Source organism: Emys orbicularis, chromosome 2 (genome assembly GCF_028017835.1).
Source record: "Emys orbicularis isolate rEmyOrb1 chromosome 2, rEmyOrb1.hap1, whole genome shotgun sequence".
NCBI lineage: Eukaryota > Metazoa > Chordata > Testudines > Emydidae > Emys > Emys orbicularis.
Genome location: NC_088684.1, coordinates 265,750,261 through 265,822,349, shown reverse-complemented (window position 1 = coordinate 265,822,349; position 72,089 = coordinate 265,750,261). Strand labels below are relative to the sequence as shown.

Genomic DNA, 72,089 nt, shown 5'->3' with positions numbered 1-72,089 from the left:
CCTCTGTTCGTCAGAGGATGGAGATGGATGGCAGGAGAGAGATCACTTGATCATTGCCTGTTAGGTTCACTCCCTCTGGGGCACCTGGCATTGGCCACTGTCGGTAGACAGATACTGGGCTAGATGGACCTTTGGTCTGACCCAGTACGGCCTTTCTTATGTTCTTATATGTTCTTATGACTCTCCATATTTTTATGCTTCCATCTCAGAACCACTAGTGTTCATGTATGAAATAGGAAATCTACTCTGTCTCTTGGACTGCTTGCCTCCTCCATTGATAAAGCCGGTATGAGCACGGTACTCCTGTGCTCCTATCCCTCCATGGCTTCAACCATGATCTTCAAAGCTATTAATGGATCTATTCCTAGCTTTTGTACACTCAGACTCTGTGCTTGCGAGAGGGGAAGTATTGCCTCTCAGAGGCACTCAGGGGTGGTGTGTAATTTTTCCAGGTTACTGGGTGGGGGCTCGAGCCGGTTCTGTGTTGTATCAATGGAAAGGAACCCTTAGATATTGAACCCAGCCCTGATTGGTGCTGGCTTCACCTGGCAGAAGGGTTACACATGGGTAACTTTTCACTGCACTTCCCACAGAATGCAGTGGAGCTCTATATAGCCATAGTGTTCCACCAGTTCAGGTCAGATTCCAGGACTGGAATTTAGGGTCACAATTCTGCAGGCGTTTAATGCACGTATTTAATTTTATACACACTGTAACAAGATGATCTGCTGCTTTTAAGAAAAATGGTGGTAGTTCTGGGAAGGATCAGCAGACCAATCTGGGAATATGCGTGGAGGTTCTGGGGCAAGGTGCCTTATGACATGACTACCTGCTGAGCTATATCATGGAGTGACAGTAATTAGTCACCTGGACCAGATGGTATTCACCTAAAAGTTCTGAAGGAACTCAATATGAAATTGCAGAACAACTAACTGTGGTATGTAACCTATCACTTAAATCAGCTTCTGTACCAGATGACTGGAAGATAGCTAATATGACAATTTTTTTTTTTTTTAAAGGCTCCAGAGGTGATCCTGGCAATTACAGGCTAGTAAGCATAACTTCAGTACAGGGAAATTGGTTAAAATTATAATAAAGAACAGATTTATCAGACACATAGATGAACACAATTTGTTGGGGAAGAGTCAACATGGCTTTTGTAAAAGGATATCATGCCTCATCCATCTATTAGAATTCTTTGAGGGAGTTAAGAAGGATGTGGACAAGGGTGATTCAATGGATATAGTGTACTTGGACTTTCAGAAACCTTTTGACAAGGTCCTTCACCAAAGATTCTTAAGCAAAGTAAACAGTCATGGGATAAGAGGAAGAGTCCTCTCATGGATCAGTAACTGGTTAAAAGACAGAAAGCAAAAAGGAAAAATAAATGGTCAGTTTTCAGAATGGAGAGAGGTAAATGGTGGTATATCCTAAGGATGTATACTAGGACCAATGCCGTTCAACATACTCAAAAGATCTGGAAAAATGAATAAACAGTGAGGTGGCAAAGTTTGCAGATGATACAAAATTACTCAAGATAGTTGAGTCTAAAGCATACTGTGATGACTCACAAAACTGGGTGACTGGGCAACAAAATTACAGGTGAAATTCAATGTTGATAAAAGTAAAGTAATGCATATTAGAAAACATAATCCCAACTATTGATAAAAATGTTGGGGTCTAAATTAGCTGTTACCACTCAAGAAAGAGATCTTGGAGTCATTGTGGGTAGTTCTCTGAAAACATCTGCTCAATGTGCAATGGCAGTCAAAAAAGCTAACAGAACATTAGGAACAGGATAGATAATAAGACAGTAAATATTATAATGCTGTTACCCCAAGATTTGGACCCAACGCACTCCAATACTGGTCTGCTTATAATTATAAATTGATTGTTAATTTATTCTGCCCAAATTGGGAGAAAGATGGTGACCTGCCCTAGAGGAATTGCCAGACTATTACCAGGGGGTTTGTCTCTGACCCTCAGAGGATTCCCCAGAGCAGGCTAATCCTGCTAACTCTTGGAAGGACACAGATACAGCCCTCCACTCAAAGGATTGTTATACAAGCAGTAGTTCTTCAAAAACAGTCTTATTTATTGAGAGGAAATTAGGTGATTACAGTATATTCAATAAAGCAAGAAAGGAAAAGGGAAAAAATTACAATGCATAATAGGTAATAAGGCACCATTGAATTTACTCTTAAAGATCATACATTTAAATGGTACAAGAGACTGCACAGACTGTAAGACAAATACAGTGTTGTGGTCTTGGTACACATTGACCTTTTCATACTTATGCATAGGACCTCTAATACAATAACATTAGATTTATTACAATGTAACATACAAATACTCTATGCATGTGTATAAACAGCATTACAGTATAACATTAAAGAAACATCAAGATTGCCATTTCATGAGCAGTGATCAGTCGGTCATGAACTGGGGTGCGGTAGATCACACTCCGAAGCAGGCATTCAGCTTTATTTATAGGCATACTTAGTCATTTCTCAAAAATCATCATAAAAATCAGACTTCCACTTTTTCAACAATCCCTCTGAATCATCGAGGGCAGCGTTTCTCAAATGGGGTTTCATGGACACCTGGGGGTGCCCGAAGGGACACCAGGGGGTCCACGGGCCCCCCAGAAAAGCTCCTCCCCCTTTCTCCCTCAACTCTTCCCCCTCCCTCCCAGGCGCACCTCCAGCACACTGAGGAACAGGCTTACCTGTCCTGGCTCCTCGCCGCTCCTGGAAGCAGCAGGCATGTCCTTGTGGCTCCTGGAGTGGGGGGACCAAGGGGTCTCTATGCGCTGCCCCCGCCTCAAGTGCCAAATTCGCAGATCCCATTGGCTGGCAACTGCAGCCAATGGGAGCTGCAGGGGTGGTGCCTGCAGGCAGGGGCAGCACAGGGAGACCCCTGCCCCCCCGCCTAGGAGCCGCTGCTAGAGGGATGTGCCAGTCGCTTTTGGGAGTCGCCCAAGGTAAGCCTCTCATCCCCTCCCACCCTCTCTCATCCCCTGCCCCAGCCCAGAGCCCACACCCCATACCCAAACTCCCTCTCAGAGCCTGAATCCCCTTCTGCACCCCAACCCCCTGCCCCAGCCCAGAGCCTGCACCCCTCACCCTGTCCTGCACCCAAACTCCCTCCCAGAGCCTGCACCACCTCTCGCACCCTAACCCCCTGCCCCAGCCCAGAGCCTGCACCTTTCACCCCCTTCTGCACCCAAACTCCCTCCCAGAGCCCACACCCCTCACCCCCTCCCACACTCTAGCCCCTTGCCCCAGCCTGTTCAAAGTGAGCGAGGGTGGGGGAGGGAGAGTGACGGAGGGAGGGGAGATGGAGTGAGCAGGGGCAGAGCCTCAGAAAAGGGGTGGGGAAGGGGCTAGTGTGTGGGAGGGTTGGGGGTCCCCAAATTTTTTTAAATCAAAATGGGGGTCCTCGGGTTGCAAAAGTTTGAGAACCATTTGTCTAGGGTCCTTCTGCTCTGTTAATTCTCCTATTGCTGCATGCAAACGTTTCTTTCTGCTGCTGCTGCTTCCCTCCACTCTCTGCTCTTCTCCTTTCTTCTGTCATCTTCTTTGGTCTTCTCCACTCTCACTCACGCTCTCAACCACCACACACTTTAGCTTGCCAATTGACTCCTTATATTCAGTTTCTGGCCTTCTCTGATTGGTTGACCTTTCAAGCTTCCTGCGTGGGTGGCAACTCGTTCAGCCAATCAGCTCTGTTGTGACATAATAGCTATTCCTCTTCCTACCCCCTCCCTGCAGGTGTTTCGATTCATACTCTTGAACTTTGTTCGACCTTTGTTTCTGACTTGCTATTGGTCAGTTTAGTCTGTGTCCTCCATCTTGGGAATTCCTAATAGAAAGTTAGTGCGTCCACCATTTTGGATTTTTAACTATAAACTATCATTAATTATAATTTACCTAAAGCATCTGGCCTAAAACTAACTACTATCCCTTACAAACTAAAGCACTATGATGCTAACACTACCTTTGAAATGCTAATTGGGAGAGGTGAATTGCTCATGATATTTCTCACTCCCCCCTCCCCTTCTTCTGACTGTCAATATCCCTGTCCAGTGTGCTGTAACCTATACAGAAATCGAACAATTGAAAACCTCTGGTAACAATGCCACTATATAAATCGATGGTACACCCACACCTTGAATACTGCATGCAGGTGTGGTCATTCCATTTCTAATGTATCTTTTTTGAGATGGAAAAAGGTATAGAGAAGGGCAACAAAAATGACTAAGGGCATGGAACAACTTGCATATGAGAAGAGATTAAAAAGGCTGGGACTGTTGAACTTGGAAAAGAGATGACTAAGGGAGTTATGATAGAGGTCTATAAAATCATGAATAGTGTGGAGAAAGTGAATAAGGAAGTGTTATTTACCTCTTCACATATCAGGAGAACCAGGGGTCACCCAATGAAATAAATAGGCAGCAGATTTGTTTTTAAAGGAAGTACTTCTTCATGCAATACACAGGCAACTTGTGGAACTCATTGCCAGGGAATGTTGTGAAGGCCAAAACTACAACTGGGTTCCATAGAGCATTAGATAAGTTCATGGAGGATAGGTTCATTGATGGCTATTAGCCAAGATTGTCAGGGATGCAACCCAATTCTCTAGGTGTCCCTAAGCCTCTGACTGCTGGATGGTGGGACTGGATGACAGGGGATGGATCACTTGATGATTCTGCTATTATGTTCATTCCCTTTGAAACATATGGCATTGGCCACTGTCGGATGGCAGGATAATGGGCTAGATGGACCATTGGTCTGACCTAGTATGGCCATTCTTATGCAACCCTTCTGCCAGTCAGAGTTGGCAGCAAGCTAGCCATCGTCATCTCCTGGCTGCTCACCAGAAGATGGTGAAGTACAACTGCAGGCAGGACTGAATCTCCATGAGATGAAACTTAAAAAGAGAATGACCTGGAGTCACTCACATTTATGTCCAGGTGCCCCTGACAGACCTTCATTTAAGATGACAATCTATTGTTCAGTAATATTGAAAATGGTAAACAAAAATAGTTTGCCTTATATTTTATCTCAAATACAAATCTGCAAAATAAAAATGTGTATACATAAATTTACTAAATTCTTAGTACTACAAGTTAACAAAAAGGATGTGCTACGTACAAAAGGTATGATTCCTCCAATAAATCACTGAGTAAAAGAGTTAGTGCAGTACCAAAACAAGGCTGGTTTAATGGCCAAAGAACTAACTTATTAGCACTCAAAGCTTTACTCTACCCAAAGTCTATGATGATTGTTTTGAAATATCACTAGGGTTCCAGTAATTCTAAAGTTACAGAATCTTATCTTTCATGAAAGAAAGGTGGAAATACCCCCTGTGAAACTACTTGATCCTCACACAACTATTTCAAGTTTAGTTATTACTTTTAGAAGAAAGGTTCTCAAGTGTGCCACTTTCATTAGACAACTCATGTAGAAGAGAGTATCAATAAGAGAAACTGGTTAGAGAAACCCATTTCACATAGTAATTTAGTAACTTTGGAATTACTAGAACTTGTAGTACTAAAAATTTAGTAAATTTATGTATACAAACAGTGAGGCGATATAATCTTCAGAATTAACTGGAGGTAAATTCTGAGGGGCACTTTGTTCAAGCTCAAGCTTACTGCCCACTTCTTCTGAAAGGAGTGTATAGAAGTGACTTTTGAGTGATGCTATTCGAGAAAGAACATGATTGCTTAGAGTTCCAAAATTTAATTTTACTACAGTTTGCTGAGGATTATTCAGAATTAAGCTTTTTTAATTCATAAGTTTCATGTACCTGCAGAATATCTATGCCTTTGGATTCCAAAATATTTTGAAGGTTGTTTTGATTTAGCAATAATCCAAGGTTCAAGGCACCCCAATTAATGGATTGTCCTGAAAGTCCACAATTCCTCCTGTAGTGGCAGAAAACATCCAGGAAAGAATAAGCAGCAGCATAGTTTGCTTGTGTTGAATTTCCAAGAAACGAAGTAATGGAGGAGTAACACACAAAATAGTCAAGTTCCTGCCCTTTGGTAGCTTGGTGGAGATCTACTGCCCTGGCAACTTTGGGACTTAACACTTTCTCAAAGTTCAGAGCTTCAAGATGTCCATCATGCAAAACCACAGCACTATGGAATACACCTTTCATTGGACTCTTTGGAAAGATAGTTCAATTGACACAAATAGCTTTCTCAACCTGTAAATGAGAAATAACATTACACTGCAAACTGACTATTCTGCTCCCTTCACACTGATTTTGCAAAGCCATGATTTCTTCTTGCTTCTCACTGCTTGGATTGCTCCTTGAAAGTATTGCAATACAGCCCCCTCTGTTCTGGGCTATAAATTTTACAGTTTCAAATCCAAGTCCAGTGAGTCCCCCTGCCAGTATGTAAACCTCATTCTGCTTAAACATTTTCTTCTGTGCTTCATACACTGGTATGTCTGAAATCCTGTTGGTCTCCACATAACCTTTCAGCACAGCAAGTGGGATAGATTTGCAGGTAAAATAGGAGGACACTCCAGTGTTTGTACTTTCAAAGTTCTCAGTCTGCTGAAAAAGAGAACAAGATAGGTTTTAAAATTGTTTCATTTGCATTGATTTGATCCATCCCTGGACAGCCCTTAGGGATTGTTTTTGAGATGCTTTCTGAAAAATATTGGTAAATTTCAGTACATGAACACGGATATTTTCTTGATCACTTCCAATTAGGTATCGAAAACATTCGCACTGTTCATTTTCATGTACTATCACAGGGTCTCAGAGATGGGAAAGATGGACTAGAACTTCCTTAGACATTCCATCTACTGGAGGCAGATAAACAAGGGCATGGCACTGATCTACACGTGGCCACTGATCAGACGTAGGTGTTGCAAGTACTGAGCACAGGAAATGGGCTGGAGAAATCAGAGTGAGCACTTTGCACAACACTGACTCTAGGTCACTAGAAATAATACCTTTGGTGTTTCACCTTTGGTAATGTTTGATTTACAGTTTCCCATGCTACCATAAAGTATGACACACAAGGTACATTTCTAAAGCATGGAAACGTCTTGATGTTGAAACAAACTGTCCATGGAACCTTGACTCTTGATGATGCAACAAGTGGATAACATGAAGCCACATGATCTCCCACCTTAACTTTTTTCACTTCACTGCCTACTGCAGTTACTGTGCCACTGAAGTCCAGAGCTAAAAGCTTATGTTTGTCTATTGTATATGAATTCCAATGCAATGTATTCCCAAAGTTACAGCTTGAAACGCTAACAGGAAAATAGTCTTCTGAATGGATGCATACTTTATCCATTTGAACTTCAACACTAATTTTCAAACTGAGTAATGGTATTGGCTATTTCAGCAGCTAAATCTTTCACTTGGTAAGGGTATGTAATGTATAAAGTGAATGTCTGAGTTCTGAAGAGACTTTGAAGATTGACTGTAATCCACATCTTTAAATGGTGCGTGTGATTTCTGAAGTATAAATTCTTCCTTGATTGATCCAAATTTCTGGATGATCCTGTCCTTTATATTTTACAATAACATCTGCTAAGGCTGAGATGTCCAGTGTATTCGAAGAGCTGATTTCAATCATCTGAAATGTGATTTCTAAAACTTCAACTATGCAGGTTCTCGTCACGCCATACAAAGCAAACCCAGGGTTAAGATGATCTACATTTCTATCTGTTGTTCTGTAGGTGATTATTCTAACTGAACAACTGGATTTTTTCTCTCTTAATGCCACAATAATTTGGCGATAAGCCTCACAACACTTAGCTAAATGTGCCACCACTTTGCTTGGGAACTCGTTTAACTTTTGAATTCCCCACATGAACAAAACTTCCTGGTAGTCCTCAATTTCCCTTTTCATTTTATGCTGTGCAGTTATTTCTGGTGTCTTGGCTTCTAACAGTATCTCCCAGTAATCATACATAACATATCTCAACTCATTGTGTAAGTATTTTTTGAGCTGCTGAGCTATTCCAAGTTTGTCAGCAAACACAATGACTCTAGGTGTTTCCCCTAAACTTCCTATGGTCGGAGCGGGAGATATTTCTTTCCACTTATTTTCAAAGAGCAAGTCATTGTCTCTGGGGGATGTTGGTTTCATAAAAGTGATCCCAACACGTTTCAGTTCTGCCAGAATGGAGCCACGGTTATCTGTAAAGCATCCACAAACTTCTAAGTAGTTCCCAATTGATTTGCTTGTTTTCAAATATATCATCATATCCTCCTCCAAAGGTCTGCAAACTACAAGGCTGCCTATACCAGAAGGAAAGCCTGCTCTGGTTTGGAAAGTTATTGTCGTCATGACAGCGGTCATCTGTAAAAAACAGTCTAAGAGCACTGGATGATACAATAGTCAGACATCTCTTCTCTGGTCTCTCTGTTCACCTTTGTGCTGGTTATAGCTTCCTTTAGCGCTTCACAATAAAATACATCACAAAAACTAATCATGGAGTCATCTTTGATGGAGTTATTTCTGTTTTAGCTGCTAATGCAACTTGTTGCTGTAAATGTCGAAGAGAGTTTGTAACAAATGCTTTTCTGTACTTGTAATTTACATGGCTTCTTCTACAGGCAGATGTACAGGCCAGATTTGGGAGAATTACTGAGTTGCTTATGTTTAACTGCTCAGCTGTGTCTTCCATTGTCAATTTGAGGGATTTGCTTGAAGCTGCAGAGAATACAAATAATTCAAGTGGTCTTTTAAAAAAGAGGGAAGAACCTGTGTTTGCTTGAACTGTCTGACAACATGGGCATTGGTTCCCCCAAATCCAAAACAATTGACACCAGCTACTCTTCCAAATTCTCTCGACTCTTCCCATTTCTCTACAGTCGTTGGAATTGATAGATTTAATTTCTCTGTAGTTATGCTACTAATATCCTCTCTGTAGTGCAAAGATGGAACAATCGTTTCATGGTGAATCATTAAAAGAACTTTAATTAACCGAGCTGTCCCAACAGCTGATTCAGCATGGCCAACATTCCCTTTTACAGAACCAATCTTTAGAACAGGCATTTTAGGAGATCTGTTATTACCAATGATGCTACCTAGGCTCTCTTGCTTTTGTAGGATCTCCAGCAGGAGTTCCTGTGCCATGTGCTTCAACATACTGCACAACTGATGGGTCAACATGAATCAGATAAATGCTGTGTATTAACTTTTCCTATGCTGTTTGAGATGGTCTTGTGATTGGACTCATGGATCTGCCATTCTGATTTATTACACTGATATTTATAACTCCCCATATTCTGTTGCAATCTTCTAGTGCCTGTTTCAAAAAAAAGGATTTTTACAATATAGGAAGGGCAAGGGTAGACAGAACATTCTGTTTAATTCTTAAACATACCCTTCTTACACTAGGATAAGTGCCTAAATATTTTAGCCCTGGATATTAACCTCACAGTAGAAGAGTTGCATCTAGAGCTGGGAATATGTTCTCCCATCAGAGGACATATTAGAATGGGAATTGAACAGTGCTGGGTATCTGGAAATCTCATTTTGGAAGCTCTATTAAAATGAACCTACCTTTTTTAGTGACTTCAGTAAAAGAACACCACAGCCTTCTCCCCTTCCATTACCATTTGCCTTTTTAGTAAAGGGCTTACTCATCCCCTCGGGAGAGAGCATTTTTGCTTTACTCAGAGATACGAAAGTGCTGGGATCTATAATGCAGTTCACTCCTCCAAACAGAGCCGCTTCACAGTCTCCTGTAGTAAAATAAATGTATGACTGTTTTCCATCTTTTGTGCATCTCTACAGATTTACATTAATACACTGTAGTAATATTTGGAATTGTTAACATTGCCCATTAGTGATAAAATGATAGAATTTGCAGAGAGATTATAAAAACAGAACTGACCCATTGAAAGTGCATAGACATATTCAAACTTTCAGGCCCTGAAACCCAACAGATGATAAAATTCTCAGTGTTTGGAATGGGCCCAAGCAGACAGCAGAATATTAATAGAAGCTATTGAGGGAGTAAATACTCTTGATCTTTTAAAAAAAAAAAAAAACCAAAAAAAACAAACCATCCACTCTTTCATGAATCATGATAATGCGATTTGAAAGAATGGCAGACACTAATCATTTAGCAGGTCCCTGAAAAAGAAATGCTTAAATCTTCCATGGGTGCCAAAAATCAGTGATAGTATTTGACAGTTGCTGTTACAGGTGGTATAAAACTCTGTACCCTGTACTGGTGGAACTGAGGGTGCAAACTTTCATTTTGTTAATGGTAAAATGCAAATGCTTTTAGCCCTTACCAGCCCTATACCTATCTCATAGAACTGGAAGGGACCTTGAAAGGTCATCAAGTCCAGCCCCCTTCCTTCACTAGCAGGACCAAGTACTGATTTTGCCCCAGATCCCTAAGTGGCCCCCTCAAGGACTGAACTCACATTAGCAGGGCAATGCTCAAACCACTGAGCTATCCCTCCCGCAAGTGAGATGTTGCACATATATACCTTAGTAACTTAACTACAGTATCAACCCTAATTTATTTGCTTATTTACTTTTAGTCCCAGTACCTTGTTTAACTGCTTGCGAGCCGTAATGCAAAGCAAAAAGAAACGATGAGCATGCAGTATCGATGGAAAGTGATGGTCCAGTCAGATTAAAAGTGTATGAAATCCTGTTAGCAGCTATGCTCATTGCTGCCCCAGTCCCATCGTAATGATTTATTTCAGTTACTGCTCTGCTTGATATGATCTCATAGTCTCGATTCATAAGACCTGTAAAAACAGCAGACATGTTTCACGTTAGCATGAGAGATTAAAATAGATGAACAGATCTAAACGTAGTGGTGTTCTTTGCTTTCCCACTTTTATTCTGTGCCATGCTACATCAGCACCTAGAGTGAAATCCTGGTTGTATTGAAGTCGATGGCAAAACTCCCATTGACTTCAGTGGGGCCAGGATTTCACTCCTTATCTATATATTTAACACTTGAAATTTGTCTGAAGGTATTAAATGACATGAAGGCCACGTCTGCAAGAGAAAGTTTCACTGATTATAACTGAATCAGTTTAAATGTGTTAGTCTCTAAGGTGCCACAAGGACTCCTCATTGTTTTTGCTGAATCAGTTTAGAATCACACTTTCAGTTAAATTGGGACTAACTCCTATTTTGATTGAACTTAAACTGAACCAAAATGAGCCGTGTTTAAAACTGAAAGTGAGTCCACAGATTTAACTGAATGGGTTTTAAAATCACACCTTTAGTGAAACCAGCACAACTTTCTTGTGTAGCCCAGGCCTTAGCGCTCAATTTTGACAGAGCCCTATGCAGCTGAGCAGGGCAGTAAGGCCTTATAAGAACCATCCCCATCCCATGTGGCCATGCAGGGCTTAGCCGGCTTATGAGACATTGGGTTGGGTGAGGCAAGAGCAGGAGCTGCACTCCCAATAGACTCCCTGTGAGCAGGTAGAGGAGGGGAAAGGAGGGGTGTTACTGATCCTGTGGCCAGGCAGCCTTGCAGTGGGAGGAGGGAGGAGCTGGACCAGTCCAGCTGGAGGACCAGGAACTGGAGGCACAAAGGCTCCCAGAGTCGTCAGGAGTGCAAGGGAAGCATCCACACTGCTACCTCCATCCGAAGAGCACAGTGTCCACCCCCTACTTAGCCACGCAGTGCTGATTGTGATTTAGACTTAGAGTGTCATTTATGTAACAATGAACAATACAATTAATTCATTAGACAATGTGAACTGTTCATAACATACAGTATGCAGCACTGTTCAGAGCATAGTAGCTTTAGATATTCCATCATTAGATTAATAAAGTTAGATAACTATGTAAATTTATGAATTGGTTCACCACTAGACTGCTAACTTACCAACAAAAACCCCTGTTTTGCTGCCACTGACATGTTCCATCGTGACTCCTGCATCCTCCAGTGCTCTGTACGTGCATTCCAGGAGTAACTTTTGTTGAGGATCCATGCGCTCAGCTTCCAGATCCTTAATTCCAAACAGCTTGTTGTCAAATGTGTTAAATCTAAGACATACAAATCAGGAAATGGCATGAGATTCTTATAAGAAAGCTAGAGAAATGTGGTCTTGGTGAAATTACTATACGGTGGGTGAATAACTGGTTGAAAGAGAGTAATCCAAGAATAGTTATCAATGGATTGCTGTCAAACTGGGAGAACATATCTAGTGGGGTTCCATGTAGGTCAGTGCTGGGTCCGGTACTATTCAATATTTTCATTAATGACTTGCATAATGAAGTGGAGAGTATGCTTATGAAATTTGTGGATGACACCAAGCTGGGAGGAGCTGTAAGCACTTTGAAGGACGGGATTAGAATTGAAAACAATGTTGATAAATTAGAGATTAGTCTGAAATCAACAAGATTAAATTCAATAAAGACAAGTGCAAAGTACTACACTTAGGAAAAAATCAAATGCACAACTACAAAATGGGGTATAAGTGGCTAGGTGGTAGTGCTGCTGAAAAGGATCTGGGGATTTATAATGGATCACAAATTTAATATGAGTCAATAATGTGAAGCAGTTGTGAAAAAAGCTAATATTTTAGGGTGTATTAATATGAATATGCAAGACATAGGAAGTAGTTGCCCTGCTCTACTTGCCACTGGTGAGGCCTTGGCTGTAGTACTGTGTCCAATTCTGGGCACCACACTTTAGGAAAGATGTGAACAAATTGGAGAAAGTCCACAGGAGAGCAGAAAAAATTATAACAGGTTTAGAAAACCTGACCTAAGAGGAAAAGTTTTAAAAAATGAGCATGTTTAGTCTTGAGGAAAGACGACTGACAGGGGACCTGTTAAGAGTTTTCAAATATGTTCACAGATGTTATATTGACTGCTGTGATCAGTTGTTCTCCATGTTCACTGAAGGTTCAACAAAAAGTTATGGTCTTAATCTGCAGCAAGGGAGATTTAGGTTAGATATTAGGAAAAACTTTCTAACTCAAAGCATAGTTAAACTCTGGAATAGGTTTCCAAAAGAGGTTTATAAGAACAGGTTGGACAAACACGTAATATGGATGATATAGGTTTACTTGGTCCTGCCTCAGTGCAAGGGGCTGGATTTGATGATTTTTGAGGTCCCTTCTAGCCTTACATTTCTATGATACATATAGCATGCAGTATGAGAGAGTTTATTGTGTTGCATATTCAATTGTAATTACATGACAAGCCAAACCTGTATCCCTCCAGGAAAATTTCACATCAGAAAGTAGCATGCCGGTACATCTACAGATGTACCAAGTACAAATGTGACCATAATGTAATTAAATTTAATATCCTTGTAGTGGGGAAAATGCCAAAGGAACCCACTACAGTACATTTAACATCAGAAAGGGGAATTACACAAAAATGAGGAAGCTGGTTAAAGAGAAATTAAAAGGAACTATCATAAGAATAAAGTGCCGGCAAACACCATAATAAAGGCTCACACTAAATGTATATTCAAAATTTTAAAAAAGTAAGAGGAACAAAAAAATGCCACCATGACAGAAAAAGGTGGTTAGAAGAAAAATGATATCTTTTAAAAATTGGAAGTCAAATCTTACTGAGGAAAACAGAAAGGAGCATAAACTCTGGCAAGTAAGTAAAAGTATAATGAGGCAGGCCAAAAAAGAATTTGAAGAGCAACTAGCAAAAGACACAAAAACTAACAGCAAAAACATTTTTCTAAGTACATCAGAAGCAGGAAGCCTGCAAAACAATCAGTGGGGCCACTGGATGATTGAGGTGCTACTGGAGCATTAAAGGAAGACAAGACCATTCTGGAGAAGTTAAAAGAATTTTCTGCATTGGTCTTCACTGCACAGGATATGAGGGAGATTCCCACACATGAGCCATTCTTTTTAAGTCACAAATCTGAGGAACTGTCCCAGATTGAGGTGTCAGAAGAGGAGGGTTTGGAACAAACTGATAAATTAGAAAGTAATAAGTCACCAGGACCAGATGGTATTCACCCAGGAGTCCTGAAAGAACCCAAATATGAAATTGCAGAACAACTAACTGTGGTATGTAACCTATCACTTAAATCAGATTCCATACCAGATGACTGGAGGACAGGAAATAGATTTTTTTTTAAAGGCTCTAGAGGTGATCCTGGCAATTAAAGCCTAGTAAGCTTAACTTCAGTATCAGGAAGATTGGTTGAAACTGCAGTAAAGAACAAAATTATCAGACACAGATGAACATGGTATGTTGGGGAAGACTGCGCACAGCTTTTGAAAAGGGAAATCATGCCTCACCAATCTATTATGATTCTTTGAGGGAGTTTACTAGGATGTGGACAAGGATGAGCCAGTGGATATAATGTACTTGGATTTTCAGAAACCATTTGACAAGGTCTCACACCAAAGGCTCTTAAGCAAAGTAAGCAGTCATGGGAGAAGAAGGAAAGTCCTCTCATGGATCAGTAATTAGTTAAAAGATAGGAAACAAAGGGTAAGAATAAATGGTCAGTTTTCACAGTGGAGAGAGGTAAATAGCAGGGTCCCCAAGGATATGTAGTGGGACCTGTGCTGTTCATATTGATCTGGAAAAGGGGATAAACAGTGAGGTGGCAAAGTTTGCAGACAATACAAAATTACTCAAGATACTTGAGTACAAAGCTGTCACTGAAGAATTACAAAGAGATGTCACAAAATTGGGTGTCTGGGCAACAAAATGGAAGATGAAATTCAATGCTGATAAGTGCAAAGTAATGCCCATTGGAAAACAATCCTAACTACACATAAAAAATGATGGGGTCTAAAGTGGCTGTTACCACTCAAGAAAGAGATCTTGGAGTTAGCTTGAATAGTTCTCTGAAAGCATCTGCTCAATGTGCAGGAGCAGTAAAAACACTAACAGAATGTTAGGATCCATTAGGAAAGGGAAAAATAATAAGACAAGAAATATCATAATGCCACTAAATAAATCCATGTTATGCCCACACCTTGACTACTTTGTGAAATTCTGGTTGACATCTCAAAAAAGATATATTAGAATTGGAAAAAGTACATAGAGGGGCAACAAAAATTAAGGGCATGGAACAGCTTCCATATGAAGAGAGATTAAAAAAAGATGACTAAGGAGGAATATGATAGAGATCTATAAAACCTTGAATTGTGTGGAGAAAGTAAATAAGGAAGTGTTGTTTACCCATTCACATAACACAAGAACCAGTGGTAACCCAATGAAATTAATGGGCAGAAGGTTTAAAAGAAACATAAGGAAGTACTTCTTCACACAATGCACAGTTAGTCTGTGGAACTCATTGCCAGGGGTGTAACTGAAGGTGAAGAGTATAACTGGGTACAAAAAAGAATTAGATAAATTCATGGAATATAGGTCCATCAAAGGCTATTAGTCAAGAAGTTCAGGGATGCAACCCAATTCTCTGGGTGTTCCTAGACCTCTGATTGTCAGAAGCAGGGACTGGACAACAGAAGATGGGTCACTCAAATTTGCCCTGTTCTTTTCATTCCCTCTGAAGCATCTGGCACCAGCCACTGCCAGAAGACAGAATACCGGGCTAGATGAGTCATAGGTCTGACCCAGTATGGCTGTTTAGTTGTTTTTCTATGTATATTAAGCACTACCTCAAAAAATATTTATCCTTACAACAGTATATTTACCAAATAGCCAGAATGATTCTATAAAAAAAACAAAAATATAAAGAACTGAAATAAATAATGGAATAAAAAAGATATTAAGAGAAAAGTATTTTAAAAAATGTTATACCACCTACCAAGAGAAATAAGATTGTTGATATTAATAAATAATAATAATATTCCTCTGCATAGATTTATATATAAATATAGCACTGTCAGGTTTCACATTAGAGGTGGTTAGAAAAATTCCAGTGAAACCCCTTTTTCAGTCAGAATTAGCTGATTTGTAAAAATTAAAATGATCGGCAGAGACAGTTTGGTACCAATGAAGTTCCAATGGAATCCAGGCAGAGGATTCCTACAGTCCCACAGAGTCAGGGGCTCCGCTGCCCTGGTTTTTGTTTGTTTGTTTTTTGTTTTCAGAAAAAACATGAATGGAAACAGTTTGATTTTCCTAGCTATTAATGGCAGACATTCATGTCTGCCATGAAGCATATACAATATATATTGATCACAATTCAATATTTATCAGTGTGCACAAACTACCTGCTTTCCTGCATCATACTATGTGTAATCCTGTCCACTGTTGTGTTGATGTAAGTTAACTTAATTGAAGTCAATAGCGTTTACACAGATGTAAAACTGTTGTGATGTGGCCTGTCACTGTTTGTTGTAATGTACAGTATTTGTTCTTTTCAAAGGTAAGTTTCACGTTCATATACTAGGTTACACTGTCTGGTTTGTTTAACAGCTGGGAGGAAGCTTCGACTCAGACATTTAGACAGGAACAAAAAAGGATTCCTTCTGCAAAGACAGAGAGAGAGAAGAAAAAAAAAAATGAGCGATGGCGGGTTTTACATTACTTTGCCCAGCAATGCCAGCTCTGCAGTTTTTCCCCACAACACCATCTCGAACTTTACAATACGGCTAATTAAGCCCTTGGATCTCCCGGGTGCCTGGGAGGTGGGGTTAGTGGAAATACAATACCCGCACAGCTGGAATACTATCAACGAAGACATCCTTTTCGAAATCACCTTTGGAGATACGACGTGGAATTTCATCCTACGCCGAGGTTATTACTCGACCATACCCGAATTACTGGAGCATATGAACAGCACCATGGCTCGTCATCCCGGACCGCCTGAGGTGGTCATGAACTACGATCTTGTGGGTAGAAAAGTGAGACTTAAATCTACCGATTTTATGTATGTGTTTTCTACTGGTGGGGAGCTAGCTAACATTGTGGGTTTGGGCCCCAAGCGCAACGTCCAAAAATTCCCCTTCTCAGCAGACATCACAGGAGGTTTTAACTCCTTGTATCTGTACATGGATATCGTAGAACATCAGTTTGTGGGGGACTTCTCTGTTCCCCTGTTACGCTGCGTCCCTGTCCGAGGAAGGAACAACGAGTTTGTTACCATCACCTACAATAAACCTCATTACGTCCCTGTCAAACACCACATCGACACCATCACCATTGAAATAAAGACAGATCAAAACAGACGTGTCTCATTTCGCTTCGGCAAGGTGATCATCAAGCTGCATCTGTGTCCGTGGAGAGAGCGAGGTTTCTAAAAAGCAAAACACTATTATGGCGATCCTAAAAAATTATGGCGACCCCACCATCTACAGGAACTATTACAAAGCCCAGGCTGGATATGCCCTTCCTGGATATCATGGGGCCCCCCCATGATGTACGGGGCTGGTGTGGGTGGAATATTTCGTAGCCTCTTTCGAAAAGCCGTACCGCTTTTGAGGAGGGGGCTAGAGATTATTAAACCCCACGTAAAAACCGCCGCTCAAAACATAGCTAAAGACGTGGTAGGTCATGTTTCCCATGCTGTTCTGGAGAAGGTGGGGAATACAGCTTCACAGGAAGGATAGGGGCTGATGTACATTAAAAGGAGGAAGAGAAAGAGAAATACGTCATACCCGCGACGCACAGGTCCCCCGAAACCCTTTAAAAGAAGGGCTTTGACACGCAGGGCCGGCCATAAGCGAAAGTCCAAGAGGAAGCCTGGGCGAAAGAGAAGACGCGCTCTGCCTGGTAAAAGAGACATATTTTAATCAACATGGCTTTTGTTCACTGCGGGTATGAAGAGTGCACCAAATCTGAACTAGACTTGTTTCAAATAGCCCCTATGCAGACCAGCATCGAGAAAAGCATCTACATCGAGGTGCTGCCTCTATCGGCCGTTACGGAGTCTGCCCCAATTGACTTTTTTATAGCAGGGAATGGCATAGATTATATGGATTTAAACAACACGCTGCTGTACCTGTGTTGCAAGATTGTAAAAGGAAACGGAACAGAACTCGCCGTGGATGCCGAAGTGGGCCTGGTGAATTACCCCATGGCCTCTATTTTCAGTCAGTTGGATGTTACGCTGGGAGACTGCCTCATAAGCCAAAGCAACAACTGTTACCCTTACAGGGCCTTTATAGAATCGGTGCTCAATTACAGCAATGACACCCTCGCCATGCAATTTTCCACCGGCCTGTTTTACAAAGACACTGCTGGACAACATGAAGAAACAGAGTTGGATGGAGGGAATCTAGGGTTTGTGAGGCGTGCAAAGCTGACGGCCGAGAGCAGAACGGTAGAGCTGCTGGGCCATCTACACAGCGACCTGTTTTTTCAAGAAAAACTTGTTAAATGGAGTGGATGTGAAAATTAAACTGACGCGCAGTAAAGACGCTTTCTGTTTAATGGGCAGTGTGGCTGAAGGCTTTAAACTGCGCATTGTATCAGCGTCCCTTTTTGTGAAGAAAGTACGGGTGGCCCCGGGTGTCCGTCTGGGGCACGCGGAGGCCCTGCTTACCGCTAATGCTAAATACCCCGTGGACCGTGTGGGAATGAAAGTGTTTAGCATCCCTGAGGGCAGCAGGGTCAGTAACCAGGAGAACCTGTTCTTGGGACAGTTACCCAAAATGCTTGTTCTAGGGTTTGTGGATAATGATGCCTTTAGCGGAAGTTACGCTAAAAATCCCTTTCATTTTAAACATTACGATATTAATTTTGTGGCTTTGTATGTGGATGGTGAACAGATACCGACCAAGCCTCTGCAACCGGACTTCGAGGCAGGACGCTGTGTGAGAGAATACATGAATTTGGTACAGACGGCTGGTAAACACATGAAAGATCGTTCTCTGTTAATCGACCGTGAGGAGTTTGCACAGGGTTACACCTTGTTTGCCTTTGACCTGTCTCCCGATCAGGAATGTGCCGATCACTAGAAACCCCAACCTCTGGAGTTTAATGGTTGGCCAGAGGGCAGCAGCATCCTCAGAAGCTCCGGCACTGCGTGGAAGAGGCCGTCTTGTTCCAATAGCATGTTTTTCAGAAATTGTGGAAATGCTCAGAGGAAACATGGCCTTCTTCACCACCCTCATGAGAGCTACAAAACTCATTTTAGCTCCAAGGGTGCTCGGTTGCCTGAGAAGAAAGCACTGCATCAGTGACAGTTCTGAGGAGGAGGAGGGCGCTGCCAAAGGGAGTTCTTTGGCCTAGCCATTGATGGAGATGCCAGAACCTGACCTCAAGACTCAAGCGCTTATGCGGCACATTGATAAGCATGATGGCCACCCATTGTCTTTCCCCATGCAGGAAGGCAACCACAGCTCATTGGAGGCACTATTAGACAAGGTGAACAGAGAATATATTGCTCAGGTAAATAAACTATAAAAAGTGACGGTCAAGGATGAAGTGTAATGGGGTAGGAACCAACTTAGGATGGTGAAAATCTAAAAACAGGGGACTTACAGCTGTTTCTTTTCTGAATCTCTCTCAACAGCTCAATGACACTTTTCTAGAGGACTCAGAGGCCATGGACAATGTTGCATCAGAGAGTGAAGATGAATCAAGCCCAACTTGTTTTTGCTCAGCACCAGGACAAATTGTTCAAGAGTACACTGAGCATGACGAGGATGACAGCTATCTGGATTTAAGGAAGGCCCTTGGCATAGACCTATGAGTTCTTGTAGTTCTATAGTTCTCAAGAACTCATGGACCGCCTTTCAAGTGCCTGTCAGGCATTTGCTCTCACCATCAGCATCAAGAAAATGGTGGTATTAGGACAGGGGATTCCACAAGATCCTTCAATTACCTTAAATGCAAACCGGCTAAAAGTAGTCCAAAAATTTAGCTATTTAGGTTCTACAGTGACCACCAACCTCTCACTGGATTAATGTTTGCATTGGAAAGGCTGCCACCACCGTTAGTAGACTAACTAAAAGAGCATGGAACAACTCAAAGCTTACCATCAAGACCAAAATGCTAGTGTACCAAGCTTGCGTCCTCAGCGCTCTCATGTATGGTGTGGAAACATGGACAACTTATGCTCATCAGGAGAAAAGGTTAAACAGTTTCCACCTACATTGTTTACGCCACATACTCAACACCAAATGGCAGGATAAAGTCACCAACGCAGAGGTTCTTCAAAGGGCAAATTTACCAAGTGTGACAGCCCTGTGCAAGCAAAGACGACTGCGCTGGCTGGGCCGTCTGAGTAGGTTGGAAGACTGATATAAAGCCAAGGACATGCTATACGGGGAGCTATCAGAGGGAACAAGAATAGGACGCCCCAAGCTTCACTATAAAGAAAACATGCAAGTGAGATATGAAGGGATTTGGAATTGATCCTGATTAATGGGAAATCTTGGCAAGTGATCGTAACAAGTGGCGCCATGGTCTCCATCAGGTATCAAAGTCTATGAGAAAAGCTGGTTCCTACAGCTTGAAAAGTGCCCGTAGGAAGCAAGCAGCTCCCAACCAAGATACATACATTTGCAATAACTGCCAAAGACCATGCAAATCTCGGATTGGACTATTCAGTCACATGAGACATTGCAAACCATCTACATCATAGTCTGCTATTCCCACCATCTCTCGCAGATGAAAGGATACCAACATAGAACTGAGCTACTGCTACGTCGTGACTGTAAAAGAGTTATGCAGTCTATTGCACACATTTCTGTTTAGGCTGTCCTTAATCACGGTCTTTGAGAGAAGCTTTTTAAAGATTCTGAGGGCTGTGTTACAGACATACCAGGCCAACGATATCATGATGGAGAGGATATAAACTGCAAGCTCTGGGCCCTGTATTCTGACCTGTGTTTGGAAAGCTAATTAAACATGGTTCTTGTCAGAGGTTATTCAGTGCAGGGTCTGTGCTTAACCCAAGAAAATTTAGCACAAGGGGTGATCTTGATAAATGCTCTACAAAGCACTCAAGACCCTAACAGTGTTTTAAACAAAATTGCCAAACCGAAAGATACCCTCTTAGCGTATTATATCGCCTGCCTGATGCACAAAAAGTTACAGAACCCTGCTGAGGAAAAAGACTATTTGTAAGTGTAACAAGTCCTCTGCCCGGCCTTCTTCCTGGGGCCCACTGGCTGCCCCCAGTAAAGCACAGAGGCTTTTCCTTCTGCAGCACCCGTGGCTTTATTTACAGACTTCTCCCACCACCAGTGATATACTATATACAGTTTGCAGGCCTTACAATCTCCACTTCCACCCAGAGCCTGCCTGCCCAGAGACTGACCTTCCCCTGGCCATCCCCCCTTCCTTCTGGCTGCCAGCCAGCCTTTATAGCCCTTGAACCCTCAGGCCCACAGGTGCAGCCAGTTCTAAAGGCCAGGCACCAGACTTCTCCCCAGCCCCAATCTATTTCCCCTGATTGGGGCTGGCTGAGCAGGGGCTAATTAGGTGCCTCTGCACCAGCACCCTGCTACACACCTCCCCCCTTAAGCTGGTGCCAGGCCTGGTCTTCCTCGGCCTCGCTTTCCTCGTCCGGGGATTTTACTCTGGGGTTGGGCCTCCTGCCCAGCTGAGGGATCCCCAGGCACCACCCCATGGGGCTTTGGCATGCCCCACCCACAAAAGGTGCATTGGGTAGGAGGCGGGGCACCCCACATGTCCACACTCACCCAGAGGTCCTCACACCAGTCACATGGTTGGGCCGGCCGCCCCAGAGGCTTCCCTTCCTTTTCTAGTGGGGGTGACGGCTCAGAGCCTGCTGCCCCGAGTCGGCCCCCTGTCTTGGGTCCAGGCCCTCTGTCCCTTTGATGTTGGGCCTCCCCTGTTGGGTTTCTTCCACCCTCCCCGGGGGACCTCCCCTCGGGCGCTCTTGCCCGGGAAGCTCACTTTGCTCCTCAGTTACTCCCTCAGGCTCCCTATTTTGGCTTGGTTGTCTAGGCTGCTCGGCTTTTCCCCCTGGAGGTCGTGGGGCCTCCCCTTGCCCCGGGTCCACCTCCACCAGGGTCTTGCCCTTTCTTTCCAGGGTTCTCTTTCCCCCTTTCCTCGACGGTCCCTTCTCCGTGGTCTCTCTCCCCTTCTGGGGAGGGCGCCAGTCCAACCCCAGGACCACGGGGTAGGCCAACCCCTCTATTACCCCCACCCGTTTCCAGGTAAACCGCACTTGCACTTCAAGGGGAACCTGGGCCACGGGACAATATTCCCTATCCCCATGGATGCATTCTACTAACATGCGTTCCCCAGGGATGAGCCAATGCGGCTTCACTAAGCGCCGCTGTATAAGGGAGCGAGTGGAGGCTGTATCTACTAGACCCCTCTGGGACCTTTTCCCAACCCGCACCGGGATAGTGGCCAATCTGCGCCTCTTTTTCCGCCCCCCCAGTCTTAATCCATCCACAAAATTCAGCTGCCCCACACTCCATCACCGGGCAATCCCGGCTTTTATGTCCCAGCTGTCCACACCGCCAGCATATGAGCTGCCCCGGGCGGCTAGGGGTCCCCTTGGGCTCCTCCCGTCGCCTGTCTACCGGCTTCACCCCGGCGTGCTCACGGGGTTTCCTGCCCCCCCCGTGTCCCGCGGGGCTCAATGCTCCCTTGGTGGGAAGTCAGCCTCTTCATACTCCTCCGTTCTTTGCACGGCGGCTTCGGATGTCGCCGCACCCAAACCCGCACGCTATCGGGAAGGCACTGGGTAAACTGTTCAAGGATCACTTGATCCATTATCTGTCCCACAGTGTGGGCATCGGGTCTCAACCACCGTGTTGCCCAGTCTGTTAATTTTTGAGCAAAGGCCCGGGGTCGCACGCCCCCCGGGCTGCCCAAAACTTCTGCCGATATTTCTCAGTCGAAAGCCTGAGGCGGTCCAAAATCGCTGCCTTCACGGCATCATAGTCCCTGGCTTGGGCATCCGTCAGGGCCATATACGCAGCCTGTGCCTCCCCTGCAAGATAGGGGGCCAGCCGCAGGGCCCAGGTTGTCCGGTCCCATCCCGCACCCAGGGCCACCCGCTCAAAGGTACCCAAAAAGGCCTCGGGGTCATCTGCTGGGGCCATCTTACAGAGGCTGAGGCCTGGGGCCCGGGTGCCATCTCCCCCAGCAGGACTCACCATCTTTTGCAGGAGCTGCTGCTGTACTGTCGACTGCTCCTTGATGAAGTCCTGTAGGGCCCTCTGTTGCTCTGCCTGCCAAGCGAGTAGAGCCTGCCTCTCCACCTGGTGGGACTGCTGGAATGATTGCAGTGCTTTCTTCATCTCTGTCTGTTGCTCGGTGAGCCACTGCAGGGTGCTCTCCATTGCCGGGTCGCCAAACTGTGTCTTTGGCACCAATTCCCGGATGAGCCCCCACTTGTAACAAGTCCTCTGCCCGGCCTTCTTCCTGGGGCCCACTGGCTGCCCCCAATAAAGCACAGAGAGGCTTTTCCTTCTGCAGCACCCGTGGCTTTATTTACAGACTTCTCCCACCACCAGTGATATACTATATACAGTTTGCAGGCCTTACAATCTCCATTTCCACCCAGAGCCTGCCCTCAGCCCAAAGACTGACCTTCCCCTGGCTATCCCCCCTTCCTTCTGGCTGCCAGCCAGCCTTTATAGCCCTTGAATCCTCAGGCCCACAGGTGCAGCCAGGTCTAAAGGCCAGGCACCAGACTTCTCCCCAGCCCCAATCTATTTCCCCTGATTGGGGCTGGCTGAGCTAATTAGGTGCCTCTGCACCAGCACCCTGCTACAGTAAGAAATCTAAAAGGATTAAGTTAGAAAATGGTGAGGGGACAAACATGTGACATAACATGTTATAAATCTTGATATCTTTGTAAATAAAAATATCTGTTGAAAAAGTCTTTGTGACTATCTGTGTTTCTGTTACAAGGTCTGTGTGGTCCTTAAATAAAACGAAAGTCTTGATGGGGCATCTTGGTTTGTTTTCAAGGGTTGTATGTCTTTTAAATAAAAATAGTTTGGGAAAACCCAGCTATTGTGTCTTTAAGAAAAGAGACCTTTTTACAGCAAAAAGCTGAAATGGATGTAGTAGAATCCAAGGAAAATAAAACAAAAACAAAAACAAAATCATGCCTTTAAAATAAAGCAAACAGCTTCTTTATTTTGTATAAAACATGGATGTCTGAGACATGTGCTTCAGTACAATAGAGCTGACTCAACCCCATTGAACCACATTGATTTAACCAGAACCTACTGAAAAAATGGAGTTGTGTGGAAATATTGCCTTCAGATGTCATCGCACACCCATGTTCCCTTAACGTTCCATCAGGGTTAAAGATCTTAGAGCCTGCTGTGGCCTGGAAAAATGACCAGTAATTAGGTTTTCTGGGCTATCACCTACAGAAATGGGGGCAGCAAGCTCTGATTAATATTAAATTAAATAAAACCTCCCGAGTTTGTAGAACACTATGGGTCTGTTTTTCTAGCAACTCTAACCCTATGTCTACACTACGGGATTAATCCGAATTTATATAACTCGAATTTTGGAAACAGATGGTATAAAGTCGAATGTATGCGGCCACACTAAGCACATTAATTCGGTGGTGTGCGTCCATGTACCGGGGCTAGCGTCGATTTCTGGAGCGTTGCACTCTGGGTAGCTATCCCATAGCTATCCCATAGTTCCCGCAGTCTCCTCCGCCCATTGGAATTCTGGGTTGAGATCCCAGTGCCTGATGGGACAAAAAACATTGTCGCGGGTGGTTCTGGGTATATCCTCCCCCCTCTCCAGGGAAGCAACGGCAGACAACCGTTTCGCGCCTTTTTCCTGGGTGAACAGTGCAGATGCCATACCACGGCAAGCATGGAGCCCGCTCAGCTCAAGACAGCAGTCATGAACATTGTAAATACCTCGCGTTATCGTGCAGTTTATGCTGAACCAGAACCTGCAAAACCAGGCGGCGAGGAGTAGGCTATGGCAGCGCGGCGGCGAGAGTGATGAGGATATGGACATGGAATTCTATCGAACCGCGGGACCCAGTGCTTTGGAGATCATGCTGTTAATGGGGCAGGTTATAGCCGTGGAATGACGATTCTGGGCCTGGGAAACAAGCACAGACTGGTGGGACCGCATAGTGTTGCAGGTGTGGGACGATTCCCAGTGGCTGCGAAACTTTCGCATGCGTAAGGGCACTTTCTTGGAACTTTGTGACTTGCTTTCCCCTGCCCTGAAGCACCAGAATACCAAGATGAGAGCAGCCCTCACAGTTGAGAAGCGAGTGGTGATAGCCCTGTGGAAGCTTGCAACGCCAGACAGCTACCGGTCAGTCGGGAATCAATTTGGAGTGCGCAAATCTACTGTGGGGGCTGCTGTGATGCAAGTAGCCAAAGCAATCACTGAGGTGCTGCTACGAAAGGTAGTGACTCTGGGAGATGTGCAGGTCATAGTGGATGGCTTTGCTGCAATGGGATTCCCTAACTGTGGTGGGGCGATAGATGGAACCCACATCCCTATCTTGGCACCGGAGCACCAGGGTACCCAGTACATAAACTGCAAGGGGTACTTTTCAATGGTGCTGCAAGCACTTGTGGATCACAAGGGACGTTTCACCAACATCAACGTGGGCTGGCCGGGAAGGGTTCATGATGCTCGCGTCTTCAGGAACACTACTCTGTTTAAAGGGCTGCAGCAAGGGACTTACTTCCTGGACCAGAAAATAACCGTTGGGGATGTTGAAATGCCAATAGTTATTCTTGGGGACCCAGCCTACCCCTTAATGCCATGGCTCATGAAGCCATACACAGGCAGCCTGGACAGGAGTCAGGAGCTGTTCAACTACAGGCTGAGCAAGTGCAGAATGGTGGTAGAATGTGCATTTGGCCGTTTAAAAGGTCGCTGGCGATCGCTACTGACTCGCTCAGACCTCAGCCAAACCAATCTCCCCATTGTTATTTCTGCTTGCTGTGTGCTCCACAATCTCTGTGAAAGTAAGGGGGAGACCTTTATGGCAGGGTGGGAGGCTGAGGCAAATCGCCTGGCTGCTGATTACGCGCAGCCAGACACCAGGGCGATTAGAAGAGCACACCAGGAAGCGCTGTGCATCAGAGAAGCTTTGAAAACCAGTTTCATGACTGGCCAGGCTACAGTGTGAAATTTCTGTTTGTTTCTCCTTCATGAAAACCCGCCCCCTTTATTGACTCATTCTCTGTAAGGAACCCACCCTCCCCGTTCCCCCAGCTTGCTTTCAAAGGAAATAAAGTCACTATCGTTTAAAAATCATGTATTCTTTATTAAGTGATTATAAACATAGGGAGAGAACCAACAAGGTAATCTGGGTGAGGTTTGGGAGGAGGATAGGAGGGAAGTAAAAGGCCACTGAAAAAATTCAATATAATGACAGCCTTTTGGTTGGGCTGTCCACTGGGGTGGAGTGGGAGGGTGCACGGAGCCTCCCCCCCCCCGCGTTCTTACACGTCTGGGTGAGGAGGATATGGAACATGGTGAGGGGGGAGGGAGGTTATACAGCGGCTGCAGCGGCAGTCTGTTATCCTGCTGCCGTTCCTGAAGCTCCACCAGATGCCGGAGCATGTCCGTTTGATCACGCAGCAGCCCCAGCGTTGCAGCCTGCACCTCTCATCTCGAGCGTCCCTCATGACCTCACGTTCACTGGCATCTTTCCTAAATTTAGATACCGTGTCCTTCCACTCATTCAAATGGGCTCTTTCATTGCGGGTGCATTCCATTATTTCCGTGAACATCTCGTCTCGCGTCCTGTTTCTACGCCGCCGCCTTATCTGAGATAGCCTTCGGGACGGAGGAGGGAGGCTTGAAACATTTGCAGCTGCTGGAGGGAGGGTTGAAAAAAAGGAGAGAAGTTTTTAAAATGATACATTTTACAGAACAATGCTTATACTCTTTCATGGTGAACAACACTATTCACATTACATAGCACATGTGATTTCAGTACAAGGTTGCATTTTCCATCTTAATATTGAGTGCCTGTGGCTTTGGTGTTAGAGATCACAGACGCAGGTCCGGGCAACAGAATTCAGCTTGCATGCATGCAGCCATGGTAAGCCATTGTCTTTCGGCTTCTGCGCCCTCCTTTCCCACATACCAAGCAAAGCCCATTGACTGCTGCGGTTTTCCTGTTAACCTTCAGCAGCAGAAAACAAACTAACCCCACCCCCCCATCCAATTCTCTGGGATGATCGCTTTATCCCTCCCCCCACCGCGTGGCAGGTATCAGGGAAGATCCCTGCAGAAACCAAACTAACCCCCCCGCCCCCTCCTCCCGCCATGAATTATCTGGGATGATCGCTGTACCCCTCCCCCCACCGCATGGCTGGTAACAGGGAAGATCCCTGCTAGCCAAACGCGAAAAGCTCAGGGCCAATTCCCCCCAGGGAACTGCAGGGAAGGATTTCTTTTCAGCCACAGGCAAACAGCCCAGTAGGAACGGCCACCTCTGTCCCCTTAATTAAATTCCCGTATTTCAACCAGGTTACCATGAGCGATATCACTCTCCTGAGGATTACACAGCGAGATAAAGAACGGATGTTGCTTGAATGCCAGCAAACACCGGGACCATATGCTGCCAGGCTTTGTCAGGCAATGATACCAGATTACTTGCTGCAAGCATGGCGTGGTCAAGTGTCCTACCATGGAGGACGGAATAAGGCTGCACTGCCCAGAAACCTTGTGGCAAGGCTTTTGGAGTACCTCCAGGAGAGCTTCATGGAGATGTCCCTGGAGGATTTCCGCTCCATCCCCAGACACGTTAACAGACTTTTCCAGTAGCTGTACTGGCTGCGAATGCATCCCAAGTCCTCAGGGCAAAGTAATCATTAAAAAACGCTTGCTTTTAAAACAAGTTTTATATCTTAAAAGGTAAACTCACCTGAGGTCCCTTCCATGGGGTCATGGTCTTGGATACTGGCTTGGGAGGGTTGGGAGGGTACTTCAGTCAGGCTGAGAAAAAGATCCTGGCTGTTGGGGAGAACGGAGTGCTGGGTGCTCTCCGCAAGCTCGTCCTCCTCCTCCTCCTCCTCCTCTTCCCCATCCGCAGAACCCTCAGGTGTAGCTGATGAGATTATCCCCGCCTGGGAATCCACGGTCACAGGTGGGGTAGTGGTGGCGGCCCCCCCTAGAATTGCATGCAGCTCGCCGTAGAAGCGGCATGTCCGCGGCTCTGACCCGGAGTGACCGTTTGCCTCCTTTGTTTTTTGATAGGCTTGTCTGAGCTCCTTGACTTTCACGCGGCACTGATCTGAGTCCCTATTGTGGCCTCTCTCCATCATGCCCTTGGAGATTTTTTCAAAAGTTTTGGCATTTCGTCTTTTCGAACGAAGTTCTGCTAGCACTGAATCCTCTCCCCATATACCGATCAGATCCAGTACCTCCCGTACGGTCCATGCTGGTGCTCTTTTTCGATTATCGGCCTGCATGGTTACCTGTGCTGATGAGCTGAGCTATCTGTGGTCACCTGTGCTCTCCACGCTGGGCAAACAGGAAATGAAATTCAAATGTTCGTGGGGCTTTTCCTGTCTACCTGGCCAGTGCATGCGAGTTCAGATTGCTGTCCAGAGCGGTCACAATGATGCACTCTGGGACAGCTCCCGGAGGCCAATACCATCGAATTGCGGCCACACTAACCCTAATTCGAAATGACAATATCGATTTTGGCGCTACTCCGCTCGTCGGGGTGGAGTACAGAAATCGATTTTAAGAGCCCTTTATTTCGAAATAAATGGCTTCGTTGTGTGGACGGGTGCAGGGTTAATTCGATTTAACTCTGCTAAATCCAAATTAAAGTCATAGTGTAGACCAGGCTAAAGTCTTTAAAAAATTAGTTTTCAAAATACATTATTTTTAAACACCAATCTAACCCAAAACTGAAATGTTGCAAGGATTCATAAACCTTATATTTATAAAATAATAATATACTGTAAGCACAATTGGACATTTTAAAGCTGTGTGTATTTGTGGGGTGTTCATTATTGTTGTGCTATAACCATTTTTCTTTTAAAAATCAAAACTTTAAGCACAAGAAATATGTTTAAAATGAAAGAACTAAGACATTCATTGACATCTGTAAGGCCCTCATTCAGGAGAGGATACAGTAATATTACAGATTGTTGTATTTGGTGGTTTAGCGTTTAATACTATAAGAACTCTATGTAGTGCTCTATTTTTAATTGAAACAGACAAATATATTTTAACTAAATTAGCCAAAAGTAGTCCTGTTGTGTAGACAATTTAATTTTCACCCACAAATCACAAATGGCAATGTTTCTCCACTAGCCTCTGTGAACTCTGTATCTCAAATAGTACCCTGGAACCTCCATATTCACCATGGTGATACTATTATGATATGTTTTGAACAAAGTATACCGTAACAGAGGGTCCTGTGGCACCTTTAAGACTAACGGAAGTATTGGGAGCATAAGCTTTCGTGGGTAAGAACCTCACTTCTTCAGATGCAAGTAATGGAAATCTCCAGAGGCAGGTATAAATCAGTATGGAGATAACGAGGTTAGTTCAATCAGGGAGGGTGAGGTGCTCTGCTAGCAGTTGAGGTGTGAACACCAAGGGAGGAGAAACTGCTTCTGTAGTTGGATAGCCATTCACAGTCTTTGTTTAATCCTGATCTGATGGTGTCAAATTTGCAAATGAACTGGAGCTCAGCAGTTTCTCTCTGGAGTCTGGTCCTGAAGTTTTTTTGCTGTAAGATGGCTACCTTTACATCTGCTATTGTGTGGCCAGGGAGGTTGAAGTGTTCTCCTACAGGTTTTTGTATATTGCCATTCCTGATATCTGACTTGTGTCCATTTATCCTCTTGCGTAGTGACTGTCCAGTTTGGCCAATGTACATAGCAGAGGGGCATTGCTGGCATATGATGGCATATATAACATTGGTGGACGTGCAGGTGAATGAGCCGGTGATGTTGTAGCTGATCTGTATATTGATGACATCTTCATCATCTGGACCCATGGGAAGGAGACCCTGGAAGAATTCCACCATGATTTCAACAGCTTCCACCCCACCATCAACCTCAGCCTGGACCAATCTACACGGGAGGTCCACTTCCTAGACACCACCGTACAAATAAGCGATGGCCACATTAACACCACCCTATACCGAAAACCCACCGACCGCTACGCCTACCTTCATGCCTCCAGCTTCCACCCCGGTCACACCACACGATCCATCGTCTACAGCCAAGCACTGAGGTACAATCGCATCTGCTCCAACCCCTCAGACAGAGACCAACACCTACAAGATCTTCACCAAGCATTCTCAAAACTACGATACCCACACAAGGAAATAAAGAAACAAATCAACAGAGCCAGACGTGTACCCAGAAGCCTCCTGCTACAAGACAGGCCCAAAAGAGAAACCAACAGAACTCCACTGGACTCCTACAGTCCTCAGCTTAAACCTCTCCAACGCATCATCAGTGATCTACAACCCATCCTGGACAATGATCCCTCACTTTCACAGACCTTGGGAGGCAGGCCAGTCCTCGCCCACAGACAACCTGCCAACCTTAAGCATATTCTCACCAGCAACCACGCACCGCACCATAACAACTCTAACTCAGGAACCAACCCATGCAACAAACCTCGATGCCAACTCTGCCCACATATCTACACCAGCAACACCATCACAGGACCTAACCAGATCAGCTACAACATCACCGGCTCATTCACCTGCACGTCCACCAATGTTATATATGCCATCATATGCCAGCAATGCCCCTCTGCTATGTACATTGGCCAAACTGGACAGTCACTACGCAAGAGGATAAATGGACACAAGTCAGATATCAGGAATGGCAATATACAAAAACCTGTAGGAGAACACTTCAACCTCCCTGGCCACACAATAGCAGATGTAAAGGTAGCCATCTTACAGCAAAAAAACTTCAGGACCAGACTCCAAAGAGAAACTGCTGAGCTCCAGTTCATTTGCAAATTTGACACCATCAGATCAGGATTAAACAAAGACTGTGAATGGCTATCCAACTACAGAAGCAGTTTCTCCTCCCTTGGTGTTCACACCTCAACTGCTAGCAGAGCACCTCACCCTCCCTGATTGAACTAACCTCGTTATCTCCATACTGATTTATACCTGCCTCTGGAGATTTCCATTACTTGCATCTGAAGAAGTGAGGTTCTTACCCACGAAAGCTTATGCTCCCAATACTTCTGTTAGTCTTAAAGGTGCCACAGGACCCTCTGTTACTTTTTACAGATTCAGACTAACACGGCTACCCCTCTGATAAAGTATACCGTGTGAGGTATCATTTTGATCTGTTGAACATTAGTATCCTGTTGGATTGTATGTTCTATCATTGTATGTGAAGCATGAAGTATTGCTATATGTGTTACTGAAATATGTTGTGAGACTGGGAATACCAAAACTAACCTTTCAGTTACAACACAGAAGTAGCCATCAATAGCCAGCACCCAGGAAGAAAAGAATCCACTATCCTCGGAAAAGGCACGTATGCAATGGGGACTGCTTGACCAATGGGGATTGCCTGACCCCCATGTCACAGCACAGATCTTTCCAGCAAGCTGGAAGAAAGTATCAAAGAGGAAGTGACATCATCACCTGGCCTCTCCCCTCCCCCATCTCAACACCTGGAAGCACATCTGGAGGAAGAAGACTTTGAATTGAGGGAGTTTGCTCCCAGGCTGGAAGGTAGTCCCAAGCTGTTTATTGAAGAACTGTAATCTCCTTGTACCATCTGTCAGGGTGAGAAAAGCAGTTTTATTCAACTCTTGCTTAAAAGTTTAGGATTTAGAATGCCTGTTTACTTCTTATTTTCTTAAGGTAACTGTTTATGACCTTTATGCCTACCACTTATAATCACTTACAATTTGTCTTTCTGTAGTTAATAAATCTGTTTTATATTTTACCTAAAACAGTGTGTTTTGGTGGAAGTGCTTGGGAAATCTCAGCTCAGGTTACAAAGGCTGGTGCATGTTCACTTTCCTATGAAGAAGTGGTGAACTAACTAATGAACTTACACTGGGCAGGCTTCTGACCAATGCAAAACTATACAGTTCAGGGGTACAAGACTGGTGAACTAGGGGGAATTGGATGGAGCCTCTCTGTTGATGGTTCATGAGTGGCTGGGAGATCATTCATTTAATACAGTTGGGTGTATCCCTGCCTGTGAATGTCTGTGTAAGTGCAGTGCCTATCAGAGATTTGTAGTTTGACATCAGCATCACAGTGTGAGATGGTTGGTGAGCTTGGAGAACTCAGTGGTCCCTCAGTCCAGGTTGCACTCCAGGAACCCGGTCACCCCCACTCAAGACTCAGACCTAATATAGTTCACTAGGATTTCCTCCTGCTCTACTGCTGCCTCTGGAGCAGTGAAGTGGCATTCACTGTGGCAGGTGGGTATATGGATCATGGGGTTATGGTTACCTTAACTTTAGGGCAATTTGCTTTTATGTGGCCGGCAGCCCCACAGTGATAGCAGATTACTTGCCTACCCTTTGGGTAGGGACTTTTAAATGCGGGGCTTTGGGTTTTTTTAAACAAAGTTGGAGTTAGGTTTATTTCAAATTCCCTCTTCTCTCTTAACCTAGGTGACATAGGGATTTCCCTTCCCCTGGGATTTGGCCCCGCATGGGCCCTTGATTCAACATATTCATCAGCAATTTCCGCAGCTGATAAAACTGTGGATGGTTTTCTGTCACAGATGGCTGCCTTTACCTCATCTGTAACTACCCATAGCAATTGCTTCTGGGCCATCAGATCAAACACTTTTCCATAATCACCTTCAGACCCCACTCCCATTATCCTTTTTTCCATAAAATTAGACATTCAACATGAGTGACACTGTCAAACATTCTGAGGTTTCTATACTTCAGTCAACAGGTCTCGGGGTAAACAAATCTTGTCAATACGTTTTCTTTAAATTTCTTCCATCACCTTCCTCCATATCATTAAAAACTTGTCTGGCTTTCCTAGTTAATCTAGTTAAAAGGATGGCCATCTGTTTATCTGCTGGAATATTGAGCATCCTACATAGTCTCTCTCCAGTAGACAGGAACTCTTCATTCTGTTTCTTGATAAATTGGGCAGACTTTTTCCTACTCTCTTGTGTTGGGGGGGCGAAACTCCTTTTGCCGCTACAGTATTTTGAGCTGTATTGCTTGAGCCTCCAGTGGGCTTTCTCTTCAGCTGCCTCTGCTGCTTGGTCTGCCTGATCCATAATTCTGCCATGAATCTCTGGTACTTGGGTTCTTCCTTGGCTCTCCACTGCTGCAATTGGACCAGTTCCCCTGTGATGGTTGCCTCTGCAGGGTCTGGGACAGGACGGTTCTCTTCCTCTAGATTGGACTCCATCTCCTCTCCTTCCCTTGGTACCTGGCCAAAATTTATGAGCAAACCTTTCAGCTCCTAATCTGGGGCTTTCTCTTTAAAGGATATTCCCTCCTGCAAACATAACTGTCCAAGGTCTTTTGTCCCAAGGCCAACATATGACTGTGATTCACTTATTGTGTCTATTCTTTAACCTTTAAAACTCATACTATCAGGTCTAAACTTTCACAGTGCTGGAGTTATGATCTATAAAATTAAATGACCTATGATTTGTGAATCCTGTTGCCTGCAGTGATTCAAGAGCATGAATACCAACCTCAGGCAGACTGTAAGGACCCAGGGCACAAACCCCAAACTGGTTGTGAGTTCTATATTTTGATTTCACCAACCAATTATCACGTATAAACTTCTCAAACATGATGGGTATGTCTACACGGGGATTTAAAAAAAAAAACAAAAAAACATGTGTAGCGGGGCAGTAAGCCCGCTCCGATTTGGAAGGGGTTAAAAACAGCCCGGGAAAGGGCTGCCTCCGGGAGCCCAGCATGAGCGAGCTTCAGGCAGCCAATCAGGGCCTGGCTGGGCCAGTATAAAAAGGGCTAAGGGAGGAGCTGGGTCAGTCTCACTCCAGCCTTGGAGTGGGAAGGACCTAGCTGCCTGGGAGCAGGGTACCTGAAGCAGAGCAGTGCTGGGGAAGGGCAGGAGGAGCTGGGGAGCTCCAGGCTGAGGCCTTGTTAAGGCCTAAGGAGGTACTGGGGCTCCAGAGGTGCAGCCTGGGGATAGGCAGAGGCAGCGGGTCCAACCCCCTTGCCAATGATGAGTGGCCATTACAGACTGCAGTTTCAATGGTTCCTGTCCTGAAAACCTAATTAAAAAGGGAACATGTTATTTGAATACAATGTGCTGGCTGCTTCTTACCTGGGACAGCTACAGGAGCTGAAGAAATAACTAAGGGCATACAGTTTGGGGCCAGTTAGAATGATACCCTAGGGGTAAATTGTGTGAAGTGATGGGAAGAAGGGATGTGAGAAGATGCTGCCCTGCAGGAACTTTCCACAGGCAGTTATTATGGGGAAGTAAGAATGTAGTGCTGGGCAAACCTGGGGTAGCCCCAGAAACAAGCATCAGGGACGAGATATAAAGGCAAAGAGCAGCCATAAGTTTCAAACTTCTCCTCTGGGGATGCCTTGAGGCAGTCCTCAGGCTGAGGACATGGGAGTGTGGGAAACCTTAGTAATCTGATACAGGAGTCTGACGAAGACTCAGTCAGCTGCTCCAGAGGGCAGCAGGATACCCGGCTAAAAGAACTGCAGCAAAGGCTGAGAGGAGTTCATAGGCACCAGGCAGCGAGTGTGAGAAGGAGTCTGATAATCTTGAACAGTTAAGTAATTTCCAGGCCCTTTAAATCGCCGACGGAGTCCCAGGGGCTCCCGGCTGCTGCCGCTACCCTGGGACTCAGGCAGAGATGTAAAGGGCCTAGAGCTCGTGGCGGTAGCAGCGGCCGGGAGCCCCTAGCCCTTTAAATCACTGCCAGAGCCCTGCCGCCGCTACCCCGGGGCTCCGGCACCAGGGCTCGGGCGGTGATTTAAAGGGCCCAGGGCTCATCCACGGCTGAGAGCCCCTGGCCCTTTAAATCGCCAGCCTGGGGAAGCCCGTCCAGCCCGGCACAGCGTACCGACTCTTGCCAGTACGCCGTACCGGACCGACTTACTTTCACCTCTGACAGCAGGAGACAGGCCTCATGAGCACTGACATATGCAAATCTGGAAATCAGTCTGGCTCACCTGTGTGTTAGTATTGTTAAACGAGATGTTACATTTATAAGACTGTGTTTAGACTTCATGAAATGCTTGTAGAAAGCTGCATATATTAAACTTATAAAAGCTTAACCCCAGGCTTGGCCAGGGCCCAGCGGCAACTGGAAAAGCCAGCCTCTCATGAATGTCAAAAGGGAAGAAGACATGTTATAAGGTTCTTTTAAGTGCTTGCATTGTAATCCTCTGTACTTGTGCAAGTCATCAAATGGAAAAGGAGCATTAATTAATGTAGAAATGCTGGCTTCCTACAGAAAGTCTTAGGTCCTGCCCACCAGGAAGGCCCATTGAGACTAAATGGGCCTTTGTAAAACATTGACAAACAAAGACTTTGTTGATTGCTCCCACTACACACCGTTGAAGAGAGAACCTGCAGGTGGACATGCCCATCACAGCTTGAACTCTAGCAGAAGGGAATACAAATCCCTGACCAGAAGAAATTGTGTTTCTTGGAATCACTATATTGCTTGGAATTTGGAGAAGGCAATATTTCTAAGCATAAGCAAGGGATCTCCAAGCTGCTTAGCTAGGGTTAGCCCGAAAGGACATATAGAGCAGCTTCTATTGCCTTTTGAAACCTAAGACTGTAACTCATTTGTGTGTGTATGTATTTACCAGCTTTAACCTTGTAAATAACTCTCTTGTTTCTTTTTCTTAGTTAATAATTTTTTAGTTAATTAGAGGACTGGCTGCAAACACTGTCTTTGATTTAAGGTGCAACTGACCTGGGGTAAGTGACTGGTCCTTAGGGGCTTGGAGTAACCTGAATATTCTTGTGATTTTTCATGTAAAGGACCATCTTTCATAAGGGTGAGTTTGCTGGGGTGGCAAGGTAGACCTGAGTGCCCAAGAGGATTGGCTGTGTCTCCATGTTAAGGCTGTTACAGCGCTTGAGGAGTTCACACTTAATACTTGATTAGTGAAATCTAAGTATAGAACATTCAACCAATTGGGGGTTTGTGCCCTTGTTTGCAACAGTCTGCCCTGAGGTTGGCACCCATGTTCATGAGCCACTCTGGACAGCATGACAGCATTCATCAGAGGAAATTCCTGGTTAACTTCCCAAGAAGCCCAGCCATTGAAGAGGGAGCTCCATGAGCAGATGAAGGCTCAAACTGGAGGAGGAGCTGACATTTTTGCGAGTCTGTAACCAGAAGTTGCAGCAGGATCTGCAGGCAACTATACAGTCTCTCCAAGGCACGGGACCAGCTGCAGAGCGAGAGTAAGGCGCATGATGAAGACGTAGAACTACTGGCGGGAGAGAAGGCAGCCCAGAACAAAGATGTGAGCTATAGTGAAGGTCAAGTAAAAGATCGGTCGTATGAGGGTGTGTCTCACTCTACAGAAGGGAAAGGTCTCCAGGTTAGTGAAATGGGAACCCCCATTGAGGAGAAAACCCAGGTAGATGAGACAAGGATGTGCTCTCCAGCAGGCAGCCTGGAACAGCGCAGAGCCCTAACTGGGGTGGGTTAAAAAGCAACGATTACCCCTCCCCCACAAGGGCAGGAAAATAAAAATGGTTTCTCTGCTTTCACCATCACCCAGAAAGTAGCATGTGTGCAAAAAGATCAGAAATGGGTCTTAGTAGTAAACCACTCAACAGAACTCATCAGCATGTAATTCTGTCATGTTTCCATGCTCTTTTTATGCTTTATGTCCTGCTGTCCTGCCCCATTTCTGGTCATAGAATCATAGAATCATAGAATATCAGGGTTGGAAGGGACCTCAAGAGGTCATCTAGTCCAACCCCCTGCTCAAAGCAGGACCAATTCCCAACTAAATCATCCCAGCCAGGGCTTTGTCAAGCCGGGCCTTAAAAACCTCCAAGGAAGGAGACTCCACCACCTCCCTAGGTAACGCATTCCAGTGCTTCACCACCCTCCTAGTGAAATAGTGTTTCCTAATATCCAACCTGGACCTCCCCCACTGCAACTTGAGACCATTGCTCCTTGTTCTGTCATCTGCCACCACTGAGAACAGCCGAGCTCCATCCTCTTTGGAACCCCCCTTCAGGTAGTTGAAGGCTGCTATCAAATCCCCCCTCATTCTTCTCTTCTGGAGACTAAACAATCCCAGTTCCCTCCGCCTCTCCTCATAAGTCATGTGCTCCAGACCCCTAATCATTTTTGTTGCCCTCCGCTGGACTCTTTCCAATTTTTCCACATCCTTCTTGTAGTGTGGGGCCCAAAATTGGACACAGTATTCCAGATGAGGCCTCACCAATGTCGAATAAAGGGGAACGATCACGTTCCTCGATCTGCTGGCAATGACCCTACTTATACAGCCCAAAATGCCGTTAGCCTTCTTGGCAACAAGAGCACACTGTTGACTCATATCCAGCTTCTCATCCACTGTGACCCCTAGGTCCTTTTCTGCAGAACTGCTACCTAGCCATTCGGTCCCTAGTCTGTAGCAGTGCATGGGATTCTTCCGTCCTAAGTGCAGGACTCTGCACTTATCCTTGTTGAACCTCATCAGGTTTTTTTTTGGCCCAATCCTCTAATGTACACGTTTGGTGCCATATTAATATTAGAGCTGAGTGGGTCTAATATTTATTAAAATTTCTTTCTTTTATATAGGAATTAGATACAGTACTCTTGTCAGCTAATTGCTAAGTTATCTGCCAAAAAACTTGAGTTTTCAGTTGCCTAACTAGCCCCTGGAATCACAGGGGGGTGGGGGTGGGGGCTCTTGTAAAGAGCAACAGGTTTTCCTTCTAAATTTAAAAAAAGTAGATAATTTTGGTATAAGCTGCTTTCTTGGTGTCATTCAGTATAAAAACCTGCTAATGTAGCTTTATTCCTATCATGCAATTATTCAAGCCTTTTATTGTAAATGCTGGGAATAGGACTTTCTCCCTTTACAAAGCTTACAGCTAAAGTCAATTTCCAGTAAATGAAATAAGGAAGTTTGATATAACCTTTATTGTAAATGATGGTGATATATATTCACTCTTTTTCATCTTTTTGCATAAATCTAAAGCCTTTGGGCAAAACTTTAAAGATTGGTGCATTTAAAAAGTTAGGAAAGAAAGGGGCTGTGTGGTGTGAAAAAGGAGACTCCTTATCTCTGGTAAAAAAATAAGTGTTAACTTTTTCACATAAGCTGCTTCGTAGTTTTCCTTTAGGCAAAACTTTAAACAGCAAGCTGGGTTTTGTATTGTTTGGTTTGGTTTTGAGAGAGAGAGAGAGAGAGAAATACAACATCTTTATTTCACTGTTAGGAAAAGAATTTTAAAAAGGGTTAAGAACATAAGAACAGCCATATTAGGTCAGACCAAAGGTCCATCTAGCCTAGTACCCTGTCTTCTGATAGTGGCCAATGCCAGCTGCTTCACAGGGACTAAACAGAACAGGCAATCATCAGGTGTTCCATCCCCCCATTCCCAGATACTGGCAAACAGAGGCTAGGGACACCATCCCTGCCCATCCTGGCTAATAGGTATTGATGGACCTATCCTCCATGAATTCATCTAGTTCTTTTTTGAACCCTGTTATAGTTTTGGCCTTCACAACACCCTCTGGCAAAGAGTTCCACAGGCTGACTATGTGTTGTGTGAAGAAATACTTCCTTTTGTTTGTTTTAAACCTGTTACCAATTAATTTCATTTGGTGACTCCTAGTTCTTGTGTTATGAGAAGGAGTAAATAGCATTTCCTTATTCAATTTCTCTACACCATTCATGATTTTATCACAGACAAGCCAGATGTACTTATGCTCAGACACTTTACCTCCTTTTTGTTAGCACCTGCTTCTCCCGCTCCCCCTCGCATGGGACTCAGAGGGCAGCACAGAGCACTGGGGTTGTAAGTTTTTTGTTGGTTTTGCCAGTAAATCAGAGCTAGGGGTAGTGAAATGTTGTTATCAGTGTTGTTATCTTCATTGTATGACTAAAGGGGAGCAGAACTGTGCTGAGCTTGTCCCGATTGAGGGGTCAACCTCAGCTGAAAGGAACTCGCTAAGCCAGGGGCTTGAATGCCAGCCCCCTGTGAAAGTAAGAGGGGTGAAGACAGGTGTTCCAGCCAGGAGGTGTGAACTCACCCTAAGGGTCCCCGGTCTGGTTTAACCTGTTCCTCCCCGTTGTTCAAAGACAGAGCTAAATGGGATTCACTATGAGACTCCTGTTATGTTAAAGTGCTCAAATGAGAGCTGAAATCACTTGCGGTGGGGACAGTTACCAACCACAGCTGATCACTTGGAGCTACACAACTCCTATCTGCAAGATACCTATGCAGAGTAGGTGCATTCATGTAAATACAGTTTGCTTTTGAAGTCTGTCCCCCTCTCAAACTAGCTGTCAGGGGAGAGTTCATTCAGATCCTGCCTACACATTGAACCAACTCTGTGTTTGGTTGGGATTTCTCCAAGTATACCATAAGGGGGAGATGAGTAGAAGAGCATACGCTGGAACAGGGCCGGCTCCAGCATTTCTGCCGCCCCAAGCAAAAAAAAAAAAAAAAAGCCACGATCGGTGGCAGCAGTTCAGCGGCAGGTCCTTCGCTCCTAGAGGGAGTGAGGGACCTGCCGCCCCCGAATTGCCGCAGGTGCCGCCCCTCTCCCTTGGCCGCCCCAAGCACCTGCTTGTTAAGCTGGTGCCTGGAGCCAGCCCTGCTCTGGAATCAGCCTCCCTCACAAAGGGGCCATTCAACTTGGCATCTTATGCCATTTCATGGTGCCGTCTCAGGCTCTGGTGGATCTGCACTGAGTCCCACTGAAGGCAGTGCACTCCCGTGGCAATTGGCTCTGCCTGCACAGAGCAATCACAAGCGACAGAGGTTTGGGGGGATGGAATGAGGGAGGGCAGGGCCTTGGGGGAGGGGTGGGGCAAGGGTGTTCACTTTTGTGTGATTAGAAACTTGGCAACCCAAGCTGGGGGCATCTGTGTCCAGAATTTCTAAGTCTTCTGAAGAACCATCGCTCAGCTACTGAAAAATTTACAGTAAGAAATAAGTGGGAGGCATCTTTTTGTACTTTTTCATAAAGTGCTTTTAAATCCTTTAACAACGTGTGTCGAGAGACCCCACCAGCTTGCAGCTTAAATAAACAAAAACAATTAGTCCCTGCACAGACTTGATCCAAACGGTTCTTGCCAAAAGAACACGGTGTGACGGTTCCTGCCAACCGCCGCCCTTGAACGCTCTCACATACAACGCACCTGTGCCTCGTCTCCCTACCTCCCTTTCTTTGAATCCTTCGTGTCCTCCGCGGCCGGGTCGCGAGTCTCGAACAAAACTTGGCTCGGGGGCCTGGCCTCGTGATTCTCCTCGGCCGCTGCCCTTCTCCCCCCGCCCTGAACCGTTAGCGCCGGGGCAGGGAGCGGGGCCAGGAGCAGCCAGGGGGCGCAGGAAGCCAGGAGCGGGGGTCAGCGGACAGGACATGGGGCCCGAGGAGCAGCAGAGGCGGGGCAGCGGGCAGATGGGCTCTGAGTTGGACCCAGAACCAGGTCCCGGCCCCGAACCGACCATCCCCCCGCACGACAACTTTGCCCTGTTTCTCAGCCGGCGTTTCGGCCGGCTCGGGGGGCTGATAGGCGCCCACCCGTGGCCCTTCCTGATGCTCCCGCTGCTGCTCTCGGGCGGCCTCGGCGCGGGCTTCCTCTTCTTGCCGCAGAGACAAGCCAATGACATCGAGGGGCAGTTCACGCCGCTCGGGGGGCCCGCCAAGAGCGAGAGGCGCTTTGCCCAGGAGCATTTCCCGACCCGCGACTCCGAGCGCTTCTCCGGCCAGAGGCTGCTCACAGAGGGCGCCTTCGCCTCCCTCATCGCGGTCTCCGCCTCAGGCAACAACATCCTGACGGCGGGAGCCTTCGGGGAGCTCCTGCGGCTGGACGGGGCGGTGCAGAGCCTCGCTGTTCCCGGGGGGGACCCGGGCACCCAACTCTCCTACCCGGACCTGTGCGTCCGGAGCAATGGGTCCTGCGGCAGCCCCAACCCGCTCCTGGCTGCAGTGCAGGGGGAGCCGGCCCGGCTAGAGACCCTCCTCCCGCAGCTCACGTACCCCGTGTTCGGGAGCAGCGTTTTCATGGGCACCTTCTTAGGAGGCGTTCAGCTGGCTCGCGGAGCGGGCGCCTCCCGGGTGCAGGCAGCCAAAGCCCTGAGGCTGGTTTATTACCTGAGAGAAGACGAAGCCGCGGACCGAGAGAGGAGTTTGCAGTGGCTGGAAAACTTCCTCAAGCGCATCCCGGCTGAGCTGGAGGCTTTAAATCTCACCTCTGTCCAGGTAGAGCGCCGAGCAGCCCCCTGGGGTACGGAGCCCTCCCCGGGGTGTGCAGCGGGATCCTCCTGCTCTAGCCTCCCCGCTTCGGGGGCGGGAGAGCCGGAGCGCCGGGCTCTGTTCCCGAACCCGGCACCCAAACCCGGATCCGGACTGAGAGGAAAGGCGCTGAAATGCCCAAGGGAGGGGCCGCTTGTGCTGCACCTGCCCTTGGCTAGGTTGGAACGTTCCCTCTCCTTGTGTTCGGTTTAAGGCCAGACGCTGCTGGCACTGAAGCTAAAGGGGTTTTTCCCTCAGGACTTCAGAAAGTGTAGGATCGGGCCACAGACACTGTGCGGTTCTTGGGGCGGGGAGGGGTCCCGCTTTCCTCCATCGGTCCCCTCAAGTGAAGGTACCTCCTGAAATGTGCTGCTAACCAGTTTCAATGCTCAGTGATGTCATGGAGACTGAGGGTGGTTAGCAGAAAGGATGAGACCTTTACAACACCATCGCTGACACACCCTGAACTGTGGTACAGTGTGGGAAATAGCATCATTCTAGTATGTTTAAGCTAAAATTTAGTTTGCTAACCTGATCCTGCATTCCTAGTGCACCTCATTCCTTCTGTTGATTTCAAAGTGTTAGAGGATGTACCTGTACAATTGGACCCAGACCAGTTTCCCTCTTTAAAAAAACCCTGAAAAAGTGGCATGCTTTAATTCAGTCTGTTCTTTTCTTTGAGGAGTGTAAAGGCGGAGGGTGAAACTAGCATTTAGTTCAATGGAAATTTTGCCTGAATAAAGATTGCAGGCCTAGGTCCAAACTATTTCAACCAAATGCTTTGCTCACCGTCATTCATCTTCTCTTGGGCTGTGTGCTTAACTGTGTGCTAATTTCTTTCTATTCTTAATAGGTAATTTTAGCTATGGCTGACATCGCTAATTACAGCTAAAATCATAATGAAGATATTAAAATAGACTCTTTGAACCTTATTCCTATACTGTTTTAAACACAGGCATACAATACAAGAGCAGTGACAAATGTTATTTCACCTGTTATATTTTTTTTAATGGCAGGTGGCTTACTTTACCTCAATATCCAGACAGGAAGAGTTTGAAGGAAATACCACGAAAGTGATCCCCCTGTTTTCCATAACATACTTTCTAACTATAACCTTTTCCATTATTTCTTGTTTAAGGTAAGCTCTTTTCTTCTAAGTTAATAATCTTTTATTTTTCTTTACTTTTCCATATCCTTTATATATTTTATATTTTATTTAAATTACCTTTTACTTGAATTACAAACTCTTCTTTTCCAGCTGAAAAATAAGAGTTTGTAATTTGAGACAACGGCTGTCTTGCCTAGTAAAACAGAGCCCTAGTCCTTGGTTGGGGGTCTACTCCTAATAGTTAAAGTGTATGACTATTAATATTGATACAAAAATGGTAGGTGAGCCTTAAGGTCTTACTCATGCGAGTAGCTGTAGCATAGTCAGACATCTTGCCCGAGTGAGAACTACTCACATGAGTAAGGATTTGCTCGAACATGCCCATATCTATATTTTTAAGGAGAGAAACGTGACTTGATGCAAATCTGGTACTGAAAAGCAGATGCAGTAAATCAAAATGTTATTACTGAAGTAATTTAGCACAGATGGACCAATCCTGTAGTAGCAGTAACAGAGGGCCATGGCCACCACAGCAGGTGTGCAAAAGGCCACCATAGGTATGTGGACGAGGCAATGCTTTCTATGTACCTATGTTTGCACACTTACACAGGACAAAAAAGTGAAAATGGAAAAATAAGGGGTGTGTGCGCTTTCATAGGCTTCCTTACAGCTGATCCTGTCCTCCATCAAGGGTGTGAGGGACTATTTCCTATATAACTAGTTATGCCTGCTCCATTGCAGGAGTGTCTGAAAATATGGATTCAAGGCAGTTATGAAGTTCGCCCTCTCCCTCAATGTGGAGGGAGATATGCACAGCTTCCTCCTCCCCCATTATGAATTTCACAGCACAAAAGTTATTTTATAGTTACTTTTTGAACCATACATCCGTCCCACACTACATTCTAGTCTTATAAATCATCATTCTCAAAGCCTTCTTTTACTTGTTGATTGGGGCCTTTTTCTTACTAACCTCAAATCATAAAGCAAATATATTATTTTCTTAACCAAACTTAAGCTAACTTTAATTCTTTAATTTCATAACTATCCCTACACAAATTAAAAACACAAACCATTTTAAAGTTAGTCTTTAAAGTAGTCAGACTAAAAATGACAAAATTAGGACTAATTGGCCTCTGTCCCCAGTTAAGAACTTCCATTCGTGGGTCTACCGACTATTGAGGAATGAATAATTTAGCCCTAATTGACTTTTCTTTATTTGCATTATTTAAATCAACTTTTATTACAGGGCTATTTTTCTTGTGTTTTAGCCTGTATTTAAATGGCTGAACAGTATATTGTTTAACTCTGCCTTTTTGATTTTTGAAAGATTTTTGAACACATACAGTTTTCAGAAATCCATCATGCGATCAGTCTTTTGGTGAGCACAAAAGGAAGATTCCATGTCCATACTTACATTCCTAAAATAAATCACAGCAAAATGCAGCTCATTTATAAATATTACTCTTTAATATTTCAGAGGTTTTTCCATTTCTTGAGCACAGTAACTTCTGCTGGTCCAACTTCAGAGTAGAACTTATCTTGTTAAAAGTCTCTTCACAAATAAAGGTTTCTTCTGCTTCTGAATCAATTTTAAATTTAACAATAATATTGTAAATTTTGAGATCAAAGCCTGTTCATGAATGCTGTCTTTGAAAAGAGATCGCAGAAAATAGGCACTCGCTCTTGCTTAGGATATTTCCCTGACTTCTTTGCTTCCATAGACACATTCCCATATCCTTATTACTTTTTCTTAGGGCTGTCGATTAATCGCAGTTAACTCACATGGTTAACTCAAAAAAATTAACCGCAATTAAAAAAATTAATCATGATTAATAGCACTGTTAAACAATAGAATAACAATTGAAATTTATTAAATATTTTTGATGTTTTTCTACACTTTCAAATATAGTGGTTTCTATTACCACACAGAATACAAAGTGTACAGTGCTCACTTTATATTATTATTTTTATTACAAATATTTTCACTGTAAAAATAAAATAAATACTATTTTTCAATTCATCACATACAAGTACTGTAGTGCAATCTCTTTATCATGAAAGTGAAACTTACAAATGTAGATTTTTTTTGTTACATAACTGCACTCAAATCAAAACAATGTAAACCTTGATCCTACAAGTCCACTCAGTCCAACTTCCTGTTCAGCCAATCGCTAAAACAAACAAGTTTGTTTACATTTACGGGAGATAATGCTGCCTGCTTCCTATTTACAATGTCACCTGAAAGTGAGAACAGGCGTTCTCATGGCAATTTTTTAGCCGGTATTGCAAGGTATTTATGTGCCAGATATGCTAAACATTCGTATGCCCCTTTGTGCTTCGGCCACCATTCCAGAGGACATGCTTCCATGCTGATGATGCTCGTTAAAAATGTAAGGAGAGTCTGAATGTGCTCTCCCCTGACACCTAGTGATGAGCTGTAGAAGAGGACTTCAGGAGCTGATCTCCTTTGCATGGGCACACTCACCCTGCCTAGGTACTCAGCATGATGGGATCGCTTGCCCAAATGATCACTTTTGGCTGATGTTGGATCCCGCGTCTTCTTGTTATTGGACACACACCTGCTTGATGATGAGTTCCCAATTGCAATTACATTTTGTGAGCTGTCAGGGAGTTTTTAATCCATTTATAAACATTTACAGCTTCATGCCTCCTGAACTTCCCTGGGCATTGCTGTTCCCTGTGGTAAGCATCTTTATGTCTCAGAATCTTGTGATATGCTTCTTCCACTCAGGCCATTCCATGTAGGTACCGGACTGAAAAACTTGGGGAGAGAAGGAACTTTGGCATTTTCCTTTCCTTTTATGTCCAAAATTAGTCAATGTCTAACACTATGTCATGTGACAAATGTAAGGAATCACAGAAGATGCTGTCCCCTCAGCAGAAAAAACTCGATTCGAATAAGGAAAACAACGTTATCACTAAAGCGACTCTGTCCCTCTCTGCTTCACTGTAGAGTTTCTATCTACAACTTTCCCCAACCCTTTCCTGCCTGGTTTTCTGTGACAGCTTTAAAGAAACGGTTCACATAGCCATGCACTCGTCATGTGCAAATGATCAGCAGGACATTTTCATAGCATCTTTTAGAGTGGTTGATTCTGAAAGACAGTGGGCATCTCTTGCAAGATGCTTAGATACTGCCTTGACGGGCATAGTATCAAGGGATTCTGTAGCTAGAGATGGAGTTTTCTTTACTCCTGCTGAATTTAGTGGGGGGATTCACAATCCTCAGGACCTTGCCACATCAAGCCCTGTGTTTTCATTTATGAAGGACACAGATGCACTAAAATAATGTATTTCACACCAAACTAAGATATACATTCCCAACATAACTTGCATAGTTTCCTTTTCCAAGCAATGTACTAAATGACGAGGCCAAAAGAAAAATTATTACCTACCGATAAAGTTTGTCAAATTTGGACTCACCAGCATGGGACCAGCTGGGAGACCTCTGAACTCTGTGCAGAGTAGAGAAGCTATCACAGAGCTGTGTAAGCTGTGAAGCTGGACTTCAGGCCCAGGCAGGGTGCTCATATCAATCTGTCAGACAGGCACTGTTCTACAGCCAGACGTACTCCTATCAGGGGAGCCCACTTGCTGCTCATAGGAGAGGCAAAGACAAGACATGCTGGCATCCACCTCAGAGGTGGGAGTCATAATGTCCAATTGAATGGCTGCCCCAGTTGAGCCTTTCCCTCCCCGCAAAACACAGGTGCTCGGCAGCAGATCTCAGAGCCCTGCCTTTCATCCTTTCTCTCCAGTCTGGAAGAGAGCCCTCGGGTTTCTTGCTTCTGGTCATTTCCTTTCCTTTTTCTTATCTTCTTTTTTTCCTTAGTGTTCTGCAAGATAGTGAGAGAGAGGCAGAAGGAGGGAGAGAACAGGAGAAAGGACTCCACACGTCTCAGGCAAGGAGCCTAGGAGTCAAAGAAAACTGCGGTTTACATAATCAGGGCAGAGTTTCACAACTCTTTGCTTCCCAATAGGTGGCATCATATTGCTTTCTTTTTACTCATTGTTGTATGATGGGGGAATAGAGAGCTCCAACAATTCTGCTGTCAGTTAAACTCATGCACCTACACTGAGTCACTGGTTGTGCAGTTTAATCTGAAGGACTTTAAAATGTTAATACCTGACACTCTCATTAAAGTATTAATGAGAATCATGTAACCAAAGTTGCTTTTGCAAAACATGGTAATTATAATTTATGTATTATAAGGATTTTGTATGCCATTGCATATTTTATATTATTTATAATATAAGTATATAATATAAAACCACAGCATTTAAAAGCTTAACAAGATGCTTTGTACATAATTTTCCAGGGTTGACTGTGTACAAAATAAAGTGTGGGTTGCAGTCTTTGGAGTGCTGTCTTCTGGGTTAGCTGTGCTAAGCAGCTTTGGACTGTTGCTGTTCTGTGGGGCACCATTTGACATGACTGTAGCAAGTGCACCATTTCTTATATTGGGTAAGTGAAAAGAAATTGGGCTTGATGGAAAAAATGGAAATGCAAAATGTGCCTAGTGGGAGATTATTGTTACATGGCATGAATCAGGGATCAGCACAATTACAAGTTAAGACCACTGGGTACGATAGTCATTTTCAAGGTGTTTATCCATTCTGTTATTCAGCAGTGCAGAATGTGCAAAATAAGGGCTCACTTGTAATGGTTTATAGCAGGAGGTACAGCAGCAGGGGGCCATTCAGCTTAGTGTGAGGTTGAAGGTGGGTCCATGCTCCCAAAAGCAGTTCTGTATTTTCCATAGCATGGATGAGGGATCTACCTCATTATCCCAGGCGTGCTTTCTCTTTCAGAGAAATGTGGTGAGAGAGAAAGAGAGACCTCACCTAAAGAGATCTCACCATGGGAAAATGTAATACATTACCTTGCATATGGAGGGGATGGATGGCATTTATTTTCTGTGGGTCCATAACTTCACTTAGTGCGAATATTGCTCAGCTTAAGTCATTGCTTGTTTTGCAATTTTGCTATTTTCCATTAGAATTGATATTGATGGTATGTACAATAAGCTATTCACCTTTTCCCTTTTGTAGGGGTTGGTGTTGATGACATGTTCATTATGATCTCCTCCTGGCAACAGACTAATCCTAAAAATAACGTTGAAAAGCGGATGGCTGAAACTTATGCAGAGGCAGCAGTGTCTATCACAATCACCACTCTCACTGATGTTTTAGCCTTCTACATAGGGATGATAACTTCCTTTCAGTCTGTGAAGTCCTTTTGTCTCTACACAGGAACTGCTTTCATCTTCTGCTATATATACAACATCACATTCGTAGGAGCTGTCCTTGCTTTAAATGGTAAAAGGGAAGAAGGCAACAGACACTGGTTAATTTGCACAAAAGTGAAGAACATTGTTCAGCTTCATCGCTCCTACTTGTACAACATGTGCTGTGTAGCAGGCTTTTCTGATAAATCTTCTGTGGGAGAAGGTGAACATCCAATGAACAAATTCTTTAGGAAATATTATGGTCCTTTCCTTACAAAGATTTGGACCAAAGTGTTTGTGGTGTTGCTGTATGGAGGGTTCCTGGCTACTAGTATTTATGGGTGTACTCAGGTGAAGGAAGATATAGACCTGCGAAATCTGGCTAGTGACGATTCTTATGTTATTCAGTACTATGACTGGGAAGATGAATATTTCTCAGAGTACGGTCCTAGGATTATGGTCACTATCACAGAAAATGTACTTTATTGGAATCTATCCATTCGTAATGACATTGAGAACTGTATGGAGTCTTTAGAAAATAACTCCTACGTGGACAAGAATCTGTCAGAGTCATGGCTACGAATGTATGAGACTGTTGCTAGAATTGGTTCACTGAATATAGATACTAAGGCGTTTTTCATGGGTAATTTATCTGAACTATATAAATTATTTCCAGAGTTTGAATGGGACATTGATATTCATAGATTCTAGGACTGGAAGGGACCTCGAGAGGTCATCGAGTCCAGTCCCCTGCCTGCATGGCAGGACAAAATACTGTCTAGACCATCCCTGATAGACATTTATCTAACCTACTCTTAAATATCTCCAGAGATGGAGATTCCACAACCTCCCTAGGCAATTTATTCCAGTGTTTAACCACCCTGACAGTTAGGAACTTTTTCCTAATGTCCAACCTAGACCTCCCTTGCTGCAGTTTAAGGCCATTGCTTCTTGTTCTATCCTTAGAGGCTAAGGTGAACAAGTTTTCTCCCTCCTTCTTATGACACCCTTTTAGATACCTGAAAACTGCTATCATGTCCCCTCTCAGTCTTCTCTTTTCCAAACTAAACAAACCCAATTCTTTCAGTCTTCCTTCATAGGTCATGTTCTCAAGACCTTTAATCATTCTTGTTGCTCTTCTCTGGACCCTTTCCAATTTCTCCACATCTTTCTTGAAATGCGGTGCCCAAAACTGGACACAATACTCCAGCTGAGGCCTAACCAGAGCAGAGTAGAGCGAAAGAATGACTTCTCGTGTCTTGCTCACAACACACCTGTTAATACATCCCAGAATCATGTTTGCTTTTTTTGCAACTGCATCACACTGTTGACTCATATTTAGCTTGTGGTCCACTATAACCCCTAGATCCCTTTCTGCCGTACTCCTTCCTAGACAGTCTCTTCCCATTCTGTATATATTCGCTATAAGGAAATAGCAGTCTCACGTTTTTTCATTCAAACAGTGAACGTTACTACTGCAGTTGATGAGAAAAACCTTTTGCACCAATTAAGAGACCTAGCCAAGGACTGTAAGATCCCATTAATGGTATATCACCCCTCATTTATATACTATGATCAGTATATCGTAATAGTACCAAACACCATTCAGAATATTGGAATTGCTACTGGAGTTATGCTGTGTGTTTCCTTGCTGCTTATTCCCAATCCGCTCTGCTCCTTGTGGGTAACTTTCGCTATTGCTTCTGTTGTTGTTGGCGTTGCTGGTTTCATGACATACTGGGATGTCAATCTTGATTCCATATCTATGATCAACCTTGTCATTTGCATCGGATTTTCAGTAGATTTTTCTGCTCATATATCTTATGCATTTGTTTCAAGTGAAAAGTCAACTGTGAATGAGAAGGCAGTTGATGCACTGTATCTTCTTGGCTACCCCGTGATACAAGGTGCTATCTCCACTATATTAGGAGTAATTGTGCTGTCTGCAGCACAAACGTCCATCTTCAGAACATTTTTTAAGATTATGTTTCTCGTTATCTTGTTTGGAGCTGTTCATGGTCTTGTTTTTATTCCAGTATTTTTAACCTTTTTTGGAATTTATGGCAGATCATCAAACAAAAGAGTAAATATAAAAACAATAGGAAAAAAACAGCAGCTCTTTTAGTAACAGACAAAATCCAATTAATGTATCAAACAGCTTCATGCTGAAGGCAAAATAAATCCAGATTGCTCATAAATTTACATACAATTTAAAATACAGCGTATCAGCCAAAAAGAACACGTTGAAGGTTTCAAAACATTAATCTGCAGATTTAAATTAGCATTGTATGAAAATGTCACAGATTGTACTGTTCAGGTTTAACACTTAATGGGAGTAGCTCAAAGCCCACTAGGGAACTTTTAACGCACTGTAGCAGAGTCCTCATAGACAGTTACTGCACAGCATGCAAGTGTGCTGTAGATTAGACCCCAGTTTGCCATGCACAAACTGTTCATCCAGATAAGCCCTTAGATCATAAGAGAAAACGTGGGTCAAGTGACATGATATCATATTAGAAGATTACTAAACAAAAAAACTTTGTTAAAATACATTTAACGTTAAAAGCATGTTTCAATAGAGTCCAGATAAAACCCTTCAGAAACGACACTTTCCTTTACCAAAATGCTACAGAAAGTATTAAAAAGTCTGGAGATCATTGAAGAGCTCCAACCAGTTCCACACTGCTGCATAATCTTTTGTCACTCATTATAACCCTGCTTGACATAATCCAGTGACCAGCTTTAAGATTGCCACTCTCTTGTATTCTATAAAGGATATATGTTATTGGGTGTATTCTGTTGATTTTATCTATTCTCTGTTAAATGACCAGTAAAGATTTCAAAAGAAATATTGTCAAGAATATGTTAAGTTGTGCAAGCATTATTTGGGCTTTCTCATAATGTACGTTCTCATGAAATTTAAATGTAGGGCGCCCTATATTACCATGGAAGCAGACAAATTGTTAAAGTGGTTGATTGAAAACCAGGCCTAGGAGCAGCAGCAGCACTTAAGTATTGTAGCAACTGGCAACTCAGGAACAGCAAGTTATTGCACAACAGCAGAAGCACCCCGGGACCTACTGCAGCAGATGGCAGCCGAGTTGCCACCTTTGACCCATCTGGCCTCATCAGCAGCGACCCTGTTTAATAGCCACCCTCTGACCCAAATGTAACCAGATGATTTGGTGACATTTGAAAGGGTTGCCACAGTTTCCCTGCCAGAAATCTGCCTGACCCAGCCCATGTGTAGCAAAGAACAAGCTACTTTCAAGGCGTTGGAGTTTGCAGGAGCTATAAGTTACAATCAGCCAGACTGGATGGACATACAGATGCTGGTTACAGAGTGAAATATCTTCTCCTGGGACACAGCCCAGGTCAGCACGCAATGGTTTTGGGATCTCTGGTGGTGGTGGCTGGAGGTCTCCTGAAAGGCCCTGACCCTTGAGGGAGGATTTGCTGTTTCTGTGATATATTCTAAGAAGCTATGGATAAATATTAAATGCGCATTAACCGTAAGAGGGCAGACAAAAACTACTAACCATACTGTGGAGAGCTGTCTCTCTTGGCAGTTCGAGTATGAAGCTGTGATCCTAAAAGCCCCTTAATGCCCACTGGCAGAGGGCCCACTATAGTAATTTAAAATTCCTCTTTTTCAATAACACTCCAAAGATAAATCATTACAACACAGAGGTTACAATGCACCCTACTTAGACTAACATCACTAACTAGAGATTTGTTGTTTTCCTTTTAAATGAAAAACATAACACAGGAGCTAAACCTTCCCCGATATATATATATAAATACCTTACCAAATCAATTCAGGAATTGGAGCTTCTGGCACCTGGAGATCTGCTTTCATGTAGGCTCGCCCTGAGTATTCTATTGACAGTTAAATAAAACACTTAATTATGGAGAATGTGTGGTTTAAAACATCTATCTGAAGGCTGCTCTATATTACCCAGGGACAAATGGTTTGGTTGCAAGCTTCAATGGGATGCTGAAATCTATGCAAACAAAAGGGCAAGCCACTGGGAGGAAATGTGACCCTATCTGTTATTTTCTTATAGAGAGGTTCCCTGGGAATCAACAGGATTTGCCCCATTTGATCTCCTGTATGGGAGAAAGGAGAGGGGGCCCTGTCATGAGGTGCACTCTCCGGTAGTGGCGCTTCTTCCTGACCATCCTCGGGATTAGATCTGGCCAGGCGTTGCGCCCTCCTCTGGTGGTGACTCTCCCACCATCATCTCACCCTGCAGATCCCTCACGCCCTCAGAACCACAGCTTCTTCGAGTGCTTGTTCATGTCAATTCCAATCAGGTGTGCACACGCCGCGTGCACGACAGATGGAAGATTTTTCCCTAGCAGTATCCATAGAGTCAGCCTGGGCGCCCCCTGGAGTCATGCCTTCATGGTGCTTGATATAGGCCCTCCCGACCCACCACCCCCTCAGTTCCTTCTTACCGTCTGTGACGGCTAGCTGGAACTCCCCATTGCTCTTGCCTCGGCAAGCGCATGTTCTCCTCAGTTTCCTTTTTGTACTTAGTAGTAGTTAGTTCTTTGTATAGTTAGTGTAAATAGCTCATAAGTTTCCTTTCGGAGGCTTCCCTCCCTCCTCCCCAATGTTCCCCCAGCACCAGGCCATGCCTCGGTCCCCAGGCTTTAAGGCATGCACAGACTGTGGCAGGTCTATGCCCAGAAGCGACCCGCACACTTCGTGCTTGAAGTGTCTCAGTGAGGGTTACCTTAGAGAGCATTGTAGAATCTTCAGAGGGTTCCGCCCCTGGACCTTAAAGGACAGAGATCAGCGCCTCCGCATTTTACTTATGGAGGCAGCGCTCCAACCTCAGTCAGAACCTGGCGTGGGGGAGCCAGCCCCAAGCACCGCTTCCTCAATGCACAGTGTGCCAGTGCTCTCGACGCATGAGCCGGTGCCGAGGAAGGACTCCTCTAGAAACCCTCAGCACCGCCATGGCTTCACACACAGAACCCAGACCTCTGTGAGGCAGTGGTCTGAATCCCCGGTGCCCCAGAAAAAGAAGAGGTCGGACAGAGGACATTCTCCGACCAGGTCTAAAGCCTCCATCCGGTGCCCAACCGCCATGGGTCATGTCGACTCCTGCCCCAGAGGAGGCCCAGTTGAGTCCGGACCCTCATCGCTCGCTGGACCAACACCAAGAAGACCTGCAGCTCCCCTCCATGCCAGAGGCGTTCATGGCTGCATCGGACCTTCTGGCACTTACTGCAACAGCCTCTCCTCCAAAGCAGGAGAGGTTATCAGCACCGGTTTGGGCCCCAGTACAATCAATGAGCAAGCTGGCGATGAGCGCACTGTCCCCGACACATCGCCCCCTGGCACTGGCCGCCCTTGTGGAGGAGCTGCTCCTGTCCCCCCAGTTTGCGGCACCCATCACCGGCACCGAGGGGCTCCGCTCCTCCGTGGTCGTCCCATTCGGAGACCTCAGAGTTGGAAGCGGAGTCATCATGCTCCAGTAGGAGCAGGAGGTCCTGCTCCCGCCAAGACTGGCATCCCTGCCCGGCACTGTGACCAGGCCAGTGGCAAGCTCCTCAGTAGCCATTCTGGACGCCCTGGGCCTATCATGAACGCCAGGGGCAGAGCCACAGTTCAAGATCAGCATCGGTAGTCTCAGCGTCCTTCGCGCCAATGCTCACACCTTGGCCACTGGGGATTTCGAGGGTGACCCAGCCGACCCACATACCCGCGTCGAAGGTTCCGGCACCAACTGCAGCATCGATGGCTTCAGCAACGACTGCGGCGGCACCGACTACGGCTGAGGAGTTACCAGCCTCAAAATAGGCAGGAGGTGTATGAAGCAGTGATAGGAGGAATAGAAGGAAGAATAGAAACTCTAGAAAGAGACCTCATCCCTTCTCTGGCCAGTCTAAACCCTCCTCAGCCAAAAACAGGCCTTTTGAAGATGCGCACGAGGACAGCGCACCAGTACAAAGACTGGATTCATCCCACCTTACCTTTTCATCCCATCTATCACCTTTCTACCCTGCATGGGCCCGTATCACATCAGACTGTTGGGTGCTCTGCACGGTAGAGAGGGGATATTCACTCCAATTCTCTGCCCTCCGCCCTTCCACCCCTCATCCTCGTCCCTCTTCAGGGACCCTTCTCACAAGCATCTCCTTATACAGGAGGTGCATTCACTCCTATTGCTGGGAGCAGTGGAAGAGGTTCCTCAGGAGCAGAAGGGCAAGGGCTTCTAGTTCCTAATACCGAAAGCCAAAGGCGGGCTCAGGCCCATCCTAGACCTGCAAGAACTCAACAAGTTCATGAAGAAACTCAACTTCTGCATGGTCTCTTTGGCCTCCATCAGCCCTTCCTTGGATCCAGGGGACTGGTATGCAGCCCGCGACTTGAAGGACGCTTACTTTCATATAGCAATCACTCCATCCCCAGGGCTGGATTACCCAATAGGCAGACTAAGCACGTGCTTGATATTTGATATTTCAAAAAAAGCATCAAAGTAGTCATCATGGGAAAAATCAGAACTTTGTTAGACTTCCTTACCCTCCACTACACACTCTTCCCCCGTTTTTCTGTTCTCTTTTTATTACTTATCCCCACCTAACCTGGGGGAGGAGGGGGAGGCGTCCTACTAACGTAGATTGAAATAATGCGAGGAAATCAGATCCTGTCATGTATTGCAATAAATTTATGTTTTATTATTGATATAGTCTTCTGAGTTATACATACTTGATTCATTTTTTTTCTTTCTCATATATATATATTATATATATACATAAAAATAGTGTACATTGTGTAATTATTATTTTTTTAAGTTCAGAAAACTGAGATAAGGGGCAGGATGAAACGTAACCAACTGAGTGGAGCACAGAAACGTAAACTGGTGGAAGAAAAGAAACAAAAAACTAGTGAAATTTTTCAAAATCTTCCAAAGCTGACATCATTTTTCAAAGCGAATCCATCAGAAGCAACATCTTCTCTCAGTAGCACAGACATCATTCCAAAACCTGTAGGTGTTTCAGAGACTGACCCTTCTTCTATTGGTGAAACAAACACCATTCCAGAACATGTGGATGTGTCAGAGACTGTAACTGATCATCCTACTGCTGGTGGTAAAACAGACATTGTTCTAGAAGGTGTGGATGTGTCAGAAACCTAACCTGCTCATGCTGTAAATAATAGGAGAAAAGATCCTGTTGAAATCTCTTTCTAATACTCGCTGGGAGGCACATGCAGTGGCAACAAGTGCAATTCTGGAGTCCTACTCAAAGATTGTGGATGCATTAGAAAGTATAGCTGAAGGCCAATCACAAAAGGGAGAAACTATACAAGAGGCAGAAAACTTTGCAAACAAGATGCCATAACTAGAGTTTGTATTCATGTTGACCATGTGGAATGAAATTTTACAACACTTTTACCACAAAAGTCAAGCTCTCCAAAAAAAAGAATTGGATTTGAAAACATGTGCCGACCTCTGGCAATCATTAGCAGACCACTTACACACTTTGAGGAATGATTTCGAAAGATTTGAAGACATATCAAAAGATATCTTGCCTGATACTAACTACAAAGAAGCCCAATCCCGCAAGCAAATCAGGAAAAAACAAGCAAATGATAGCAGTGCAACAGAAACAGCATTGAATCCTAGAGACAAATTTTGCGTATCTACTTACTACGCTATAATTGATACACTTGAAGCTCATATGAAGAGGAGAGGTGAAGCGTACAAAGAAGTATCAAGTAGATTTTCTTTTCTAAACGATATGGACTTATCTGACTAACAATATTCACAAGGTTCCCAAAAGCTAGTTGACTCATACCCTGTTGACTTGAACATGAATCTCTGTGGAGAAGTACGGCAGTTCCACAGTTATATGCGCGCAAAGTTTAATGAAACAGGAAAAATGAAATTCAGTCACATTGATCTTCATGACACAAAATTGAAAGATGGAAAAATGTGTATTTCCAAATGTAGAGATCGCACGACGTATTTTTCTAACATTGATGATTACTAACTGCTCCGCAGAACGCTCTTTTTCTCAGCTGAAAAGAATAAAAAACCCTCAGAGAACAACGTGTCAGGACAGACTTGATTCACTTTCCCTATTGTGTATGGAAGCGGGCATGCTTCGTCGAGTCAGCTTCGATGAACTTATCCAGAATTTTGCAATCAGAAAATCTAGAAAGAAGCTATTTTAATTTCAGCATACATGTAAGTTTTGTGTCATTTCGAAAAATAAAAATTTATTTTACGGTATAGTATTGTTTTTAGTTTGAATTACATATGGGGGGGGCACCGTAATCTTTTCAGTGCTTAGGGGCTCTAAAGGTCTTAATCCGGTCCTGTCCATTCCACACAAGGTACCTCAGGTTTGTGGTCAGCCACAACCATTACCAGTTCCCAGTCCTCCCGTTCGGCCTCTCGGCAGCACCATGGGTATTCACCAAGTGTATGGCAGTTGCGGTCGCCTTTCTGCACAGGTGGCAGGCACAGATGTTTCCGTGCCTCAACGACTGGCTGATCAAGGACCACTCCATGGCTGAAGTGGAGGCACAAGTCGACTTCATAAGAATGACATTCGATGAACTGGGTCTTATCCTGAATGTGGGGAAATCAACTCTGACCCCAGTTCAGCAGATAGAATGTATAGAGGCGGTTCTGGGCTCGAAGCAGGCCAGGCCATACCTCCCAGAATCGAGGTTCTGGGCCCTGGGCAACATCATTCGAGGTCTCAGGCAGTTCCCCACCACCACAGCAAGGAATTGCCTGAAACTTCTGGGAAACATGGCCGCTTGTACCTATGAGGTGCAACACGCCAGGCTCAGGCTTCAGCCGCTCCAACTGTGGCTAGCCTCGGTGTACCGGCCAGTTCGGGGCAGTGTGGACAAGGTCATGACTCTGCCTTCTACGGTCATTGACTCCCTCCTGTTGTGGCTCGACCTGCAGGCAGTGCGTGAGGGAGTCCCTTTCACCAGTCTTCAGCCATCCCTCTCACTGGTGACAGACTTGGGCTCGGGCGCACACCTGGGAGACCTCACGACACCTCACGGCCTCTGGTCGCAGGTGGAGCTCGCTCTCCACATCAACGTCAGAGAGCTGAGAGCGGTGTGTTTAGCATGCCAGACTTTCTGAGCCCACTTGGCAGGGAGATGTGTATCAGTTATGACAGACAACACCACAACGATGTTTTATATCAACAAATGGGGGTGCACACTCCTCTCCCCTCTGCCAGGAAGCCCTCATGCTGTGGGACTTTTGTGTAGCTCATTCAATACAGCTGCAAGCATCGTAACTCCTGGGAGTACAGAACGAGTTGGCGGACCATCTCAGCAGGTCATTCCATGGCCACGAGTGGTCCCTACGTCCGGATATCATGAACTCCATCTTCCAACGGTGGGGCTTTCTCCAGATAGATCTGTTAGCCATGTGATGCAACAGGAAGTGCCAGCAGTTCTGCTCCTTCCTGAATCACAGTCCGGGCTCCATCGCGGATATGTTCCTCCTCTCATGGGGAGGCCATCTCCTGTATGTGTTCCCGCCTATCCCTCTCGTTCACAAGGTGCTCCTCAAGATACGGAGGGAAGCTTCGGTGATACTGATAGCTCCAGCCTGGCCCTGCCAACACTGTTACACATCTCTCCTCGAAATGTCCATGGAAGCCCCAGTCACCTTGCCGCTCCTCCTGGACTTAATTACTCAGGATCATGGCCATGTCCAGCACCCAAACCTTGAGTCCTTGCACCTCACAGCGTGGAAGCTCCATGGCTGAACCAGATGGAGCTCTCTTGCTTGGACTTGACCAGATAAGTCCTCCTTGGCAGTAGGAAACTCCCAACCAGGACTACCTACCTGGCTAAATGGAAGAGATTTTCAATCTGGTCAGCACAACACTGTCCATCTCCGACGCTCATCTCAGTACCACGTATACTGGACTACCTTCTCCATCTTAAGCAACAGGGGCTGCCCATGTCATCAGTAAGGGTTCACTTGGCTGCCATCTCTGCCTTCCACCCAGGCACAGAGGGCCGCTCAATCTTCACCAACCCTATGGTCAGCCATTTCCTGAAAGGTCTCGACAGGCTATATCTGCAAGTCCGACAACTGGTCCCGGCCTGGGACCTTAATCTGGTCCTCTCCAAACTGAGGGGGCCACCCTTCAAACCCTACAAGGTGGCATTTCTGGTAGCGATAACCTCAGCCAGGAGGGTGTCTGACTCAAGGCCCTAACATCAGAGCCTCCTTACACGGTGTTCTATAAGGACAAGGTTCAGCTCAGGCCACATCCGGCTTTCCTCCCAAAGGTAGTTTCCCAATTTCACATCAACCAGGACATCTTCCTCCCAGTGTTCTTTCCTGAGCTACACTCAAGCGGCAGGGAGCAGAGGCTTCACTCATTGGTCATCCGCAGAGTGCTAGCCTTTTACGTAGAAAGAACAAAGCCATTCCAAAAGTCAATTCAACTGTTTGTGGCCATGGCAGACAGGATGAAAAGACTTCCAGTCTCCTCTCAGCGAATTTTGTCCTAGATCACGTCCTGCATCTTGCATCTGCTACAACCTGGCAGAGGTGCCTTCCCCTCCACTTACAGCGAACTCCACCAGGGCGCAGGCTTCTTCACCCCTCACCCCCCGCCCCTCCTCCTCCTTTTCCCCCTGAGCGTGCCACGTCCCCGCTCCTCCGTCTACCTCCCAGCGTTTCCCAACCGGCCGCCGCCAAACAGCTGTTCCGGGAGGGAGGGGGAGCAGCGGGAGCGTGGTGCGCTCAGGATATGAGGTGGGGAAGAGGCGGGGCCGGGGCGGGGATTTGGGGAAGGAGTTGGAATAGGGGCTGGAATAGCCTCTGGATAGCACTCTCTGTTATTGTGGCTATGGAGATCCAAAGACACCAATTCCAAACTGCTGCAGTGGGGCCTGACACTCCAAGAATAGTACATGGAAATTGTGCATTTTAAGGGGAAGGAAAATATACTAGTGAATGCTCTGTCCAGGAAAAAGGATTTTGACCCAATGCCTTTACATTAGTCAATGGCTGACCCTACTGAGTCATTGAAAGAGGTGAGGTGTGACCCTAAAATCCCCTTCATGCCCACAGGCAGAGTGCCCACTATACTATAACTCATATCATGATTGACATGCTCACTATCTGCTACACACTTGTTATAATATGTATCTGTGACAGAGTGTTAAGCAGAAAACTGCTTAGCCAACCCTCTGTCACTCCAGCTCCATTTAATGGAGGTGAATTGGAGCTGGGTAGATCATCTGGCCCTGACTGGGAAAGCTGGAACAGCTGCTGCCTCCTCAGGCTGGGGCTGGATAAGAGCCCCAGGGGAAGGAAGCCAGGGAGAGGAGCTGGAAAGAGGGAAGCTACACTAGAGGAAAGGCAGTGAGGGGAAGCAGAGAGAGAGAGCTTGTCCCCTCTTGCCTGCTGGTGGACTGTAAGAAGGGGACTATCAGTACGGTGGAAACGGGGTGGGAGCACAGCCTGTAAATAAAAGCACCAGGTGAGCACTGCACCAAAAAATCTCTGTGCGACTTTCTCAGCCCAGTGGAAGCAGGAGCCAGGAGGGCGCTGCAGGGACCCCGTTACAGTATCCAAAAGGTAGTTTGTAAGGTATTGAATGTCTACTGGTGACGCACCAGTCAGGAACCTCATTGCAGGATGTATGTATGGGGTGTGTATAAACAGTTATAGAGGTGTGCTGGAAATATGTTCTTAAAATGTGTTTTGGAGGCAATGCATAAATCAGGTCTGCCCTCGACAAAGGACTGTGGATTTATCTGTTTCACCCACTTGATTCCAGGCAGAGGACAATGAGAGTACATTTACGTATTAGGTAAACAAAGGAATCAAGCTAATAAGCAGCAGAGGAAACAGCTTAACAACCACACCAGGGGCACATAGTTTACAGAAGCTCTTCCTGGCTCATGAAACCAAGACAATGGACTTTGGAAAAGATAAGGGGTGCAAACAAACATTCTAGTTATCTATCACTTAGGGAACAAATGGGAGAGTACCTTCTAGCTCTGTGAAGGTTGGGTCCTCTGGCCTGGAGGGCTAGCGATGCTGGTAACTCGATGTAAGTAACAAAACTCCTTAGGCAAAGATTCTAACTTGCTAACATTAAGTGGTTTTTTATGTATTTTGTTTGTAACTGTACCTGTCTCTTTTTCTCTTGCTTAGTATCACTTAAATCTATGTTCCTTATTAATAAACTTAGTTTATAGTAAAATTAAGAATATCTCAGGGCTGTTATATTGAAGTAAAGAGTGAATCCTCAGCTACCTGAACAGGCTGATACATGTACTGTCTCTTTGGAGGTAGCGAAGTTAATAATTTCTGGGAGTATCCAATGAAAGAGACTGGACATGACAGAGAGATACTTCTGGGGAACATGGGAACTGGGATTCACTGAATGTTACTTGCAAGCCAAGGATTAGACTGTCTCATGAAGTTTGTTGGTGAGGTAGAAAGGCTGATGTGGCAGGGAGCTGACACACAGTCTAAATTCCAACAAAAGTCTACCTTGCTGAGGCAGAGAGGGTAATACAGTGGCTGACAGTTCTGGTGGTCCTGAGCAGAGCATCACAAAAGCCTTCAGAAATCTGGATGTGTCCCATGATGTGGTGAGGGTATTTTTTTTCAAACTATATCAGTTTAGACTCGTAGTATAGAGGCAATGCTCTTTTGTTGTTGTTGCAACATTAGACAAGAAAATGCAAAAAGATGAGTTGCTAATAGTGCTTATAAAGATCAGGCATCAGTGCAAGCCCACCCTGTACAGCCCCTTCCCTTTCTGCCCCACATTCCAGATGCCTCGATGGGCCACGTGCTGTCCCCATAAGCCACACACGTATTTCATCAGATGCTGCTATAGCGCTTGGGTAGAACTGGGTTTGGGGGTAGGGCAGCAGGGACTGAGGGCACAACACTGAGAGTATGGCACACATGCAATAGCAGTGGGTTTTTAAACCCCCCTGGCTGGCTGCCCAAGCAGAGACCTGAGCAGCCAGACACTTTGTACAACCAAAGTCTGACCTGACTTTGGGAAAACACAAATGGCTTAAAAATGTTTTGAATATTTCACCTTGTTTTTTAAGCACCCAAAACCTGCCTAAAGGTGATGCACTGCAGACTCACCTGTGTATCGCTTTATCAGCATTAATATTATTCCCTGCCTCTCAAGCACTCCCAATTTTTGATTCTTTTCTCCATCTGCTCTCCTTGATTTCTCTATCAGAAAAATGGGGATAAAAATGCTTTCCTTCTCCCACCCTGAGTCTAACTTGTCTATTTACATTGTATGCTCTTTGAGGCAGGGACTGTCTCTCACTCTCCGTGTTTGTGCAGTGATTAACACAATAATGATAAATAATAATATAGCGCTGAGCTCGTATATAGCACTTTTCATCAGTAGTTCTCGCAGCACTTCACAAAGAAAATCAACATCATTATCCCCATTTTACAGACATTTGGTTTAGGGGAAGCTGGAAGGTTTGTGTTATTTTAGTGTGTTTTTTATTTGAGTGAGTTTACATTAAACAGTTGCCAGAAGTGCCTGAGGGTTTCAATCTCTTCATTACTGTGCTCACAAAAAACGGAGGCTGACACTAATAAAGCAGAAGGCCCTAGGGTGTCAGTAGATTTGTTTAGAGATGTGGGACCCACTCATCAGCATCAGACTGGGTAGGCAAGGACCTACAGGGAAAAGAGGGAAAAGGGACCTCTGAGGCTTTGTCCATCCCAGTCCCCACTGTACCTCAATCTCTTTGACTATAGTTTTCTTCTTATGTAAAACAGAAGAGTGAGATCCTGACCCATTGAAGGCAGTGGGAGTTTTGCCACTGACTTTAATGGGGGCCAGGATTTCACCCAAGGAAGGGACATTTGGGACGACTGTAGTCCGAGGGATAAGAGTTTTGCAGGGTTTCAAGGCTTCCACAAACCTTTGGTACTTGATCCGTTTCCTCCTGGCTTCCTTTTATGTGCCCTCCAAAACTGCCGCTGTTACCAAGGTGTCAGAAAGGGCCACTGTTGTAATGTAGCAATAACCCCACAATAGGGGGGGCGGCTCATCCACAGAACTGTGAGCCTCAGACATTGTCAGTGAAACAGAAGTGAGTCTTTATCAGAGCAATAGCTGCATGTGCACCCCAGTCCAGCACAAGCCTTAGCTGCTTCTCAGCACTTCCTGCCCTCCCCAAATACGGTGTCCTGCAAAATTCTAACTCTCTGCCCTGCTCCCTGCATAAATGTCTCCTTGGCTTTGAGTGAAAAAGACAAAATGGAAACACCTGTTTAAAGAGCACTATTTAAGTTCATTTCTTCCAGTACATAATCCACATAATACTGCCGTTATCAAGCATCTGAGGCATATTGACTCTTTAGTGGTTGGATTCTCCCCAGCATCACTGGGTCTGTAGTTGACTTGCTCATAAGTAGACTTGGCAGAATTCAATTTTTATTTTGGGGTAATATCGATGTTTATTTTTAAGCATTTTAAAAAGATTTTTATCAATTAAAATGTTCAGATTTGTGCAAAATTATGGATTTTAAGCATGTTTATCTATTTAAATTTCACAGTTGCAGGAAACTATGGTGGGGTCAGACAATTATTTAATGAATGTAGACATCCAGTTTCAAAAACTTATAGCTTTATTACTGTTAAAACACAAATGGTCAACATCAAATGTCAAAATATAAAAAATAAATATCCTTAAATCCAGGGTTAATAATTTCTAAAGCAACATTTTTCTTTTTTGCATATTTGTATATTTGAATTATTAATCAATGGAAATATTTTGACATCAGTTTGTGTGTGTTCAGTGAAATCAATGTTCATTGAGATTTACCAATAAAAATATAATCTTACCAAGCCTAATCATCATAAGCAGTTCACTGAACTCCAGTGAATTCCAACTGGATATCTTGCAGCATCTGTTGAATTTCAGAAGCTGTTGTCTTATTTTGGTGAAATACTACCCCTTCCACTTTCTCCCAGAGGTATTATTTTAAAAAGGACAATAATAAACATTGGCTCAAAGGAACCTAAGGGAATTTCACTGAGAGCTGGGATCCTAACTTCTTCAAGCTCCTCTAAAAATATCAACCTTTCCATATTAGCTATTTTACCCTGAATGAAATAAGGGCTTTTAAAAAAGCATTAAGGGGGGAAAAGAGGGGGGGAAGAGGAGAAAAAGAAGAACTAAAATAAGGCAGTGGAAAATGGAAACACTTACTAGATTTTTCTTTTCTTTTCTACTGTATTTATGTGTTTGCTTTTTAATAGTGGATGGATAATAACTGATACAATGAACTGAGATTAACTTGTCATACTGTGTGCTTTTATATATATTCATTCTGATATTTTTCATGGATATGTAAACATTCATAACTAAAACAGAAAAAATGTAAGCTTGTAGCAGTTGAGACAGCTTTTTGATTTACGATATATGGTGAAGAGACAATACCGGTGTATCCTGGGACCAAGGTGGCTACAACCCTACAAACAATATGTAGTAGCATCATGCAAGGAATTTCTTCATTTGAACGGAAATGATATGTATTCATAAATAACATATGTAATAGGCAAGTAATAATAATAATATAAATCACCATCAATTGCTAAGATATTTGTGTTGTTTTATTTTACTATATTCATTATTTAAGATGCAGTCAAATCAATCTATTATTCATTAATATCGAAACAGAAAATATATACAGTTTACTTATATTTTATTTCATATACAAATCTGCAAAATCAAGATGTATATACATCAATTTACTGTGGTTTTTACTAATACATGTTAACAAAAAATGTGTGCTACATACAGAAGATATGATGCATACAATGAGTAAAGTGCAGTACCAAAACTAAGCTGGTTTGGTGGTAAAGAACTAACTTATTATCATTCAAAGTTTTACTCTACCCAAAGTGTATGATGATTGATTTGAAATATCACTAGGGTCCTAGTAACTCCAAAGTTACCAAATTACTCCATGAAATGGGTTCCTATAACCAGCTTCCATCATCGATACTTTCTGCTACATAAGTTGTTTTCTCAAGTGACCCACATTCATTAGAACTTTCTTCTAAAAGTAGTACTAAACTTGACATAGTTGTGTGAGGATCAAGTAGTTTCACAAGAGGGATCTCCACCCTTCTTTCATGGAAGATACGATTCTGTAGCGTCATGGCTAACATAGAGTCCATGCCCAGTGATGCAAGTGATGTGTTCATTGTAAGATCACTCGCATTTGTACTACTGAGATAACTCACCAATGAGGTGATATAATCTTCAGAACTGACTGGAGATAAATTCTGAGGGGTTCCTTGTTCAGATAGCTCAAGCTTGCTGCCGAATTCTTCTGAAATGAGTGTACGGAAGCGACTTTTGAGTGATGCTATTCGAGAAAGAACATGATTGCTTAGAGTTCCAAAATTTAATTTGACTACAGCTTGCTGAGGATTATTCAGAATTAAGCTTTTTTTAAGATATTCATAAATTTCATGTACCTGCAGAATATCTATGCCTTTGGATTCCAAAATATTTTGAATGTTGTTTTGATTTAGCAATAAGCCAAGATTCAAGGCACCCCAATTAAGGGATTGTCCTGAAAGTCCACAATTCCTCCTGTAGTGGCAGAAAACATCCAGGAAAGAATTAGCAGCAGCATAGTTTGCTTGTGTTGAATTTCCAAGAAATGAAGTCACAGAGGAGTAACACACAAAATAGTCAAGTTCCTGCCCTCTGGTAGCCCGGTGGAGATTTATCACCCCTGCAACTTTGGGACTTAACACTTTCTCAAAGTGAGATAAGTTCAGAGCTTCAAGACGTCCATCATGCAAAACCACAGCACTATGGAATACACCTTTGATTGGGCTCTTTGGAAAGATTCTGTCAATTGAACTCATAGCTTTCTCAACCTGAGAGCTAGAAATAACATTACACTGCAAACTGACTATTCTGCTCCCTTCACACTGATTTTGCAAAGCCTTGATTTCTTCTTGCTTCTCACTGCTTGGATTGCTCCTTGAAAGTATTGCAATACAGCCCCCTCCATTCTGGGCTATAAATTTCACAGTTTCAAATCCAAGCCCAGTGAGTCCCCCTGCCACTATGTAAACCGCATTCTGCTTAAACATTTTCTTCTGTGCTTCATATACTGGTATGTCTGAAATCCTGTTGGTCGCCACATCCCCTTTCAGCACAGCCAGTGGGATAGATTTGCAGGTGAAATAGGAGGTCGCTGCACTGTTTGTACTTTCAAAGCTCTCAGTCTGCTGAAAAACAGAATATGATAGGTTTTTAAATTGTTTCATTTGCATTGATTTGATCCATCCGTGGACAGCCCTTAGGGACTGTTTCAGAGCTGCTTTCTGAAAGGTACTGAAAAGTTTCAGTACATGAACACGGATATTTTCTTGATCACTTCCAATTAGGTATCGAAAACATTTAAACTGTTGATTACCATGTACTATCACAAGGTCTCGGAGATGGGAAAGATGGACTAGAACTTCCTTAGACATTCCATCTACTGGAGGCAGATAAACAAGGGCATGGCACTGATTTACACGTTGCCACTGATCAGATGTAGGTTTTGCAAGTACTGTTCTCCAGCCCATTTCCTGTGCTGTCAGAGTGAGCACTTTGCACAAAACTGACTCTGGTTCAGTAGAAATAATACCTAAAGTCCCACTATGTTTCATCTTTGGTAATATTTGATTTACAATTTCCCATGCTACCATAAAGTATGACACACAAGGTACATTTCTAAAGCATGGAAACTTCTTGATGTTGAAACAAACTGTCCCTGGAACCGTGACTCTTGATGATGCAACAAGTGGATAACATGAAGCCACATGATCTCCTACCTTAACTTTTTTCACTTCACTGCCTACTGCAGTTACTGTGCCACTGAAGTCCAGAGCTAAAAGCCTATGTTTGTCTATTGTATATGAATTCCAATACAATGTATTCCCAAAGTTACAGCTTGAAATGCTAACAGGAAAATAGTCTTCTGAATGGATACATACTTTATCCATTTGAACTTCAATACTGTGATTTTCAAGCTGAGTAATGGTATTATTGGCTATTTCAGCAGATAAATCTTTCACTTGGTAAGGATCTGTAGTGTATAAAGTGAACGTCTCTGAGTTCTGAAGAGACTTTGAAGGTTGACTGTAATCCACATCTTTAAATGGTGTGCGTCTGATTTCCGAAGTGTAAATTCTTCCTTGATTGATCCAAATTTCTGGATGATCCTGTCCTTCATACTTTACAATAACATCTGCTAAGGCTGAGATGTCCAGTGTACTCGAAGAGCTGATGTCAATCATCTGAAATGTGATTTCTGAAACTTCAACTATGCAGGTTCTCGTCATGCCACACAAAGCAAATCCAGGGTTAATATGATCTACATTTCTATCTGTTGTTCTGTAGGTGATTATTCTAACTGAACAACTGGATTTTTTCTCTCTTAATGCCACAATAATTTGGCGATAAGCCTCACAACATTTAGCTAAATGTGCCACCACTTTGCTTGAGAATTCGTCATTTAACTTCTGAATTCCCCACATGAACAAAACTTCCTGGTAGTCTTCAAGCTCCCTTTTCATTTTATGTTGTGTGGTCATTTCTGAACTCTTGGCTTCCAGCAATGTCTCCCAATCTTCATACATAACATATCTCGACTCATTGTGTAAGTATCTTTTGAGCTGCTGAGCTATTCCAAGTTTGTCAGCGAACACAATGACTCTGGGTGCTTCCCCTAAACTTCCTATGGTCTGAGCGGGAAATATTTCTTTCCACTTATTTTCAAAGAGCAAGTCATTGTCTCTGGGGGATGTTGGCTTCATAAAAGTGATCCCAACACGTTTCAGTTCTGCCAAAACAGAGCCACGTTTATCTGTAAAGCATCCACAAACCTCTAAGTAGTTCCCAGTCGATTTGCTTGTTTTCAAATATATCATCATTTCCTCCTCCAAAGGTCTGCAAACTACAAGGCTGCCTATGCCAGAAGGAAAGCCTGCTCTGGTTTGGAAAGTTATTGTCATCATAACAGTGGTCATTTGTAGAAAACAGTCTAACAGCACTGGATGGATACAATAGTCAAACATCTCTTCTCTTGTCTCTCTGTTCACCTTTATGCTGGTTATAGCTTCCTTTAGCTCTTCACAGTAAAATACATCACTTAACTGTCTGAACATGGAACCATATTGAAATCCAACCTGAGACAGTGTTTCATAAACCTCATCGGCTGTAACTACTGATTTACACCGTTGAAAGATGTCTTGAAAGGAGATGCTGTTTTCTTCCACTGCAGCTTCAGACTTCTTTGTAATTTGTCCTGATGCATAAACTGCAGCTGAGGAGGACAGTATTTTGAAATCTGTCACTGTTTTTTGTGACGCCAATTCTATCTTTAAATCATGGGAATTCTGGTTTAAAACACATGGTGCCAAAAAATTGATACTAATCTGACAAGTACTTAAAGGCACTTTCGGCCTCGAACTACTCATCACAGATGCCAAACCGAGCTCTGCAAAAAATGCACCTGGAACTAAAGCAACACCATTGTTCTTGTGCTCATATAAATAGGGTGCTGATGCCTGGGAAACTGGGCAGTTGAATTCAGAGTTGTCATTGTTCAAACTGCAAATCAAAGGATGATTTGAGTTTACAGCTCTTCGATTTGCTTGTTGGTGGATGTGCAAATAGGTCATTAGCTTCTTACGATCAAACTGGTACCTGGGAAAGGCTGCTGGAATACTTTGATACCCTTCACAAAAGTGATGCCAGTCAGGATTATATCCCAGTTCAAACAGATTCCCTGCAAGACTAAGAAGAGTCTGATATTCTTTATCAGTTTGCAAAGAGGACAAAACTCTAGTTTGTTTGCCTAGCGTTTCCGTTATATACCTGTGTAATGCTCTTTCTGGGCCTATTTCAACAAACACAACATTGTCCTTTTCTTTAGCTGAAGTCACTATGGCCTGTGTGAAAGCTACAGGATCTCGAGCATGTCGGGCCCAGAACTTGCCTGTAGTGAAATCATCTGCGGAAGCAGCCTTCCCAGTCAGTGTTGAAATCACTTCAATTTCCGGCGTCTGTTCTTCCAAATATTGTAAATGCTCCATCATCTCCTTAACTATTGGATCCATCATGTGGCTGTGGTATGCAGCTGGGACATGTAAAACACGAAGAAATATGTCTCTCTTGTTGAACAGTTGAGCTAGTTCTTTCTGAAGGGCACTCACAGAGTCTGCATCTCCAGACAAGGTGCAGGAAGAAGGGCTGTTAAAAGCTGCAATGCACACCTTCCCAGAATACGGGCCAAGGGCTTCTGATACTTCTTGAACAGGGATGTTACCAACTACCAACATTCTGCCTCCGGTAACCTTCGCCTGTAACCTACTCCTGTGATAAATTACTTTGACGGCATCTTCAAGCGAAAGAAACCCTCCACAATGGGCGGCAGCAACTTCTCCAACTGAATGGCCAACTGCAGCCACTGGCTTAATTCCCCAGTGTTTCAGAAGAGAAGTTAAGGCAACCTGGAGAGTAAAAAGCAATGGCTGGGCAATTTCTGGCCTGGAGAAATCCTCACATTCACTTTCTGTTAATCCCAGGAGGCTGATGGGTACATATTGCTGAAATAACATTTCTATTTCTTTACATTTGTCTCTGAATACTGGCTCTGAACTCAATAATGTCTTGCAGATCCCTTTGAAACTTACTCCATTAGCACAGAACACAAAAACTAGTTGTGGAGTCATCTTTGACGGAGTTGTTTCTGTCTTAGCTGCTAATGCAACTTGTTGCTGTAAATGTCGAAGAGAGTTTGTAACAAATGCTTTTCTGTACTTATAATTTACATGGCTTCTTCTACAGGCAGATGTATAGGCCAGATTTGGGAGAGTTACTGAGTTGCTTATGTTTAACTGTTCAGCTGTGTCTTCCAATGTCAAGTTGAGGGATTTGCTTGAAGCCGCAGAGAGTACAAATAATTCAATCGGTCGTTTAAAAGAGGGAAGAACTTGTGTTTGCTTAAACTGTCTGACAACAACATGGGCATTGGTTCCCCCAAATCCAAAACAGTTGACACCAGCTACTCTTCCAAATTCTCTCGACTCTTCCCATTTCTCTACTGTTGTTGGAATTGATAGATTTAATTTCTCTGTATTTATGCTACTAATATCCTCTCTGTAATGCAAAGATGGAACAATCGTTTCATGGTGCATCATTAAAAGAACTTTAATTAACCCAGCTGCCCCAGCAGCTGATTCAGCATGGCCAACGTTCCCTTTAACAGAACCAATCTTTAGAACAGGCATTTTAGGAGATCTGTTATTACCAATGATGCTACCTAGGCTCTCTGCTTCTGTAGGATCTCCAGCAGGAGTTCCTGTGCCATGTGCTTCAACATACTGCACAACTGATGGGTCAACGTGAGTCAGATAAATGCTGCGTAGTAACTTTTCTTGTGCTGTCTGAGATGGTCTTGTGATTGGAGTCACGGATCTGCCATTCTGATTTACTGCACTGATGTTTATAACTCCCCATATTCTGTTGTGATCTTCTAGTGCCTGTTTCAGAAGAAGGAATTAATGTATGGTATCATTTGGGATTTTTACAACAGAAGGAAGAACAAGGGCAGACAGAACATTCTGTTTAACTCTTAAATGTACCCTTCTTACACTAGGATAAGTGCCTAAATATTTTAGCCCTGGATATTAACCTCACAGTAGAAGAGTCTAGAGTTGTGAATATGTCCTCCCATAAGAGAACATATTAGAATGGGAATTGCACAGTCCTGGGTATTTGGAAATATTATTTTTGGAAGCTCTATGAAAATGAACCTACCTTTTTTAGTGGCTTCAGTAAAAGAACACCACAGCCTTCTCCTCTTCCATAACCATTTGCCTTTTTAGTAAAGGGCATACTCATCCCCTCGGGAGAGATCATTTTTGCTTTACTCAGAGATACGAAGGTGCGGGGATCTATAATGCAGTTCACTCCTCCACACAGAGCCGCTTCACAATCTCCTGTGGTAAAATAAATGTGTGACTGTTTTCCATTTTCTTTGCATGTCTACAGATTTACATTAATACACTGTAGTAATATTTGGAATTGTTAACAGTGCCCATTAGTGATAAAAAGAATTTGCAGAGAGATTATAAAAACAGAACTGACCCACTGAAAGTGCATAGACATATTCAAACTTTCAGGCCCTGATACCCAACAGATGGTAAAATTCTCAGTGTTTGGAATGGGCCTGAGTAGACAGCAGCATATTAATAGAAGCCATTGAGAGAGTAAACATTCTTGGTCTTTTATAAAAACAAGAAACATCCACCCCTTCATGAATCATGATAATGTGATTTGAAAGAATGGCAGACACCAACAAAGGCTTACATCTTCTATGGGTGCCAAAAATTAGTGATAGTGTTTGACAGTTGCTGTTGCCTGTCACAGGTGGTATAAAGCCCTGTAACCCGTACTGGTGGAACTGAGGGTGCAAACTTTCATTTTGGTAATGGTAAAAAACAAATGCTTTTAGGCCTTACCAGCTGTGACATTAGTCAAATTCCAGTGAGACATTGCACATCTATACCTTAGTAACTTAACTACAGTATCAACCCTAATTTATTTGCTTATTTACTTTTAGTCCCCGTACCTTGTTTAACTGCTTGCGAGGCGTAATGCAAAGCAAAAAGAAACGATGAGCATGCAGTATCGATGGAAAGTGATGGTCCAGTCAGATTAAAAGTGTATGAAATCCTGTTAGCAGCTATGCTTACTGCTACCCCAGTTCCATCGTAATGATTTATTTCAGTTACTGCTCTGCTTGATATGATCTCATAGTCTCGATTCATAAGACCTGTAAAAACAGCAGACATGCTTCATGTTAACGAGAGAGATTAAAACATATGATCAGATCCAAACCTAGTGGTGTTCTTTGCTCTCGTAATTTTATCCTGTGCCATGCTACATCGGCACCTAGAGTGAAATCCTGGCTGTATTGAAGTCAATGGCAAAACTCCCATTGACTTCAGTGGGGACAGGTTTTCACTCCTTATCTACATATTTGACACTTGAAATTTGTCTGAAGGTATTAAATGACATGAAGGCCTCGTCTGCAAGAGAAAATTGCACTGGTCTAACTAAAGGTGTGATTCCAAACTGATTCAGTTAAACTGGGACAAACCCCTATTTTGATTTAACTTAAACGGATTCCTAATTAATTTAAACTAAAACAAAATGAGCCTGGTTTAAAACTAAAAGAGAATTCATGGAGCCTTTTGCACTATTTTAACTGAATGGGTTTTAAAATCATGCCTTTAGTGAAACCAGCACAACTTTCTTGGGTAGCTCAGGCCTTTGCGCTCAATTTTGACACAGCCCTATGCAGCTGAGCAGGGCAGTAAGGCCTTATAAGAACCATCCCCATCCCATGTGGCCATGCAGGACTTAGCTGGCTGATGAGACATTGGGTTGAGTGAGGCAAGAGCTGCACTCCCAATAGACTCCCTGTGAGCAGGTAGATGAGGGGAAAGGGGCCGTGTTACTGATCCTGTGGGCATGCAGCCCTGCAGTGGGAGGAGAGAGGAGTTCGACCAGCTGGAGCACCAGGAGCTGGAGGCACAAAGGCTGCCAGAGATGTCAGGAGTGCAAGGGAAGCATCCACAGTGCTACCTCCATCCGGAGAGCACAGTGTCCACCCCCTACTTAGCCACGCAGTGCTGTTTGTGATTTAGACTTAAAGTATCATTTATGTAACAATGAACAATACAATTAATTCATTAGACAATGTGAACTGTTCATAACATACACTATGCAGCACTGTTCAGAGCATGGCAGCTTTAGATATTTCATCATTAAATGAATAATGTTAGATAACTATGTAAAGTATATGGAAATGTGTACTGTTTTCCAAGATGCTAAATTTATGAATTGGTTCACCACTAGGCTGCTAACTTACCAACAAAAACCCCTGTTTTGCTGCCACTGACATGTTCCATCGTGACTCCTGCATCCTCCAGTGCTCTGTACGTGCATTCCAGGAGTAACTTTTGTTGAGGATCCATGCGCTCAGCTTCCACATCATTAATTCCAAACAGCTTGTTGTCAAATGTGTTAAATCTAAGACATACAAATCAGGAAATGGCATGAGATTCTTATAAGGAAGCTAGGGAAATGTGATCTAGGTGAAACTACTATTAAGTGGGCGAATAACTGGTTGAAAGAGTGTAATCCAAGAATCGTTATCAATGGTTTGCTATCAAACTGGGAGAGTATATCTAGTGAGGTCCCATGTAGGTCAGTGCTGGGTTCTGTACTATTCAATATTTTCATTAATGACTTGCATAATGGAGTGGCGAGTATGCTTATGAAATTTGTGGATGACACCAAGCTAGGAGGAGCTGTAAGCACTTTCAAGGACAGGATTAGAATTCAAAACAACCTTAATAAACTAGAGAACTGGTCTGAAATGAACAAGATTAAATTCAGTAAAGGCAAGTGCAAA

The 72,089-nt window shown here is 44.2% G+C and overlaps 1 protein-coding gene across 1 annotated transcript; it reads left to right on the top strand.

Annotated features, from left to right (window-relative positions):
* The first annotated feature begins 40,329 nt into the window (after positions 1 to 40,329).
* On the top strand, positions 40,330 to 49,742 carry LOC135873860 (patched domain-containing protein 3). Its single transcript, XM_065398471.1, is given in 6 exon segments — positions 40,330 to 41,172; positions 42,222 to 42,343; positions 46,654 to 46,799; positions 47,387 to 48,256; positions 48,978 to 49,666; positions 49,668 to 49,742. Coding segments are annotated over 6 exon segments (2,745 nt in total).
* Positions 49,743 to 72,089: the final 22,347 nt, after the last annotated feature.